This window comes from Gracilinanus agilis, chromosome 2 (genome assembly GCF_016433145.1).
Source record: "Gracilinanus agilis isolate LMUSP501 chromosome 2, AgileGrace, whole genome shotgun sequence".
NCBI lineage: Eukaryota > Metazoa > Chordata > Mammalia > Didelphimorphia > Didelphidae > Gracilinanus > Gracilinanus agilis.
Window position 1 is genome coordinate 284987537 of NC_058131.1, and position 70754 is coordinate 285058290.

Below are 70754 nucleotides of genomic sequence, written 5' to 3' on the forward strand. Positions count from 1 at the left end.
GTGTTCAAATTGATAGGAGAAACTTGGTCATGCTCTATGAGTTCTCTATAAAATAACAAGCTAGTTTAGGGCCAAGATTATTCTAGAGTTTGGAGTGAATTCGGCATTTCCTGTAAAAAAAACAACACAACTTTGGCCTTGTCCTAGATCTGTTTCCGAAGTCCCCTTTTAGAAAAAGGGAGGATCTTGCAAACTTTGAAGGGTTTGCTGGATTTGAGGCTTCCTCTATTCCTATCAGTGCTGATGGCATCCCTGGATCATCTGATGGCAGTGTCTGCATTTCCAGCCAAGGATGTCGATTTACAGCTTTATAGGAAGAATGGGAACACTGTGTTTAAGGGTAACTTTTTTTTTTAACTTGAATTGAAAAATTTTATTTAATTAACTGATTTAGAATATTTTTCCATGGTTACATGATTCATGTTCTTTCAAGATCAAGACCTATTTCCATATTATTAATATTTGCATTAGGGTAATTGCAATCATGTCCCTGTCGACCCATGTGATCAAGCAGTTGCTTTTCTTCCATATTTCTACTCCCTCAGTTCTTTCTCTGGATGTGGGTAGTGTTCTTTCTCATAAGTCCCTCAGAATTGTCCTGGGTCATTGCATTGCTGCTAGTAGAGAAGTCCATTATATTCAATTGTGCCACAGTGTATCTGTCTCTGTGTATAAGGTATGCCACAGTGTATCTGTCTCTGTGTATAAGGATCTGCTCCTTTCACTCTGCATCAATTCCTGGAGGTCATTCAAGTTCACGTGGAATTCCTCCAGTTCATCATTTCCTTCTAGCACAATAGTATTCCATCTCCATCATATACCACAATTTGTTCAGCTATTCCCCAATTGAAGGACATTCTCTCATTTTCCAATTTTTTGCCACCACAAAGAGTGCGATTATAAATATTTTTGTACAAGCCTTTTTCCTATCTCTTTGGAGTACAAACACAGCAGTGGTATGGCTAGATCACAAGACAGATAATCTTTTAAAGCCTTAAGGGGAACTTCTTGAACAAATTGTGAATGAGAGAAAAAAAGAATTCCAGTTACTAGAAGCTGTGAGTTACCCTTTTGATACATGCTCTCCAGGTTTGAGCCTATTTTCCCCCTAGACTCTTGTAGTGAGCAAAGGATGAAATGTCTGGGGAAATAAAGGTTTGATCTTCTGAGAATATCAATTTTTTAAACAATGCATGCCAATTGCCTAACAAATCGGGACCAAGCCCCTTCCTCAGTTTAGGACTCAATTCCAAATACGGAGGAGACAAGCTTTTATACATTAAAAACAATTAATCAAATAAGACCCATTAATGAAAATGAAATAATACAACATTAGGTAATCTGATTTCTAATTGGATGAAAGATTAGACTTTCTAAGTTGAGAGGAAGAGAATGAACCGGTCTGAATTCAGGAGGAGATGTTCAATTTGTTCCCTTCAAGTATCTGTAAACAAAGGAACATGGAAACAATAATTAGTTGATCAGCATGGGAGCAGTTTTCAGATAAGACATATGGTTTGCTTGAGATGTTCAACTTCAAGAAAACTCCTTGCATCCATCTTAGGATCTGCCTGGGTTTCTAGTCAGTATAACCTGGGTCCTTAGTTAAAAGTATAAACAGCAGGTACAAGCAGTCCAGTTTCCCAGACAAGCAGGGCCAGGTTTATACAACACAAAAAGGTTTTCTCCCAATTCCTATAATTGAATAACGTTTTCTCACAAGAAAGGATTTGGACTAGGGCCATAATTAAATAGAAAGGGAACTGAGCTACTTCCAGAATTGAGTCACAAGATGGAATCAGTGTGGTTCACTCAATTCCCAGAATTAACTACTTGTTGTCCTAACTCCCTCAATTTTCCTCTCACTGTGTCTGGAAGAATGTGCCATAGACTTTTGGGATAATGTTTTATGCTAATTATTTTTACTCTATTACCTTAGCAAATACTTCTTGCTAAAAATTAATTGAGTTGTCTGGCTACCTGAATAATATTCAGCTGATAACTTTGTAGGGGAAACACTCTAGTTGGGATTTATAAACGCCAGAAAACAACAGCAACAATGACAAAAAATTACAATAATCACCAGCATTTATATAGCATTTCAAGTTTTGCAAAGCACTTTATATATATTATCTCATTTGAGCCTTAAAATTATTTTGTGAGGTGGATGCTACTATTAGCCTCATTTTAAAGATGAGAAAACTGAAGTTAAAAGAGATTTGGTTACTTGCTCAGGGTCACACAGCTAATGATTGACTGAGTTCAAATGTGAATCTTCTTGGATCCCAGACCAACACTGTCACCATTATGCCACCTAACTGAAGCCAGTCTTCCTCTGACCCTTAATTCCTCAGGGGTAGCCTTAGGGGCTCTGAGACAGCATAGTGGCTGTTCTTTGAGAACCTGACTTATTTGCTTATGTGAGTTGGGATAATCACAGCAAAGCATATGTTGCATTTTAAAATTATTTATTACAAGTTTGTTAATAGATATTTTATTTAATCATTAGTAGAGACTTAGTAGAAGACAGAGAGTGAAGGACAGAGCGGTCACTCGACTTCCGAGGAGGACAGGGCCTTGGATAACAGCATTCTAGGTCCAAGAAAGAAGCATACCAAACTTTTGCTGAGAGAGGGTAAATGATTTTACTGGGCCATTCAGCCTTGTTGATCATGCTGTTTCTAGGCTCATCCTTTGGAGTGTCGACGTGGAATCTAGAGACCCCAGACTTGTGGCCTAGTGAGATCTGATGAACCCCAAGTTTTAGGAATAGCTTGTAGGTTGGAGACCCCCAAAGTTTGTAATCCGTTCCCTGTTCCTGTGAGAATCCATCCTGAAGGGAATCTTAGACAACAGTTGCAGACTGAATAATGGACCCTAGGCTAAAAGCTAAGTGACCCTTTAGCACAGTAGGCAGTGTGTCAGTCTTGTAAAGTGAAGTTCCTGAGTTCAGTCCCAGAAAGGGGGATGTGGTACAATGGGAGAATCTTCTAAGGCAAAAGAATCACTTAGCTTTTACCCTAGGGTCCATTATTCAGTCTGCAACTGCTAGTCTAAGATTCCCTTCAGAGTGGATTCTCACAGGAATAAGGGACAGATTATAAGCTTTGGGGGTCTCCAACCTACAAGCTATTCCTAAAACTTCGGGTTCATCAGATCTCACTAGGCCAAAAGTCTGGGGTCTCTAGATTTCACATCGACAGGAGCAAAGGATCATCAGGGAAAAAATATCTCTGGGCAAGAGATCATATTGCAGTGAGAGAGGAGGTGCCTCGTGAGCACCTTTGCCTACCTTACTATCAGAGGAGTCTGGGAGTTTCTGAGTCTTTCCCCTTGCCTAAACCGGAGACTTGAGAGGCTCTAACAGATGTCCTTACTCTAGGGCAGTGATGGTGAACCTATGGCATTGGAGCCAAAGATGGCACACAGAGCTCTCTGTATAGGCACACAGCTGCCCCCTCCCCCCAATTCTTTACTAGAAAGGCAGAGTTTGAGTGGGGCTCCCTTCTCCCTCTCTACCAAGCCTGATGACATTTTTTACATGCCCTGCCCCTTTTCCTAGCAGCCAATGGGAGCACACAGGGAGTAAGGGGGGGGGCGGCTCATAGGCGGCAGAGCTGGAGGGGAGCAGAGCACTCAGGTCATTCCTCTCCCCCTCTATTTGCTTAGGATATTCCTCACTTCACCTGCCCCTTTGCCCAGAAGCCCAATATGAGCGCTTCCTCCCTCTCCTATGTGGATAAGGATGGGGCAGAGCACTCCCAGCACTCCATGGTTGGGGTTTGGGAGGGAACACAGCACTCAATCTGGGGGGGGGGATGGGGATGGGGCCCAGCACCCTGTCCTCACCCTATCACTAAAAGGTTCACCATCACTGCCCTAGGGCCTTATCCAACCCTCTTTTTACTCACTATAACCATGAGCCCTGAAAAGGTTAGGGCTGTTTCCGTGATACAGTCAGACTGTCCTGGGTCTGGCATTATAGAGAAATCAGGGCCCATCCATGCAAAACAGGTCAAATGGGGCCAAGACTAGAAAAATGCATTTTAAGCTAGAAGGGACTTTGAGGGTTATTGGGCTCTCACCCCTGGCCCAACCACCTCATTTTACAAAAAGAGGAAATGGAGGCCCAGAGAATGAAAACTACTTTCCCAAAGTTGCCCGAGTAGTAGGGAACCGATCCTATGTTCTCTGGAATAAATCGTATCTTAATAGTGTGGCCTCTTCTGTAACATCATAATCATAGCTTGGTATATAGGTTTGGCTGATTTTCCATGATCATACAATGAATAACTAACATTTAAGTAGCCCTTTATTATCTCATTGATGCTCTCAAACACTCTGTGTGGGATGATCAGTATTATTATCCTTATTTAACAGAATGTGTATTTTGAATCTGTTACCCTCAAAACTACGATCCCCAGCAAAATTACGATTCCCAGCACCCTACTCACTTCCTGTCATTATGTGCTGATGTAGACAGGATATAAATTGGGTGGATTTCTGTCTTGTACTTTCCTTTCTGTTGCAGCTTTGGTAGAGCAGGCTTTTTGAGCAGGTAGAAAACTTAATCACATGGTTCTGTTTTGTCAGATAACAAATTTTATAAAAATAAAAGAAAATAAACTTTATAAAAATAATACTTAAAGTATTGGACATTAACTTAAATCTTACAAGAAAGAGTGAAACCAAGGTTTGGAAAGATGAAGTGATTTGTCCATGGTCAAAATGACTAAGAAAGAAAGTGTAGGATTCAAACCCAAGTCTCTCCTGACAGCTCTTCCAACACTCTTTCCAATATATGACATAATTACCATGAGGACATAAAGGAAGAATCATATTTTTAATACATTTTTTGAATCTTGAACTTAAAAAATACCCTCAAACATGAGCAATTCCATATATTAAAGAAGAAAAGAATATAATATGATAAAGAATATAAAGAATTTTTAAAAAGAGGTTTTTATATGGAACGAAAGATCTTTAAACCCTTTCACTCCAGCTTTATTTAATTAGCCTTCTAGGCTTGGAAGGTTGGTTGGTTGCTGCCCTTTGTACCTCAAGAAGACCAAAATGGCTTCACTGTGTCGGGGTCAGTGTAGAGCAGTGGTTCCCAAACTTCCCTTTCCAGAAAAAATATTACTTAGCCCCCTGGAAATTAAATTTAAAAAAATTTTAATAGCAATTAATAGGAACGATAAATGCACCTGTGGCCATCACCACTTTCCTGGATTGCTGCAGCACCCACCAGGGGGTGGTAGTGCCCAATTTGGGAATCACTGGTGTAGAGCGTGTCCAACAGTGGCGCATCAGACCAATATAAGCTTGGAAGGCTCTACCACAGGTTGGTTACAAATAGCCAGTATAAAATTTGGGATGGAGATGTCTTGAAACTTTCACATCTCACATTTCTTTTGAGCTACTGCAATTCTGCTCTGCTCATAAGTCATAGTGCCTTTTTTGGTGCAGGCTCACCATGCTAGATGGTCCTGGGCCAGGGTCTCCCTTGCCTCACAATGGATACCAAAGTTCTTCAGAGAGAGCTTGAAAATATCCTTGTATTGCTTCTTCTGACATCCATGTGAGTTCTTGCCTTGTGTGAGTGAGTATTCCATAAAATAGTCTTTAAAATTTTTTTAAATTTATTTTCTTATTGATTTAGAATATTTTTCCATGGTTACATGATTCATGTTGTCTCCCTCCTCTGTTAAGTCCCCTCTCCCAGAGCTGACAAGCACTCCCACTGGGTTATACATGTATTATTGCTCAAAATCTATTTCCATATTATTCATTTTTGTACTAGAGTGATCTTTTAAAACCAGACCTCCCCAATCATATATCCATAGAACCACACGATAAGTCATATGTTTTTCTTCTGCATTTCTACTCCCACAGTTTTTTCTCTGGATGTGGATAGCATTCTTTCTCCTAAGTCCCTCAGAATTGTCCTGGTTCATTGCATTGCTATTAGCAAAATCTATTACATATGATCATTCCACAATGTCTCATTTTTTGTGTACAATGTTCTTCTGGTTCTGCTCATTTCACCCTGCATCAGTTCCTGGAGGTTCTTCCAGTTTACATGGAATTCCTCCAGTTTATCATTTCCTTCTAGCACAATAGTATTCCATCTCCATCATATACCACAATTTGTTCAGCCATTCCCCAATCAATGGATACCCTTTCATTCATAAAAGTCTTTTTTTGGGGGGCAGCTGGGTAGCTCAGTGGAGTGAGAGTCAGGCCTAGAGACAGGAGGTCCTAGGTTCAAACCCGGCCTCAGCCACTTCCCAGCTGTGTGACCCTGGGCAAGTCACTTGACCCCCATTGCCCACCCTTACCAATCTTCCATCTATAAGACAATACACCGAAGTACAAGGGTTTAAAAAAAAAAGTCTTTTTTTTTCCTTAACCCTTTCTGTCCTAGAATCAATACTGTGTATTGGTTCCAAGGTAGAAGAGTGTTAAGGACTAGGCAATGGGGTTTGAGTGATGTGCCCAGGGTCACACAGCTAGGAAGAGTCTGAGGCCAGATTTGAACCCAGGACTTCCTGTCTCTAGGCCTGTCTCTCAATCCACTGAGTCATCCAGCTGTCCCCCAACAAAATAGACTTTTAAAAAAAAAAGTTGATTTTATTTTCCCAGATGACATGTCAGCACAATTTCTTTTTAAACCCTTACTTTCTTTCTTGGAATCAATACTGTGTATTGGTTCCAAGGCAGAAGAGTGGTAAGTGCAAGGCCAGTGATTCCCAAAGTGGGCGCTACCGCCCCCTAGTGGGTGCTGCAGCGATCCAGGATGTGGTGATGGCCACAGGTGCATTTGGGGGTGGTGAATAACTGTAACAGGATGTTATAGTATGTGACAGGGGGCGCTAAGTAATATTTTTTCTGGAAAGGGGGCAATAGGCCAAAAAAGTTTGGGAACCACTGGGCTAGGCAATGGGGGTCAAGTGACTAGCCCAGGGTCACATAGCTAGGAAGTATCTGAGACCAGATTTGAACCCAGGACCTCCCATCTCTGGGCCTGGCTCTCTATCCACTGAACCACCTAGCTGCCCCCTTCAGTACAATTTTCTTTTCTTTTTTTGTTTTTATTTCTTTTTATTTTTTAATATTTTCCCGTAGTTACATGTTTCATGTTCTTTCCCTCTCCCCCAATACCCCCTAACTCCTCTTAGCCGATGCACAATTCCACTGGGTTTTACATGTATCATTGATTAAGACCTAATTCCATGATGCAGAGTGAAAGGAGCAGATCCAGGAGAATATTGTACACAGAGACTGATACACTATGGTACAATTGAACATAATGGACTTTTATACTAGCAGCAATGCAAGGATCCAGAGCAAGGCTGAGGGACTTATGCCCTTTGAGCATAGTTCCAAATTGCCATCCAGAATGGTTGGATCAATTCACAACTCTACAAGCAATGCATTAATGTCCCAATTTTGCCACATCCCCTCCAACATTCATTACTCTCCCCTGCTGTTATTTTAGCCAATCTGTTAGATGTGAGGTGATACCTCAGAGTTGTTTTGATTTGCATTTCTCTAATTATTAGAGATTTAGAACACTTTCTCATGTGCTTAGTGATAGTTTTAATTTCTTTATCTGAAAATTACCTATTCATGTCACTTGCCCATTTATTGATTGTGGGATGGCTTGATTTTTTTGTACAATTGATTTAGCTCCTTGTATATTTGAGTAATTAGACCTTTGTCTGAATTTTTTGTTATAGAGATTTTTTTCCCAATTTGTTGCTTCTCTTCTGATTTTGGTAGCATTGGTTTTGTCTGTACAAAACCTTTTTAGTTTAATGTAAAAATTAAATAAAAATTATTTATTTTACATTTTGTAATTTTTTCTAACTCTTGCTTGGTTTTAAAATCTTTCCTAAAAATATGGAATGCTTCACGAATTTGCATGTCATCCTTGTGCAGGGGCCATGCTAATCTTCTCTGTATCAATAATAATTTTCAGATATTTTGTGATCCATACTCTCTTTTTTCCCTCCCATCCTTCCCCCCACTCCTCAAGATAGGAAGTAGTATGGTATAGGTTGTTGTTTCATGTTGTGAAAGAAGACACATATTGCTTATATTAGAGAAAAATTCATGGAAGAACTAAAGGGAGAATGGCAAGCTTCAGTATGTATTTAGACTTCATCAGTTCATTCCTTCCTTGGCAGTGAATAGCCTTTTTCATCTCATAAAATAGTTTTTTAGAAAAATGTGAATTTGGCATTCTAACAGCTAGCCATTCTGTTGGAGTTGTGCTCTCTGCAGCAGTTTGAATGCTTGGCAGGTCAGTTTGAGAAAGGACCTCAGTGTCCAGGAACATTATCTTGCCATGTGATCTTCAGAATCTTCTTAAGACAACTCAAATGGAAACAATTCACTTTCCTGGCATGGCCCTGGTAGACTGTTCAGGTTTCACAGGCATACAACAAAGAGGTCACCACACTGTAGTGTCTGTAGACATTGAGTTTGGTAGGCAGCCTAATATCTTAATTCTCCCACACTTTCCTTTGGAGCGTCCCAATTTGGGGCCAAAAATATCCAATTTGTAATAAAAATCAACGAGGCAGAGTTCAGAGTATTTTCAATTTAATAAAGGAAACCAGAGAGTCCCTGAGAAATTGTGTCTAAGACCTTCCTCATGGTGAGGGACCATACTCCTCAGAGTGGGAGGGAAGGGTTTAACTGGAAGGTTACCAAAAATAGAACAGAGTTATGCATGATTGGTCATCTTCAGAAGGGGGGTGGGTGGGTGATGAGGCACCCCATGATTGACTAAAAGATTTATACATCAATCATAACCATTTTGTCAGAAAGTCTTTTCACGGATCATCAATTACTATTATCCTGTCAAAAGACTTTCCACAGATCATGAGACTTTATCAGCAAATTCTTGGGTTTTCTGTAAGGCCATCCAGCCATCTCAGCTGGGGTTTAGTCAACAACATTCTGGGATTCAAGAGCAGCATAAGGGGGGGGTGTCCTTAGGAAGTCGGGGTTTTAAAGCTAAGGTAACCAGGAGTTGTAATAATGATTCATAGGTCTGAGGGGGTTTGCTAAGACACATGAACCTGAAAAGTATCACATACTTAGGAATTGGGGGAGGTTGTGCTATATAGAGCACAAGTTTAAATAAATCCTTATAATGGGTCTAACTAATAATATGGTAAGTTAAGTGACTTGCCCAGAGTCACACAGCTAGAAAATGTCTGAGGTCAGATTTGAACCCAGGACTTTCATCTTTAGGCCTGGCTCTCTATCCATTCAGCCACCTAGATAGCCTATCCCCATGGATTAATTAATTCTAGCCTACACCACTCTTATTCCTACAGTATTTACATAATCAACTTAGGTTTAAGTTTATTCTGCTTAAATCACTAATAAATACAATCACTGATAAATTAAATCATATGGAATTGAGTGAATACTAATTAAATTGAGTAGGGGTATAAAAATTATTTTCACATCAAACGCTGAGCTAGTTCTGGCAGTGAATGAGTAGACCTCATCATCTATGGGTATTTCTCTGGAAAGTAAGCAAAGTTATTTTGCTTACTTTCCAGAGAGCAACATTCAAAGTATCTCCATTTGGGGAAAATGTTTTACATGATCACACACTTAAAATCCATATTAAGGGGGGCAGCTGGGTAGCTCAGTGGATTGAGAGCCAAGTCTAGAGAAGGGAGGTCCTAGGTTCAAATCTGGCCTCAGATACTTCCTAGCTGTGTGACTCTGGGCAAGTAATTTGACCCCCATTGCCTACCCTTACCACTCTTCTGCCCTGGAGCCAATACACAATATTGACTCTAAGATGGAAGGTAAGGGTTTAAAAAAAAAATCCATGTCAGATTGCTTACTGTCACAAGGGAGGGGGAAGTGAGAATGTGTGGGAAGGAGAGAGCTTCAAAATTTGTTGTTAGGGGGCAGCAAGGTAGATAGAGAGTCAGGCCTGGAGGTGGGAGGTCCTGAGTTCAAATTTGACCTCAGATACTTCTTAGCTATGTGGTCCTGGGGAAGTTACTTAACCCTATTGCCTAGTCCTTAGTCTTCTGCCTTATTTTTACATGTAATTGGGGAAAAAATAAAACATTATTTTAAAAAATTGCTGTAACGGATGGTTCTACATATGGATGGTGGTGGTTAGTGGAGAATTTTTGTTTTCTTGATGTTGTGAGGCCAAAATTAGCACAAGTGGCAGAGAATGGATCTGTTCTGCTACATCTCAGCTTCAGAGGGCGCGTTGGGTGCACAATCATCTGTAGACAAAAAGACATTCACCTAAACACAATAAAACTTCATGGATGCACATGCAGCAAAAATTGTCATTGAATAGGCTGTCATCATAAGGAGAAGAGACAGGAAATACATAGGAGTGAAGAAGGAGATGTGTGACTGAGGGCTGGACCTAAACATTCAAATTGAACAAAAAAGGCAAGACAACTCTCAGAAGACTTGTCAGCAGATTGGAGAGCTTCTCTGTGCTCTGAGATTCAGTTGCTAACAGAGCCAGCGTGCTGGTGGCAACTGTGGAGCAGAAAAGGCAGCTTTCAGAGATCTGGTGTACCGCACAGCATTTACTCATCTGGGCCAAAACACTCACAAACATCAGGATTGGTTCGATGAAAAATGATGGCGAAATCCAGAAGCTTCTACATGAAAAACGAGAACTCCATGGGGTTTATCAGCAGGATATTTCTTCCATCTCTAAGAAGGCAGCATTTGACTCCATTAAAATCAAGTGTAGGGGACAGCTGGGTGGCTCAGTAGATTGACAGCCAGGGAAGTCCTAGGTTCACATCTGGCCTCAGACATTTCCCAGCTGTGTGATGTTGGGTAAGTCACTTAACCCCCATCACCTAGCCCTCACCACTCTTCTAAGAACCAATACATAGTATTGATTCTAAGATGGAAGGTGAGAGTTTAAACAAAAATCAAGTGTAAGTAAAGCTTAGAAAGATGCAAGATTCTTGGCTTAGTAGGAAGGCAGGTGAAATTTGGTTTTAAACTGATAGTCACAATCCAAAACATTTCTACGATGCCCTGATGGCTATTTATGGGCCAAAGATCTATGGTACATCTCAACTACTCAGTGCTGATGGAGTTATACTGCTTATTGATAAAGACATGGTCTCGGAGATAGAGGCTGAACACTTCCACAGTGTTCTCAACAGGCCATCGCCCTCCTAGGTTCTGTCCTCCTGGGAAGCCCTTCCTGATTGGATCCTATTTCTAGCTGGTCCCATCACTGGTGTAAAAGGGGAATGAGTGGTTGAGAAAAAGACACAAAGTTTGCTCCCTGGTTGGTGAATTGATCCCTGAACAAACTCCTCCAGGTCAGGATATAAACAATGAATGTATGAAACAATTAATGAGGTGTGACTATAAAGATGCATCTAAGTCCTATATCTCTTTGAAGCATGAAAAAAGTCTTCCTTGGTGAATTCCAAAAGACAGTTGAGGGGGCAGCTGGTGGCTTAGTAGATAGAGTACCAAGCTAAGAGATGGAAGGTCCTGGGTTCAAATCTGACCTCAGACACTTCCCAGCTGGGCAAGTCTCTTAACTCCCATTGACTACCCCCTACCATTCTTCTGCCTTGGAAGGATTCTAAGATGGAAGGTGAGGGTTAAAAAAAAAGACAGTTGAATAATTCTAGAGAAGTCAGTCTAAACGAGTGCAAGGTACAGGGCACAGAGACACACTCTCCAGGCAGACACAGATACAAAAAGGGCAACAACTTGAAGATGGAAGCAATTTCAAACAGTGTGACTCCTGGTAGAAGAGAAGAGAAATGATATAAATTCAAAGGAAAACTGGCCTTGTTAATCATGAAATGACCTTTAGCTTCTGAGAGGAGCAGAACCTGGAAATAGCTGAGACCGTAAGCCCTGCATCTAGTGGGTGCTCTCAAGGGGAAAAGGCATGGAGACCCTGAAGTCTGGGAGAGGTGAGTTGCATTGGCCACCTGTATTTCCTACATGTGACATTTTACTCTAAGTTTATGCTTGCTCTTCCTGTGGATATTGAGTATATTTATGGCACAGCATGCCCCAGATTTATGGAGAAAATATTTTGTAGCTACAGTTCTTCCTACATCATTTTAGTACTGGCCATTGCTGGATGAAATTGTGTCTACTAGGGGTAGCTGGGTGGCTCAGTGGATTGAGTGCCAGGCCCAGAGATGGGAGGTCCTGGGTTCAAATTTGACCTCAGACACTTCCCAGCTGTGTGATTCTGGGCAAGTCACTTGACCCCCATTGCCTATCCCTGATCACTCTTCTGCCTTAGTACCAATATACAGTATTGATTCTAAGATGGAACATAAGGGTTTAAAAAAATTATGTCTTTTGGATGACTATGAAAGGGAAATTTACCTCTGGGAGCCCCTGAACCATAGTTTTAGAAGTACTGACCCTCAGCCTGAGGGAAGTAGTCATCTCACTGAGGACCCAATCTGTGATCCTATGAGTGGACATTGGGGGAGTCCCCCTAAGGAGGTCACATGCTTTTGTCCCTTGGGTTGCCCCCCCAAATGTCTCTTTTTTTGTCTCCAGCAGTGCTTGACTCCCGGTGCGATCTCAATGATTTCTAGAGGAACGAGGTTGATTTTTCCTAGGTCTGAAGGACACTCCTAGAGATTTCAGTGATGGCGGAATTAATGGTGGCCACAGGAACACAGACTCAAGTCTGCAGTAGAACTCACCAGCTTCCTCGAGGAAGTAGCGGCTGTTGTCCACTAAATGCCAGGCTAGGCGAGGCAGCTTCCCCTGCCGGCTGTCTGGGGCTAAGCCTATAGGGGCGGGGTTTGTTTTTTGAGTACTGACTGTGACCACAAGGTGGCATCACACTGATCCATTCTACCCGGTCCTATTCTATCTAGTCAACTATGTCGGCTGTGAGCAAAGCCGTAACTGGAAAGTTGGGCATTCGAAGATGGAAAAATTGTATGGTGTCTGTCCTTGAGCTTGAAAAAAGCGGACTCACCTTTCTGCCTGGCTCTGAGGTGTGGGGTGCTCCTGCGCTGCCCACCTGTGGCCGCCGCTGCCTCCTGGAATCCTCTCTGGGGGTGGGAGGCATTGGGTGCGAGGGGTGACTGGGCCAGCTATTCCCGAGCCCAGGACTGCCTCCTTGGGAAGAGCGGCTGACCCTGGCTCTGGCTACTCGTGGAGTCCTCTCTGGAGACCGTCTTCAGGTCCAATTTAAAGATGCTTCTCTGAGAAGCAACCCCTGAGAGGTGGTTGAAGCCAGTAGATGGAGGAGTTTGCGTTTGGATTTGGGTCTCTTACCAACTATCTTAGCCAGTGATGGCAAACCTATGACACGCATGTCAGCGCTGACACACGTAGCCATTTTTGAAGACACACGGCCAAGAAGTAGGGGGCCGCATGCTGAGGAGGAAACATTTGCTGAAGGGTAGTGTAGACACTCTGTGCACTCTAGATGACAATTCTACCTGTATTCATTTACCTGTTTTGGTTTATTAAATACGGTTATATATTATAATTATACATTTTGTTATTTAGACTATAAATATCATGACATTATGGTTTTTTTCTCAAAGTGACATACCACTCGAGTTATGCTCTTTTTTTTTGGCGAATTTTGACATGCCAAGCTCAAAAGGTTGATCTTAGCACTGCAGAGGCCTTTCCTCTGGATCAACTAGTGAGGGCAAGGTGAGTGTGAGGGAGAAGGCGGCAACCCTGTGAACCCTCAGGGTTCTGATAGGGTCAAAAAACTGGCCCCCTGGACAACAGAGGCCTGTGATTTCCAGTGATCTCCTGGGGGGTAGAGGTAGGGAAGAGGTGGTGCTAGCGTTGGCCTCGGTTTAATGCCGGTGGGTGTTAGCACCCATAGCTATTAACATGTGTCAGCCCCTCTGATGGATAGTAGAGGGCATGGGGAAGAAGGGAAAAAGCGGCAGGGCTTTTCCTTTTCACAAAAAAGGTACTATCTTCGGCATACTTTTTTTTAAATTAAAAAAAATTTTTTTTAAACCCTTACCTTCTGTCTTCGAGTCAATACTCTGTATTGATTCCAAGGCAGAAGAGTGGTAAGGGTAGGCAATGGGGGTCAAGTGACTTGCCCAGGGTCACACAGCTGGGAAGTGTCTGAGGCCAGATTTGAACCTAGGACCTCTGGTCTCTAGGCCTGACTCTCAATCCACTGAGCCACCCAGCTGCCCACTTTGATATACATTTAATGTGTTTCAATTTTCTACTACCCAGAGCAGTAATTGACTGGGACAGAATGGGAGTTTGGGCCTTCTTATCTCTGTTTAGGATGCAGAAATCTGTTATCTTTCTAGGAAATGGGGTGCTCCCAAAAATACTGCTTCACTGAGGCTGAGGCAAGCATTATTCTAAATCTGGAAATAAGTAGACTCTTTCTAACAGCTTAGGGATATAAGGCAAAATCGTGAATTTGCCAAAAATTGCATGGATGAGCAAAATAATAAAATGAAAGTATCTTCAAGTGTCTCCTCTTCAACAAGCTTTTCCACTGATAAAGAAAGGAACTCTGAAGCCTGCACCTTGAAAGAGAACAAAGGAGTCTTTGCTTTAAGGAGTTACAGACAGTCTTGGACATTGCAATGTCAATTCAGTTATTAGGATGGCCCTGGCAGTGTTGGGAGTCCAAAATAATAGACATACACTTACATACATTATGAACTGGAGTATGGAGCCAAAGAGCCAGCCATTAGGGAATGCAGTGCAGTAGTCACGGTTTTGTTGGCCCCTCGCCCCATCTCAGGATAACCCTGTGGGACAGCAGCTTGATCTCGGTGCTCCCCTCCTCCCAACCTTCTTTTTCCTTGTTCTGGCTTCTGGCTGTTGTGTGAGAGTTTGTTGTGGTGGGAGAGCACCAGAATTGGTTCTTGCCCAGAGAATGGCAGCTCAGACCCTTTTATTGGAAGGCATGAAAGTATTTAGTCAAAGATATTACAGATTGTGTGGCCAGGGTGGTGGAATGGCTGTTATCCGTTGGAATGGCCACAGCAGGGTTGAAATTGCAGCAGCCCTCGTGTTTTAGGTTGCTAGATTTTATTGAGGGTCTGGGGGATTTCCTCCTCCCATCCCTGGGAATTCTCTACCCTCTCTCAGATTATTCCTCCCCTGGGTGTTCCAGGGGGTGCTTTCCAGGCTATAAAAAATGGGGAAAGGATGGGGACAGCTAGATGGCTCAGTGGATTAAGACCCAGAGATGGGAGGTCCTGAGTTCATATCTGGCCTCAGACACTTCCTAGCTGTGTGGCCGTGGGCAAGTCACTTAACCCCCATTGTTTAGCCCTTACTGCTCTTCTGCCTCAGAACCAGTACACAGAATTGTACTATGAAGTGTGAAGATGAAAGGTAAGGGTTAAAAAAAAAATGAGGAAAGGGTGGGGAAAGGGCAAGAACATCTCCATGGCCAGGTGTGTGTGTGAGTGTGTGTGTTTCAGAGACTGACTTGTGATAAGGTGAATCTTCAGGCAGGAAAAGAGGAAGGGGGCACAGATGGGTGCCTTGGGGGATTTCCTCTAATCAAAAAGATCCTCCCTTAATTGCAAAGATCCCCAGTGCATATGTGTCATGCTCCCTTTCAGGTTCTTTGGGTATTTAGGAGTTCTTTCTTAGCTCTTATTAAAGGGGAGAAAGTCATAATATCCTTCAAGTTAGCTCCAGTGCTTCCTCCTCCACAATCCGGGCTTGGAGTGTTAGGCAAACCCTAAACAAATAGGAGGAAGGGCACAGGGAAAGCACAAATTTTGAGTCTATATTCTAACTGGCAATATCTGCTAACTAGTAAGAAGCATAAGATCTCAAAGCACCATTTAAAAAAAAGGATTTCAAAGCCTGTCTAAGTTTTTAAGCAGGGGGTAGCTGGGTGGCTCAATGGATTAAGAACCAGGCCCAGAGACAGGAGGTCCTGGGTTCAAATTTGACCTCAAACACTTCCTAGTTGGGTGACCCTGGGCAAATCCAGTTAACCCCCCATTGCCTAGCCCTTACTGCTCTTCTGCCTTGGAACCAATGCACAGTAGTGGTATTACTGGATCAAAGGGGATGTCTTGCTTTATAGCTCCAATAAAGCCTTTGAGAGGCAGCACTCTTGAACACAGTGGGAAGAAGTCGCTGGGAGCTCATTAAGAGCAGGGAGTATTACCTTTCTTTGTAGTCTTTAACATAGTTCCAGGCACATAGTAGATGCTAATAAATACTTATTGATTGATTCACAAAAAGCTATGGCTGCCTCAAAATGTGATGCTTTTTTTTTTTTTTTAAAAAAATAACCCTTAGGGAGAGCTGTGAAGCTATGTGGATAGAGTGTCAGGCCTAAAGATGGGAGGTCCTGGGTTCAAATGTGACCTCAGACACTTCCTAGGTGTGTGACCCTGGGCAAGTCACTTAATCCCTATTGCCTAGCCCTTACCACTTTTCTGCTTTGGAGCCAATATATACTATTGACTCTAAGGCGAAAGTTACGGATTTTTTTTTTTTTTAAACCCTTGTACTTCCGTGTATTGTCTCATAGGTGGAAGATTGGTAAGGGTGGGCAATGGGGGTCAAGTGACTTGCCCAGGGTCACACAGCTGGGAAGTGGCTGAGGCCGGGTTTGAACCTAGGACCTCCTGTCTCTAGGCCTGACTCTCACTCCACTGAGCTACCCAGCTGCCCCTCAAGTTACGGATTTTTTAAAAATTAAAAAAAAATAATTCTTGCCTTCCATCTTGGAATCAGTACTGTTTGTCAGTTCCATGACAGAAGAGTGGTAAGGGCTAGGCCATGGGGGTCAAGTGATTTGTCCAAGGTAACATAGCTAGAAGTGTCTGAAGCTATATTTAAACCCAGGACTTCCCATCTGTAGACCTTGCTCTCTATCCATTTAGCCACCTGGTTATCCCTTTTGATGGGTTTTAATGATTTATCTTTTACTTTCAATTTTGTATCAGTATAATCTATTTTTACCTTTATGTTGCCAAGTAGTGCTTTAGGGATTACCTTGAGGAGGCAAAGAGATTAGAATCTTGTGGGAATGGAGACTAGGCAGATTTGACAAGGTGAGATTTTGAGGGAAATCCTTCCTATTTTTAGATAGAAATCTGGAAGAGGCAAGTAGGAATGGGTATGGTTTGAGCATGCGCAGTTGGTAGTGGCTGGCTCTGTCAGAACTGAAGGAGAGAGCTGGAACTCCAAGTGCCACTTGTTGGCTTTCCAGATGCCACTCTCCTTAGTGCCTGGGCTGCTAGCTGTCAGACATCTAGAAGGAAAGCCAGTGATTACCAGGGGCCAGCCTGGCTCCCTCAAGAACAAATCCTGTTAGACTCATTTCATTTCAAGGTCTCTCTGAAGAACGTAGGCTTGATTGTGAGACCTGGGAGACGTTGTTGGCAAAGGACCATCCAGCATGGCCTGCCCCCCTCAAAGAAGGCTCTGTGCTCCCTGATCAAGCAGAATCACAGTGGCACAAAGGAACAGTGAGATGCACAAATCCAGGTGTTCCTAAAGGCTATCTGTGCCTGGTGGGTGATAGAGCCTTCTGACCTAGTACTGGTCTCATCAGCCACCGTTGGACACACTGTACATACCCTCATCCCATCGTCACAATGTCATTGGTTCTCATCAAAACAAAAGATGAAGAACCATCCAGTTGATGAATGGAATGTTGTAAATAGAATTTACTAGATTTTAGAAACGCTTTTTTTTTTAAACCCTTACCTTCCATCTTAAAATTACTACTTTGTATTGGTTCAAAGGCAGAAGAGTGATAAGGGCTAGGCAATGGGGGTTAAGTGACTTGCCCAGGGACACACAGCTAGGAAGTGTCTAAGGCCAGATTTAAAAAAAATTTATTTAATTGATTTAGAATATTTTTCCATAGTTACATGATTCATGTTCTTTCCATCCCCTCCCCTCTAGTAGCCAATAAGCAATTCCACTGGGTTTACATGTGTCATTGATCAAGACCCATTTCCATTATTGATATTTGCACTAGAGTGATTGCTTAGAGTCTACATCCCTAATTATATCCCCATCGATCCATGTGATCAAGCAGTTGTTTTTCTTCTGTGTTTCTACTTCCATAGTTTTGTTTTTTTTTTCCTGGATGTGAATAGTGTTCTTTCTCATAAGTCTGAGGTCAGATTTGAACCCAGAACCTCCCGTCTCTGGGCCTGGCTCTCAATCCACTAAGTCACCCAGCTGCCCCCTTTCTCAAAACTTGGTCAAATGTCTCACACTCTATTCTAGTGGAGTAGATGGAGATAGGTGAGCAATAATACAATCAGGTGGGTTCAGAACTGGTTGGATGGCTAGACTCGAAGAGTAGTTCTTAAATGGTCAATGCAGAAAGTCCCTAGGGGAGTATCTCCAAGGATCCAAGCTTGACCCTGTGCTGTTAAGCATTTTTTATCAATAACTCAGATAAAGGCCTCGATGCTGTGTTAATTGAATTTACAAATGATACAAAGATGGAGAAATAGCTAACCCAGTGGACGATGGTTAGGATCCAAAAGAATCTTGACAGGCAAGAATTCTGGGCTGAATCTAATGAGATGAATGTAAAGTCTTATACTTGGATACAAAAATCACCTTCAGAAGTAGAAGATGAGGGACTCCTGGTTAGATGGCAGGTGTGAAAAAGATTTGGAGTGTCTAAGTAGTCCACAAGCTCACTATGAGTCAACATGTGACGTGGGAGCCAAAAAAGCCAATAAATACCATCTTGAGCTTCCAGGAACACGAGGCAGTAGTCCCATAGCACCCTACACTCATTGGGTCTTATCTGGAGGATTTGTGAATTCAGTTCTGGGCACCATAGTTTAAGATGAACATTGATAAGCTGGAGCTAAGCTAGAGAAAGGAAAGCAAATACACTGGAATAGGGAAGGATCTTGAGAACATATTGCATGAGAGGATTAGTTGAAGAAAATGGGCATACATAGGCTGAAGAAAGGAAGACTCAAGAGGGATGAGGTAGCAGTCTTCCAATATTTAAAGAGGCTATGATTTGGCAGGCAGAGGGCAGAAGCAGGAACAGAAGGGAGCTGTTTCAAAGAAGCAAATTTAGACTTGATGTCAGGAAAATTTTCTTAACGATTTTTTTCTTTTTTGAATGAAGGAAGGAGGGAAAGGATGAATTTCACTATCAACTATGTCTTCTCCCCCCAGAGAGCAGCTCTGGACTTCTTCTGTGGCTTGGTCACAGTAGCTCACTCTCTCATCTCCCCTACAGTCTCCTATCCACTATTTCTATCGAATATAACACAGGGAAGTAACAGGATTAATGGGTTCAGGCAGGATCAGGGAAAGGATCCCCCCTCATTCAAAGCTGCTCCTCCCCCCAGAAGTTTGGCCCCTCGGGCTAAATTGGAGAATGGCTGTTCAGTGTCTTTGTTGGTCTTAGTGGTCTCCCTGATTAGTCTCTCATACAAGTACAGGAAAGCCAAATTCTCTCAGAATTCACCCCACAAAACCAGAACCTCCCAACCAAAGAATCAAGCCCCCAGCTCCTCGGGGTCAGGAGAGAAGATGAAGTGAAGTGTCAGTTGAAAAACTCCTCTTGCTGTTGGCCCCTCCCAAACGGAAGTCTCTCAGAGTTCCATGGGGTCGGCTTCCCGTCCCTTCCAAGATGAGTGCTTAGTGATCCTTGATTTACCTCAATTCTACACTTACAGAAGGTAGCTTTTTCAAAGAAGCAAATTTAGACTTGACGTCAGGAAAATTTTCTTAACAATTTTGTTCAGTTGTTTTCAGTCATGTCTGACTCTGTGACCCCTTTTGGAGTTTTCTTGGCAAAGATACTAGTGTGGTTTGCCATTTCCTTCTCCAGTTCATTGGACAGATGAGGAAGCTGAGTCCAACAGGGTTAAGTGACTTGCCCAGGGTCATACAGCTAGCAAGTGTCTGAAGACAGGGTTGAGCTCAGAAAGATGAGTTTTCTTAACTCCAGGTCTATCCACTGCATCACCAAGCTGCCTTTTCCTAACAATTAAAGCTGCCCCAAAGTGAAATGTGATGCTTTGAGAAGTAGCGATAACTCTGTGAGGTTTTCAAATAGGGGCTGGACAGCGTCTTTTGGGAAATGTAATGGCAAGGATTCCTTTTCTGTAAAGGTTAGACTAGCTGGTTACTGGGGTTCCTTCCAACTCCAAGTCTATTATTTGGTGTAGACACCTATGCCATTACACCAATTTAACAAGCATTTATTTATTTATTTTTGATTTAAAAATATTTTTCCATGTTTACATATTTCATTTTCTTTCCCTCCCTTCTACCCTCTTCCCTCAGATCCAATAAGCCCTTCCTCTGGGTTATTCAAATGCTATCACTTATACCTATTTCCTTATTATTCATTTTTAGAACAATCTTTTAAAACTAAAACCCCCAATCATATACCATGTAAACAAATGATAAGTCATTTGTTTTTCTTCTGGGTTTCTACTTCCATAGTTCTTTCTCTCAATGTAGATAGTGTTCTCTCTCATAGGACCCCTGGGATTGTCTTTATTGTTCCACAATATTTCACTTTCAGTGGACACTGTTCTCTTGGTTCTGCTCATTTCACTCTGTATCAGTTCCTGGAGGTTCTTCCAGTTTATAAAGAAATCTTCCAGATCTTCATTCCTTTGAGCACAATAGTATTCCATCACCATCAGATACCACACTTTGTTTAGCCATTCCCCAACCGAGGGACACCCCCTCATTTTCTAATTTTTTGCCACCACAAAGAGCACAGCTATGAATATTTTTGTACAAGTATTTTTTCTTATTATCTCTTTGGGGTATAAACCCATCAAAGGGTAGGCAGTCTTTTAGTGCCCTTTGAGCATAGTTCCAGATTGCCTTCCAGAATGGTTGGATCAATTCACAACTCTACCAGCAGTGCATTAGTGTACCAATTTTGCCACACATCTATTATTTTCCTTTACTGTCATATTGGCCACTCTGCTAGGTGTGAGGTGGTACCTCAGAGTTATTTTGATTTGCATTTTTCTAATCAGGAGAGATTTAGAGCACTTTTTCATGTGCTTATTGATAGTTTTGATTTATCTGAAAACCGTCTATGTCCCTTGTCCATTGGTCGATTGGAATGGCTTGATTTTTTTTTTGTACAATTGCCTTAGTTCCTTAAAAATTTGAGAAAATAGACTTTTGTCAGAGTTTAACAAACATTTATTAAGTGACATCCATGTGCCAGGTGCTGTGGTAGGTGCCGGGGATTTGAAGAAAAAAATAGAAATGGTCAGTGCTGGCAAAGAGTTTCCATTCTCCTAGATCTGAGGAAAATGGTATATACCCAGATATATACTATATCTTTATATCCATATGGTGACATAGAGACATTCACTTATTCTCCTAATTAATGGGAATTGCTTACTTAATGCTCCTTGCCTTCCATCAGCATAAGGGACTGAATTGGTGAGAACTAGAGAGAACAGGGTAGCTAGGTGATTCAGTGGATAGACTTCCTGAAGTCAGGAAGACCCAAGTTCAAATCCAACCTCAGACATTTAACTAGCTGTGTGACCCTGGGAAAGTCACTTAACTTCTATTTGCCTCAGTTCCTCATCTGAAAAATGGGGACCCGCTAGAGAAGGAAATGGCAAACTACCACAGTATCTTTGCCAAGAAAACCTCATGAACAAAGAAAATCTGTGGGGTCACATAAAGTTGGACATGACCGAATAACAGTGACAGAGAAGAGAGGTCTTGGTTTTCTGGCTTCAAGTTTTGAGAGAGAGGATAGGGTCCCAGGTATAGTCTCCTTCAGATACCAGAATAGAGTTGGAAACCACATGACTTTTCTCTTACTTCTCAGCTAAGTGACTAGGCTAAGGTCACACATGTAGCAAGTAGTTGAGCTAGGATTTGAACCCAGATTGTATAATTCATGATCTGGATCTCTTAACACATTCCACAGCTATCTCTTCATTTCCCTGTGAATGCCAAATGCTCTTTGGCCTTTGGCCTGGAGGAGGTAGATTGGTCACATCCTGATGTTGTGTTTGTTTTTGGGAAGTGATGCCATTCTCTGTGACTAGAGCATGGAAATGAGCATTGACATGATATTCCTCCCCCAATTACAGTTCCAGGGAAGGGAGTATGGGGGTGTGGGGTATGGAGGGAACACTGTTCTGGCCATGGTCCCACAGGCTGGGGCCAGTTCTGGAGACTGAGCTGCCTGCTGTCATGGAGGAATGTTGACCCAGAAGCCTAGGTGGCCCTCCTCTTTTCTCTACAAACAGGAGGCTCCCAGTCCCTCCTCTGTACCAAGGAGGCATTGCTAGGGTGTGGCTACATTTTATTGAGACATCAAAACTAAACCAATTCTGGTAACAGGTGAAAAGCTAGTGTTATTGCCCCGAGGGAAAGAGAGGAAGATTCCTGGGCTGGATGAGAGTCACTGCTAGGGACTTTTGGGGGGGGGGGCCTTTTTCTTGACTAAACGGAGCCCTTGAATTTCTGAAGAGTTCTCTTGAAGTTTGGAAGCTGCAGAAAGAAAGGGTGCTGAGCATCTCTGTACTTGGCAGGTATTGTGGAGAGAGAATACGTGACCCATCTAAATCCTCTTCTTCTAGAACTACACAGCCAAGCCCTGGGCGTCCCTGGGTAAGTCAGTTTATTATTCTCCTAGTAAAAGCAAGAATGGATTAGAGGGTCTCTTAGGTGTCTTTCAGCTTGAAGAGCTTCTAGTTTCATCAAGAAGTACCATGAATGGGGCAACTAGATGGCTCAGTGGATTGAGAGCCAGACCTAAGAGATGAGAGGTCCTGGGTTCAAATGTGACCTTGGACACTTTCTAGCTGTCACTTAACCCCCACTGCCCAGCCCTTATTGCTCTCCTGCCTTGGAACCAAAATATAGTATTAAGTATAGTAAGTATATAAGTATAATATATAGTATTAAGTATAGTAAGGGTTAAAAAAAATCACTACTACATTTTCCCAAAGGCCAAGATATAAGACAGAAGACATAGATGCAATTTTCTGGGCATATGGAGTCTATTCAGTCTGACAAACATTAATTTAGCTTCTTCTATGTGACAGGCAGTACAGTGTAAGGGGATAAATATGGAGCTGGCCTGGGAGTTAGGAAAACCCGACTTCCAGTCCCATTTTCAATGCATACTAGCTGTAACCTTGAATGAGTCATTTATCTTCTCATTTTCCCTTGGGAAACCCCTCTAAACCATAAACAGGTACCATTCTGTATTGGTAGAGGGAATTTTCCCACTGAGAATTCTTTAGGCCAATGAAATCCGAGCTCCGGTTTGCTCTCAAAATGTGCTAGACCCTGGAGAATCAAAGATGGAAGAGAAAAAAAGCATTTACTAAGTACTTAACTATGTGCCAACTTCTTCAGTAAGCCTGGGAATGTAAATAGGGAAGGCTAAGACAGTCCCTGCCCTCAAGGAGCTTACTACATTTTGGGGGGGTCAATCAATAAAAGGGAGTAGTGGGCAGAGAGAGGCGTGATGGTTTAGAAGGTTCAGGGATGTGAGACAAGCAATTTCCCAAAGACGAAAAAAAATGACAGACCTGCATTCAAAAAGGTTACAATCTAGTGTTGGAGGTAGGAGAAGAACATATAAAAATAGCCAAAATCTGAGGGAGACTGTGATAAAATTAAAGTAGGAGACAAAAAAAAGGGAGTGGCTAAGAGATTATGCTGGAAAGACTCCTTGTAACTAGAGGTAGTACATAAACTAGGGCCTCAAAAGATGGGGAGGATTTTAACAGTTGAAGAGTAGGAGGGGCAGCTAGGTAGTTTAGTGGATAGAATTCCGGGCCTGGAGTCAGGAGGACCTGGGTTCAAACATAACCTCAGACATTTCCTAGCTGTGTGACCCTGGGCAAGTCACTTAACCCTGTCTACCTAGTCTTAACCATTCTTCTGGTATCCATCCTTTTTTTTTTTTTTTTTTTTTTTTTTTTTTTAAACCCTTAACTTCTGTGTATTGGTTCCTTGGTGGAAGAGTGGAAAGGGTGGGCAATGGGGGTCAAGAGACTTGCCCAGGGTCACACAGCTGGGAAGTGTCTGAGACCGGATTTGAACCTAGGACTTCCTGTCTCTAGGCCTGACTCTCAATCCACTGAGCTACCTAGCTGCCCCCTATCCATCCTTTTTAAAAAAATCCTTACCTTCTGTCTAAGAATGGATGCTAAGTAGCCATTTCAAGGCAGAAAAGTGGTAAGGGCTAGGCAATTGGGGTTAAGTGACTTGCCCAGGGTCACACAGCTAGGAAGTGTCTGAGGTTACGTTTGAACCTAGGACCTCCTGACTTCATGCCTGGTGCTCTACCTACTGGACAACCTAGCTGCCCCTTTAATATTAATTCTAAGACCGAAGATATAGATTTAAAAAAAAGAGAGAGTAAAGCCGTAGTGCTGTTCCAGGCATGGACAAATGGAAGCAAAACACAACAGGCTAAGATCAAGGAACCTACCCAGAGTGGTCCAGTTTGGCTGGAACAGAGATATATGTAGGAGAGTAATGAGAAATAAGGGCAGAGAGATAGGTTAGAGTCAAATTGAAAACGGTCTTGCATACCAAGGAGGCTAAAGATAATTGATTTTGTGGGCAATAGTAAGATATTGAGGATATTTGAGCACAGGAATGGCAAGCATCAGGTCTACAGGGCAACAAATCTGAAGGGTATAGAGTCCGAAGGCTGGTGTGGAGAGGGGAAAGATAGGAAGGAGAGGTGACAAGGACTTGGAGGAGTGAGATCAGTGGGTGAGCAGAGAAGAGAAAGCTGTGGTTTTGTAGAAGCAGACTTACCATGGATCTGCATTGACAATGAATGAGAACTCCATTAAGGACTAGAATATTCTTTTTTTAATTTTAATTTTAAAATACTTTTCCATGTTTACACAATTCATTTTCTCCCTCCCCCCCCCATCCCCTCACCCAGAGCTGACAAGCAATTCCACTGGGTTGTATAAATGTTATCACTTGATACCTATTTCCATATTATTCTTTTTTTGTTATAGAGCGTTCTTTTGAAGCCTAAACCCCAAATCACAAACCCATATATACATGTGATTTGCGATGAGTCATGTTTTTCTTTTGCCTTTCTACTCCCATAATTCTTTCTTTCAATGTGGATAGCATTCTTTCACAGGAATCCTTCAGGAGCGTCCTGGCTTATTGCATTGCTACTAGTAGCAAAGTCCGTTACATTGGATTGTTCCAATATTTCACTTTCTATGTTCTTGTTCTCTTGGTTCTGTTCATTTCACTCTGCATCAATTCATAGAGGTTCTTCCAGTTCATATAGAAATCTTCCAGTTCATCATTCCTTACAGCACGATAGTCTTCCATAACCATCAGACACCACAATTTGTTCAGCCATGGAATATTTTTTTGTTGTTGTTGCCCACTCAACACATAGCATAGTACCTTACACATATCATGCACTTAAGTTTTATTTGTTTTTTTGTTTGCTGAGTCCTTGGTGCTAGAACAGGTAGTAGGGATCAAGACTCACTGAAAATGCCTCTGAGTCACCAAGTCAGAAGAGGGGCAGGAAGGGTGGGGTGTTCTGACATCTTTTAAAGCCATCTCTGCCTTCAGGAAGTCCGGTAACTGAACTAGGCCCAAGGCCATCCAAATAGGCTTCTTCCTCCCTGTGACCAGAGAGGCGGGTTTGGCTCCCCACCTCCCCACTGCCTACTTGTGGTCATTCATTCTTCCATAGAGAGTATCTAAATTCAGAATTTAGTTGGCAGGACAAGCATCTCCTTCCCAAACCAACATACTTTTCAAGATCTTCTTTCACTCACTGCCTTAGCAGCAGCCCCTCTACTTGTCTAGCACCTGAGTTCTAGAGCTTCTGACTCCAGAGACAAACATGGATGTCGTGGATGTTATTTGAACACCATCTTCAGATTCCAAGCATAAGAGCCCACCAATTCCCTGGCAAAATGGTCACAGCCAGGTGTGGGTGCCCTTTCAGGCATCTTAGGTTAGCCAGTCTGTCAGGGCCAGAAGAAACCTTGGCTATCCTTTAATTCATTCTCTGTTGTACAGATGAGAACACGAGGCTCACGGAAGGAAAAGATTTAGCCAGTGAGTTCATGGTGGCAGAGTTGGTACTCTTTTCACTACATAACATCACTCAGGTTCATATTTCTTGCACTGAGAGAAGAATCAGGTCCTAGCAAAAAAGGAACCCAGAGCACAGGACAGGAAGAGAAGGGCGGGGAACAGAGGGCTTCTAATAAGGGAAAGGAAGGTGCCAGAAGCTTCCTAGGAGAATGAGGTATTTGTGCACTTGGTCAAGTGTGACCTAGGCCCACCCAGTGAAAGTCTTGGTGTTTCCTCACCCTGAGGAGGGACGTGCCACCATCTTGTTTTCCTTCATAAGCTTTCATTTTGGCCTTTTGTCTATGGGCAGAACTAGAATAAGACCAGCTGCAGTGTGGAGGAGATGTCTGTTTTGTTCCATTAGTCCTGCTGGTAGCCAATCTCTCTTCTCTGCCAATATTCCTCCTGCCCCAGGCTCTCAGCAGAGGGTCTTTGATTAGTCATTTATGCCTTTGTGGAAAAGATTTTTCAGGAAGCCAATCAGCTACCACATCTTGGCTTTATAACATTTCTTGCATCTGCTCCCTTTACTTCCTTAGCACGGCATCCTAGTACCCTAGTCCAAACCCTTATCGCTCATCTTGACAGTGGAAGTATACGTCTAACTGGTTTCCATTTTCTATCCTCTCCTCCCTCTAATCCATCCTCTGCACAGCTGACAATTTTACTCTTCAAGCACAAGTCATCTTTCCCTTCCTGAATAAACTCCAGTGTTCCCCGTTACCTGTAGGATAAAACAGCAACTATTCTGTTTAGCTTCTAAAATCCTCCTTGTTCTAGCCCCACTCTACCTTATAGGCCTTGTTACTGGTGCCTCCCCATCACACCTGAAGGTCTAGCCCAGTGATTCCCAAAGTGGGCGCTACTGCCCCCTGGTGGGTGCTGCAGCGATCCAGGAATGCAGTGCTGGCCAAAGGTGCATTTATCTTTCCTATTAATTGCTATTAAAATTTAAAAAAAAATTAATTTCCAGGGGGCTAAATAATATTTTTTCTGGAAAGGGGGCGGTAGGCCAAAAAAGTTTGGGAACCACTGATCTAGCCAAACTGCTCTTCCTGTTCCTCACAGAAGGCATCTAAGCCTTCTGTCTTTTTGCCCTGGCTCACCTCTTATTCCTGGAATACAGAGCCTCCTTTCCTCTTCTTCCAATCCATTTCCTTCAAAGCTTAGCTTGAGCTAAGTTAGCAAGACCACCTTGCAACAACACCTGATGCCTTGCCTTGCCTGATCCTCCCAGGATGCTAGTGCCTCCCCCCTCACCAACTCTCTTGTATTTATTTTCTATACTCCCAAAGTTCATGTTTAGTCCCCCAGTAGAAGTCAGGCACCTGGTTGGAGCTTAATAAATGCTTGTTGATTGGTCAGTTTCTAGTACTGATTTTCTGGCTAATTTTCTGGGTAACACCTATTTCCTTTCTGGGACTTGGTTTTCCCTTCTGTAGAATATAAATGGTGTTTCAGGTTTCTTTCAGTTCTGATATTTTATGTTCTCAGGCACCTCTAGTTATGACATTCTAAGGTTTGGCAGGTCTAGAATTTTATCATTCTAATTTGATTCCATTTGTATTTACTGTGTGTTCCCAAAGTCTTAGTGCAGGGACTTTCTCCACCACTTTCTTTCCCATCCTCTCAGCCTTTGTCTTCATCTCTCTCCTAGCTATTTCATTTTTAAAAATATGTTATCTTCCCTCATTAGAATGTAAATTCCTTAAGGGTAGGGACTGTCTTTCTTTTGGGCTCATATTCCTATTTCCAGAGTTCAGCACAGTGACTGGCACAAAGCAAGGGCTTAATAAATACTTCTTTATCTGAGTGGTTTATTAGCTAATGATATTATTATATATAGCTAAAACGGCATTTCATGGCTTTAAAGCTTTGGAAGGGATGTACTTGTTGACTCTATGAGGTAAGTACTCTGGATAGTATTAATCTCAATTTATAGATGAGATTCCCAGTGGTTAAGTAATTTGTCCAAGGAAGTGTCAGAGAGGAGATCTGAACCTTTGTCTTTGAATGCCAGTCCAAGTCCAGCAGGCTTGATACCAGGCCCTGGCTGTCTCTTCTAGGAAGTTTATCTTGTAATATACAGGGAGCCACCAGAGGTTACTGAGCTGGGGAGTCTCTGGATATCAGAGCCAAACATCTGGAGTGTTAGTCTGGCAGGAGAGACTGCAGAGAGAAATTAGAGACAGAGAGAAAAGTTGAGAAAAAAATAATCAGGGAAGAGCTGATGAGGACCTGGACTAGGATGATGGCTGGGGGGGAGGGGAATAGAGAGGAGGGTACACAAATCATCTTCCTTTATCCTCAACTTGCACACAATAGGAGCTTAATAAATGTTTGTGAACTAGACACTTAGCTGTGAGCCGGGAATGTTTGAGGGCGGGGAACGGAAGATGATGACCCAGCGATCCGTTAGACCCAGAAGAATCTTGCCTAGAAGAGGAGGCAGTTCTGGGGCGAGGGCGGAGCAACGCCCCCCCCCCCACACACACACACCCGGCTTTTGCGCTCCTCCCTCCCTCGCTCTGTCCCTCCCCAGAGCTCGCTGGTCAGGACCGTCTGGGCGGCGCTAGGACCTCGCGCGGCTTGGGCTCGGGCTTAGGCTCCGGGCTCAGGCTAGGGCTCCAGCGGGGCCTGGGCCAGTAGCGGCTCCGGGGCTGCGGAGGCGCTAGGGGCCCATCTGCAGCGTCATGTGAGCGGGACCGGGTACGGGCGCTCCCCGGGGGAGGTGAGCCTGGGGGCCTGGGGCAGAAGATGCATGTGGGGAGGGGGGCTGGGGCAGCAGATGCGCCCAGTTTGGGGAGGTCGTCCAGGAACGAGGTAAATGGGACCCCTCTGCCCCGATGTCCCACCAACTCTGTGCCTCACCCTCATTTGCGCTTGTGAATCCCCCGGGTGCTGGGCGCAGCAGTGAGCCTCCACCCTAGCTTGAGAGCTGCCAGGACTGGGTGGTGGACCCTGCCCCCATCGGAGTGGGAAAAGGGCGAGGGGAGAGGGTCATGGCCCCTACTGGGAGTAAAGAGACAAGCAGAATTGGGGGAGTCCAGGGCTGGTAGGGAGCTTGCCCCCTCCCCCTTCCTTTTCTCCTCTATCTAGTCTCCCCAACCTGGGTCAGACTAAGCTGCTTTATGCAGTCCCCCGCCTCGGGGCTGTGGGGGCTGATCCTCAGAGTCTGCCAGCTCCGCTGGGCTCCTGAGCTATGATCTTTGCCCCCTCACTGAGGTTCTGACGTTTCTGCGCTTGGATGGGCCCTCAGGCAGTCCAAAAACTTGCTGGCAGCTGGTAATCCCTGGGAGGAGCTATGGGGGGGGGAATATGGGGGGGTGGAATCTAGTGGGAGTGGACGGAACGTGCCCTGGGGCCAGAGTGCTGGGGGTCGGAGATCTGGGAGGGCGCGTGGGCAGTGACAACCCAGAATGCACTGCTCTAGGACCCCCCTCTCATCTGCCCCACCCCTCCACGCTTACAGGGGCCACTGAGAACGAGGGAAGAGTTCCTGGCGCAGAGTAGGGGTTCCCAGCGACCCTATGCCTGGAAAAGAAGTGGAATCTCTTGACCTAGATGCCACTTCATGGAGGGGGTGGTTTTAGTTCTCCATCCTTTCTTTTCTCTCCCAAATCCTACCTTTCCCTCCAATTGCTTCCTGCCTTTCCCTGTTTTATTTTTTCCTCAGCCCTCCCACTCAGGGACCTTGTACTCCTCCACCTCCACTTTTTTGGGGGGGAGGGAAGAAGGGAGAGAACAGGATATTAGGGGGGTTGGGGAGCTGGAGCTTGGGTCTGTGATGAGAGGGAATGTTCTGAGTCTACACTTCCAGCCTCCCACACACCTAAGGCACAGAGGGAGAGGAGGAGGAGGGGAGAGAAGATAAGGGTAGGTTCTGCTAGTAGAGTTAGTGGAGTGGGGGTTGGGGCCACATACCCACCCTGGGGTCCCATACAGGCTTATCAGTTCTCCTCTGCTTTCCTTTTTGATTTTCCCATCTTGGCCTTCTTTGGTCTCCCTTCCCTGGAACCTTGCCCTACCTGCCTATTAACACAAGGGAGGCCCTGGATGGATGGGGAGGGATGAGAGATGAGGGGCTGTGCAAAGTGGCTTTTGGGGAGGTGCCTTGGCCAGTAAACCCTGGAGAGGGAGGCTTCAAGAGAGGCCTCCGTCCATTTGGGAAATTCAGGAGAACATTGAGGAGCCTGGCTTTTCCCTCACCCCACCTGGGAGGGAGAGGGGGCCCTGCTTTCCAGGCATGGTACATGCGATCCTAGCATATACCGATTTCAGTTGGCAGGGGAGCTCAGCACTGAACCAGATGTCACCTTACCTAGGTTCTGCCTATAACCTAGTACAGTTAGGTATTACAATACCCTAATTGTCTAGGCTTGGGGCGTATGGGCTTGATCCTGTATGATCCAGTTCAGCAAACACCTATTAGGTATTTAGCCACAATGTGAAAGATTCTAAACAGGGCACTTGGTTTCTGGGGATTTCTCCGTCAAATGAGCTGGTTGGATCATTAGCTGTCTCTGAGGCCCCTTCTGGATCTGACATTCTGTGTTTTAAGGGCTCCGTCAGCTCTAATTTTCTTCTGAATTGCTTTACCCTCCCTCTAGGTGGTCTAGTCAATTAAAATGGACGTGTGCTGAGTGTTCTTTGCTCTTTCTCCTGTGGACCTGGTATTCTCCCTTGAGCCCCTCACACCTACATTCCTTTCCCTCTCTTTCCAATTCAATTTCCCTGTGCAATCCCCAGTAGTTTGATTGTTGCTTAGCTGAGCAGATCCGTTTAGGTAGGTAGTGCATCCTCTGCTGGTGTTGTTCCCAGTGATCTGCTCTGGATGGGAGCCTGGGAAGACAGGGGTTCTAGCCTTGACTTTTATGCTTACTCACTGTATGATTAGAGAAGTCTCTTCTGCTCTCTGGGGCCTCAGTTTCCTTATCTGTTAAATGCAGGGGTTGGGCTAGATGATCTCTAAGGTCTTTTCCAGCACTGACATTCTCTGATTCTTTGTGGACATCGTCTGCTTTGAGGATTTGTCAAGCATTAAGGGCCAGTCCTGGAAACATGGGTGGAGTCCTGTTTGGGATGGGCATGAGGGCTTGACCACAAAGGCCCTGGCTAACCAAGGAAGGTGAATAAGGTTAGGGAATCCTCTGGAAAACGGATCTAAAAGAATATTCTCAGCCTTTGATTTAGACCTAGTAAGTGTGTCCTTTATTAAGCAGGGAGGAATCGAGAAGGAAGGGAGAAGGGAGTGGCCAAGGGAGACGAGAAATCATGGAGGGGCATTGCAAGGCATGGAGAAAGAAGGACACATGGTTAAAATATAGGCTTGTCCCAGACTTGGTAAGATAGCTTATCTGTCCTTTCCGTCTCGTCCTAGGTGTCCTCAGGTCCTACCAACCCTAATCTGGGGGGTTTTCCCTGTACTAGAGGGCCCAAAGGGAAGTAGCAGGGGCACAATTCTTAGATAAAGGAAAAGAGAAGGGATGGAGGCCAGAAAAGGGAAAGCAGTGCCCAGGGTTAGCTCAAGGCCATGATGTCAACTACCCCTGAGCAAATGTATGCGGTTGGCTGATTTTTCATCGTGGGGTCAGTCAGTGGAAATCTTAGCCCTCTCATTGAGCAGTCTTACTCTCTTACTTCAGGCCAGGTCCTCTTTGTCTGGAGCAAGTCCATGGGAATCAAGTCCTGACTGTAGGGAAGAGCTGAACCTATTCCTGTTGACTTGCAGGTGTGACCCCTTTTCCCCCTCCCCCGGGTGACTGGAAGGCTGTCCCCACCCCAAGATTGCTGGAGAGACATGAATAAAAATAAGGTAAGTGCCTCATCCTTCTCTCCTCCCTGCCTGGGTAGCTTGCTGGACTCTTGACCTCTCTCTACACCAGCACTTGAGGGACCTGCCTGATTCTTGGATCTGCACCTGGGGGCACTGGGGGCCCTTTGCAGTTATCTTTTCTGTTCAACAACAAGTTCAGATGCTTGAGTGGGTTTGGTGCCTGGGCCTTGATTCATCTGGACCTCGGTTTTCTCATCTGTAAAATGGAGATAAGGATTCCTGACCCGTTAAACTTTTAGGGTTATGGGGAGAATCAAATTGGGGAATGGGTGTAAAAGTACTCTGAAAAGTTGGTGAAATACTCAGACTAAACTGTCACTGGGTCTGGGACTCCTCATTAGGTACATTGTGGGAATACCAAGGAAGGAAAAGATCTGGTCCTTGCCATCAGAGAAGTTCCCGCTATATGAATCAGATACAAATGACTAAAAGCAAGATTCAAGTAAAGTGACAATTAGTGCCACTTAAATGATGTCTATGTGAGCTAAGCTGAGGAGATCAGGAGCTACAAGAATGATTTGGGTGTTTGGAAGCCTATAGATCACCCTCAATCTCATTACAACTGGAGGCAGCTCTGAGCAGCATGTGGTCTTCCTGGCTTGGAGTCAGAACTCTGGGGATTCAGGTATAATAGTTCCGATTTCTGTTGTGCTATAAGATTTGCAAAGCGCTTTCCTCATAACAATCCTGTGAGGCAGTGGTATCAAATTCAAACAGAAAAGAATTCCTGAAAACCAGTTTAACTTCTGTGAAGATGGGATTAACTCTCCCCTATTTATTTAGATTTTAGCCAGCAGGAATGTAGATACCCCAATTTAAGGATTAAGGGGATGGGGTCTATGAACCACCTGTGCTAGCAAGTGACAAAGCAAAAACAACAAAGTTAAAGATGCCATTGGTCCTCATAAAAGTGGAAGACACAGGAAGTGATGCAAAGAACTGTCTTTAAATATGGTGGTAACTTCATGTGAGTAGGTTTTTCCCTTTTGAACTTGGCCTTGGAGGAGCTCAGACTTGAGACCTCAGACTGCTTCCCTTTGGACTGCCATGTGGGTGAGTGAAAAAGCCTACTCCCTTTCCTTGGCTTTTCTGGAGGCACTAGCCTCCGGAGAGGCCCCTCATCTTGGAAGAGGCCTTATGGCTAGAAGCCTTCTTTAATTAACCTCTGTGGCCCCCTTTGCTGAGGCCTCTGAAGCCTTGCCTGGTGGACCAGGCCAGAGTAATTATCTCCCCCTCTCTCTCATTTTCTTTACTTTCACTCTTTCTATTTGTAAATAAACTACCATAAAAGCCATTCTGACTTGAATCATTCATTTGGAATTAAGTAATTAATTCCTATCTACCATACTCTTAAATATTCAGTCCAACCATAATTTTACCCTTTACACATCTGGGTTATATTGTCTTTTAATTTATTTTGTTAAACATTTCTCAATCACCATCATAAGCAGCTATGCTGGTTTAGAGTTTAACACTTCGGCAGTGAGGTAAGAAAAATAGATTATTGTTTCCATTTTACAGATGAGGAAACTGAGGCTTAGGTTAAGAGATTTGCCTTGTCTCCTAGCTAAAATTTCAGGTTCAAAGCCAGAATTCAAACTCAGATCTTCCTAACTCCTTCCTCTGGGCTACATTTTTCTGAGAACAAATCCATTTAAACTTTGGATTTATTCCTAACTCATCCATTACCTTGTTTTTTAAACCCATAATTCCCCTCTCCTTTCCATTCTTCTGGCCACCACCCTAGTCTAGTATTCATTACTGGGAATCATTTAGCAGACTCCTAATAGCTTTCCTTGGTACCATTCTTCTCCTTATGTTTAAATAGATGAACCTGGAAACATGTTCATCTGTTTTAAACATCATGCTCCTCCTTTGTCATTCCCTTGTTTAAATACCTTCTGTGGCTTTTAGGTCACAGGAACAGTAGACAGAGTAGCAGGCCTTGGGTCAGGAAGACCCAAGTTTAAATCTAGCCTCAGACACTTCCTCACCCACTCAAACTGGGCAAGTCACTGAACCCTATTAGCCTCAGTTTCCTCATCTGTCAAATAAACTGGAGAAGAAAATGGCAAACCCCTCCAGATCTTTTCCAAGAAAACTCCAAGAAATGAGATCATGAGGAGTTGAACTCAACCGAAAATGAATGAACACAGACTAAAACGAAAGTTTCTCTGCCTGATAATCAAGCCTCTCCACTATTTAGCTCCATGCTCTACTCCCTTCCTTGAGCCCTTAGCTCCAGCAGACTAATTCTTCACTGTAGACCTGAACACACGACTCCATGCCTTTGCCCACACCATCACCTCCCTCTAAAATGCCCTCTTTTCTCTGCCCATCCAAATGCTTTTCATCCTTCAAGAGCCAGCATTTATCCTCCTTTCTTCATAAAAAGCATCCTTGACCATTGTGTCCCATAGTGATTTCTCCTTCACCTTATCTAAGGATCTCAAATACTTCCTTTAGAGTATAAGTTATCCCTACATTTGTCTCCCGACTAGTCCGAGTCCTTGAGAAGGAAAATTGCATCATCTTCTCTTTTGTCATCATTTACAATGGAGTCTGAGAAAGGATGGAGAGCATAGCAGAGATGTTTGGGAAATATTGCTGGGATTTTGTGGAGATGTACCCGATGTGCCAAAGTTGAATAATTATTAGGTATTTAAGAAGTGTTTTGTAGTGAAATGTGGTCAGCTGTTGCAGGAAGGATACCTTCAGAAGACTTGGCACTCCACCTCTTGCCCTGAGGTCCTCCATTCCTCAGGCAATCAACAAATATTTATTAAGTATTTAACATGTGCCAGGCTCTGTGTTGACCTCTTCGCTTTCAAAGAAAAGTAAAACCAACTTCTTTCTCAAGGAGCATAAATTCTGCATTTTTTTCTAGCATTTTAAATTTTTTGACAGTTGTTTTCTGACGTTTTAGAATTCAGATTTTCTCCCTCTCTCTGCAGCCTTCTGCCCCCTCCCTGAGTCTAATATGGGTTACACCTGTACTTTTATGCAGTACATATTTCCATATTGCTCATGTGATAGAAGACACATATCACATGAATAATAGAAATCTCAAGAAGGAAATATAGTGGAAGAGGACATGCTTTGATTTGCACTCAAATTCTAACAGTTCCTTCTTTGTCAGTGGATTGCATTTTCATCATGAATCCCTTGTGCTTATCTTAGAGATTTGCTTTGCTGATAATGATTGAGTCCTTCACAATTGATCATTGTTTAATATTTCTATTACTATAGACACTACTTTCCTGGTTCTGCTCACTTCACTTTGCATCAGTTCATATATATTTGCATCAGTTCATATGAGTCTTTCTGAACTCATCCTGTTTGTCTTTCCTTATGGTGCAATAGTATTCTGTTATAACCATATACCACAACTTGTTGATCCATTCCTCAAGTGATGGACAATTTCTCAGTTCCCAATTATTTGCCATTACAAAAAGAGCTGGTAAAATAATCAGTTTCATGCTCTTATTTCCTTATTCCCAGAAAGGACAGCGTCAATCAATTGCCCTACTCTGGCTCCCATTAAAATGTAAGCTCCTTGAGGGCAGTTTTTTTAGTTTATACCCCTGTGCTTAGCACACTGCCTGGTAAAAGCTTTTCCGTTCATTCATTCAGTTCATGTACCTGGACTTTCTTTATGTGTTTGAGGTATGACTTGGCTGTTTTTCCCTACTGTGGTCTAAGAAATGGGTATGTGCTCATGTGTTTGTGTGTGTAGGACTTTGATTTCTTAACTTCTGATTGCTTTTCATAGACTTCTTCCCTTCTCCTGTAGGGCCAACGATCAGTGGTGCTAGGGGCCCTGTTTGCTCTCATCACCCTCCTCATCCTCTACAGCTCCAACAGCGTCAATGACGTGTTCCCTTACAGTTCTCTTCGAGGCCGCTTCCACCGGCCACCCAACCTGAAGAAATGGGCCATTGCTGACAGCTATGTCCCAGTCCTTGGCAACAAGGTAGGAAGAGAGGCCGGCAGGTCTAGAGCTTTGGGGAATCTCCGTCATTCTCTGGCAGTTTTTTCTTTTACTTAATTAATTTCTTTTACTTAATTAATTTGTTTGTTATATTAAAATACCGAGGTTAATTCCCTCTCTCCTTCCCCTCTTTCCATTAGAGAAGGTATCATTTGACAAAAAGATACACGTATACATAAAACTATATTTTGCTTATTTCTGCTTATCACTTCTTTCTCTGGAGGTGAACATAGTCAATGTGTTCTTCAAACAGTATTTCTGTTGCTTTATGTAATACTCTCTTGGTTCTGTTTCTTCACTCTTCATTATTTCGTGTCTTTCCATTTTTTTTTTAAATTAACTTGCTTGAGAAAGCTGGGTGCTTCAGTAGATAGAGAGCCAGGCCTAGAGACGGGAGGTCCTGGTTTCAAAACTGGCCTCAGACACTTCCTAGCTGTGTGATCCAGGGCAAGTCACTTAACCCTAAAAGCTCTTATTACTCGTTTGCTTTAGAACAGATATTTAGTATTGATTTTAATACAGAAAGTAAGGATTTAAAAAAGTTAACCTGCCCATCATTTCTTAGGGTGCAGTATGATTTCCATCATGTTTCACACAACCGGTTCAGCCATTCTCCAGATGATGGGCATCCCTTCATCTGGTAGCTATTTCTTCTGAGAACCATGCTCAGGTGGGTCCGGGGCAGGACTATCTTTAGGAGGACCAGATTGTAAAAGATCATAGAACTGGAATGGAAGAGACCTCAAGGAACATCTAGTCCAACTCCTACATTTTATAGTGAAGGAAATTGAAGCCCAAATGGGATAAGTGATTTGCCCAAGGTGGGAGAGGCAGGATTTGAACCCAGGTCCTCTTGACTCCAGAGTTAGTCTTCTTATTGTACTATACTTCCTCTCTTTATGAGGAAGGCCTTTCCAGAGATTACTCTTACTTATCCTTCCATTGAGGAGTAGGAATGGGAGCACTGGCACACTCCATGAGAAATTAAAAGGGGGCAGCTGGGTGGCTCAGTGAATGGAGAGCCAGGCCTAGAGATAGGAGGTTCTGGGGAAATCTGACTCCAGATATTTCCTAGCTGCGTGACCCTGGTCAAATCACTTAACCCCCATTGCATAGCTCTTACTCCTCTTCTGCCTTGGAACCAATACACAGTATTGATTCAAGGATGGACAGTAAGGGTTAAAAAAATAAAATAAATTTAAAAAATGTTTAATTATTCCTGTTTTATGTTGCTGTCACTTCCCAGTGACTCCTCCCTCCCCCCCTTCTCCCACTAGCATTATCCTCCCTTATAACAAAGTATAGAAAAGGAAAACCAATCAACACATTGTCTATTGTCTGAAAATCTGCAGGAGTCTGTCATCTTTCTACTGAGAGGCAGGTGACAGACACCGTTTCATAGCAGTCCTTGGATACCCCATTTGATCACCTTTGATCATCGATCTAACTAACATCTCCGAAGTGATTTCCCTTTCCATTGTTGTGGATGTGGTAGCAGACGTTGTTCCGATTCTCCCTAGGCTTTCTAAGGGATGGGGATGTAGGCCTGGGGCCAGGAAATGTGTGAGACCCAGTCAGGAGCCCAATCATTTGTCTCCATTTTCCCCATTTGATGTTAAGCTCTAGCGGTCGTCACAGGGCTCTGACCTCCGCTCGGTTCTATGGGAGGATCTCTTTTATCAACAATTTGAATGAGGATTTTAATGCCAAATTTGCAGATGGAAACCAGTTATTTAATTAGTATTTATTAAACATCTGTGATGTGCTAGGCACTGGGCTAAATAAACACTGAAAAAGTAAAAATAGTCCCTGTCCTCAAGGAGTGAACATTCCTTTCCCCCCCCCCCCCCAATTAACAAATATTTATTGGGGGACATCGGGTTAGCTCAGTGCATTGAAAGCTAGGCCTAGAGATGGGAGGTCGTAGGTTCAAATCTGGCCTCAGATTTTTCTTAGCTGTGTAACCTTGGGCAAGTCACTAAATAGTGCAGGATATAGTCCATTTAATGACTTTTGAGGACATAATTCTGAATTGTTTTCCAGAATGCCTGGATCATGTGGTACCCCATTTGAGTCACTCTGGAGTGAATCATGATTCTGCTTTTCTAGATATCTATTTCTGAGATGTCATTTCATAGAGGAACATACTTTTTAAAAAAAGCTTTTACCTTCTATCTTGGAATCAATACTGTGTATTGGTTCTAAGGCAGAAGAGTGGTAACGGCTAGGCAATGGGGGTTAAGTGACTTTTCCAGGGTCACTCACACAGCTAGGAAGTGTCTGAGGCCTGATTTGAACCCAGGACATCCCATCTCTAGGCCTGGCTCTCAATCCACTGAGCCATGCAGCTGCCCCAGAGGAACATATATTTTAATTCAGTTCATGAATAGAGGAATACAATACACTAGATGACAGCATTGGGATTCAAAAAGATTTATATAACTTGATAAAACTTTACTAGAACAAATTTGAGATGGTGCACTCATAACAAGAAAAATCAACCACCCAGATACAATATGGAGAGATCTCAATTAATAATAGTTCATGTTTTAAATCTTAGGAATCTTTTTTATTTTTTATTTAAAATTTTCATTTTTTTTAAAAATATTTTTCCATGTTTACATGATTCATTTTCTTTCCCTCCTCTCTTTCCTCTCCCCTCCCAGAGTCAATAAGCAATTCCGCTGGGTTGTACAAATGCTATCACTTGATACCTATTTCCATATCATTCATTTTTGATATAGAGAAATCTTTTAAAGTCTGAACCCCAAATCATATACCCATGTAAACAAGTAATAAGTGATGTCATAAGTTTTTCTTTTGTGTTTCTACAGGGATCTTTTTTTTAAAACTCTTGCCTTCTGTCTTGGAATCAAGAACCAATATTTGGAATCAAGTATTCATTCCAAGGCAGAAGATCAGCAACAGCTTAGGTGATGGAAGATAAGTGACTTGCCCAGGGTAACACAGCTAGGAAGTGTCTGAGGCCAATTTTGAACTCAGGACCTCTCATCTCTAGGCCTGGCACTCTATCCACTGAACCACCCAGCTGCCCCCAACTTAGAGATCTTACTGGACTTCACACCTAGTCGTAAATCCGAAGTTGACATGACTAACAAACAGGGTGATGTAATGTTAGGCTTAATTTAGTTTATGCTGCTGTTGCTTCCCAAAGACTCCTCCCTTTTCTTCTTCTCACGCCATACCACCTTCCCTTGTAACAAAGGAAACTCAATCAATACATTGGTTGTTGTCTGACACAAAACTCTAACTTAACTGAAGTCAAGTATCTAAAATGTGGGAAGTGAGAGTTCCATAGAGGAGAGTAAGGGAAGACCACCATCACCCTGAGTGAGTGACTTAACATCTCTAGACTCAGTTTCTTCATTTATAAAATGATGATAACAGGATTGTTGGAAGGTTCAAATGAGATAATGCATGTAAAGTGTTTTCAACCTTAAAGCACTCTATTGAATCTAAATTTTCATAGAAATAGAGCACTGGAGGGGCAGCTAGATGGCTCAGTGGATTGAGAATCAGGCCTAGAGATGGGAGATCCTGCATTCAGATTTTGGACTCAGACACTTCCTGGCTGGTTGACTGTGATAAATAAAAATTAATCTGGAGGTTTATTATCAGACTTATAAGCATTTATTAGTAAACAGAAAAAAATAGAGGTAGGGAGATAGGTGTCAGCCTTTCTAATTTTAGGGATAGATCCAATTCTCCTTTTAGCTGGCTCAAGATGAGGCTTGCCCAAGATTACTGAGTAAGATAAGGAGAGGAGGGAGAGGCTGCAGAGACGATTTGTTCAAAGGCAGAAGCAAAAAAGAACATTCTCCTTCCCTCCCTTGATTTTTTCTTAAAATTTTATTTATTTAATTAACTAATTTAGAGCATTTTTCCACGGTTACATGATTCATACTCCTTCCCTCCCTCCTCCCTCCCCCACCCATAGGCAATGAGCAATTCCCCTGGGTTTTACATGTGTCACTGATCAAGAACTATTTCCATATTATTGATATTTGTACTGGGGTGATCATTTAGAGTCAACATCCTCAGTCATATCCCCATTGACCCATGTGATCAAGGAAATGTTTTTCTTCTGCGTTTCTGCTCCCACAGTTCTTTCTCTGGATGTGGATATCGTTCTTTCTCATAAGTCCCTCAGAATTGTCCTGGATCATTGTATTGCTGCTAGTAGAGAAGTCTGTTACATTGGATTGTGCCACAGTGTATTAGTCTCTGTGTACAATGTTCTGGCTCTAATTCTTTCTCTCTGCATCAGTTCCTGGAGGTCTTTCCAGTTCACATGGAATTCCTCCAGTTCATCATTCCTTTCAGCACAATAGTTTTCCATCACCAGCAGATACCATAATTTGTTCAGCCATTCCCCAATTGAAGGGCATCCCCTCATTTTCCAATTTTTTGCCACCACAAAGAGCACAGCTATAAATATTTTTGAACACATATTTTCCATTATTATCTCTTTGGGGTATAAACCCAGCAGTGGTATGGCTGAGCATCTCCTCATAAGTCTTGGAAAAAATGAGTAACAGCTGAGATTTGGCTCTAGAATCTCTAACTTAAAATCTCACTCTCTTTTATTAAATCAGAATCTTTTTTTTTTCTCCCTTGGCAGACACTGACCTCCCACTGTCATCAGTGTGTGATCATCACCAGCTCAAGCCACCTTCTGGGCACGAAGCTGGGACCAGAGATTGAACGGGCAGAGTGTACCATACGCATGAATGATGCACCCACCACAGGCTATGAGGTGGATGTGGGGAGCAAGACCACCTTTCGAGTTGTGGCTCACTCCAGCGTATACCGTGTTCTACGGAGACCCCAGGAATTTGTCAATAAGACACCAGAGACTGTGTTCATCTTCTGGGGACCCCCCAGCAAAATGCAGAAACCCAATGGCAGTCTGCTACGTGTCATTCAGCGTGTGGGTCTTGCCTTCCCCAACATGGCTGCCTACGCCGTCTCACCCACCCGAATGCGTCAGTTTGATGACCTCTTCCGGGGTGAGACGGGCAAGGACAGGTACTTGCTTTCCTGTCTACTCCTGCTCTCTGGGCCTGGCATTTCTCTTCCCTCACACCAGAAATTCTATCTTGAACCCTCAGCTCCTGGAATGCACTGCTCTGAATTCTGCTGGTGCACTCTCCCCACCCCCAGAGCATATACTGTTTTTCTGTGGGTATAAACCCTCCAAGTACTCAATCAATAAGCATTTATTAATCATCAATTGTATACCAGTCATTATGCTGGATAGTAGAGCTATAGAGAAGATGAGAAACAGCCCCTTGCTCTCGAGGGGCTGTGGGCAAGTATATACAAAATAAATATGTTAGTTTTGGGGGGCAGGGAGTAGAAATCAAGAAAATATCTATGCTTGAGCTGAGTTTTAAAAAAGATCACCAGAAACAGGTGAAGAGGGAGTGAATCCCAACCATGTGGGGAATAGCTCGTGTAAGAAGATAAAGAGGGGCAGCTAGGAGCACAGTGGAAAGAGCACCAGGCCTGGAGTCGGCAGGACCTGGTCTGACCTCAAACACTTCCTAGCTATGTGACCCTGGGCAAGTCACTTAATCCTCATTGCCTAGCCTTTGCCTCTCTTCTGTTTTAGAATCTATACCTGACTTGAAGGTAAAGGTTTAAAAAAAAAAAAAAAAAGAAGATATAGAAAGGAGGGATGAAATGGTATGTCTGTGTGAATAGTAATATAGAGAGTTTGTAAAAGGAAGTAACACAATAAAGCTGCAAAACTGCAAAAGTAGGTGAGAGTAAGATTTTGAAGGGCTTTAAATATCAAAAGGAGAAATTTGTGTTTAATCCTAATAGCATCCATAGAGAGACACCATTTATTGAGTGGGGGCCTAACACAATCACACCTGAGCTTTAGAAAAATCTTTTTGGCAGCATCGTGGAAGATGGAGTAAAGAAGGGAGAGCCTGGAAGTAAGGAGACCAGTAGGAGACTGTAGGTCTAGAGAAGAGGTGATAAGGCTGGTAGCCACATGCCCGGAAAGAAGGGGATGGAGATAAGAGATTTGTGGAGGTAGACTGGACAAGACTTGGTTAGGGAGGCCTGAGGGAGAGTGAGGAGTGGAGGATGATTCTAATTACAGACCAAGGTGACTGGAAGGATAGTGGTGCCCTTAGCCCAAATAGGGAAGTACAGAGGATGACTGGGTCTGGGAGGATCTGCCAGAAAAGTCAGTATGTCCATGCCACCCGCTGAACCATAATCCAACTATGACTGTTGGTTTAAGTAAACCAAAAGAAACCAAAGTTTCCCGAGTAGTCATGGGAAAAATTGGATGCTGGATTATGGATTTAGAAGGATCCTTAGAGGACATCTAATCTAGCCCCCTCATTTTGCTGATAAAGAAAGGTTGAAGTGCCTTGTCCAAGGTCACACAGGTAGTAAGTGGCAAAGTTAGTTTTTAATTCAAGGTCAGCTCTCTTTCCACTGAAGCACTCTGATATTAAAAAAAAAAAAAGTATGGTTCAATGGGCCAAGTTGGAGAGGCTAATCCTCTCTGGTTATGTTTGCTCGATCAGGGGAGGGCTTGGGGAATACTTGCACCTTTGAAGAGATGGAAAAATTGGTATTTAGGAAGAAAGAGGAGCCCCCAACCTAATGAATGTGGGATTCATGCCTATTAGGGACTAAGAAATCCTAGGATCCTCATCAGTTTTAGAAAGGATCTCCAGACATATCATCTAGTCCTGTCCCTTCATTTTACTGATGAGCCGCTGAGACTGTGAGAGGTTAAACTGATTGCCTAAGATTCTGTAGATAGAAACAGCCAAGATTGGAATCTTGGTCCTTGGATTTAATTCAACACACTTTCCATGAGGCCACATTTCTTTTTATGGAGAAAGATTTGGGGCCTGGAGGTAAATCCTGTCCTTCCCTCTGGGTGCTTTTGGTGTGTGTGTGTGTGTGTGTGTGTGTGTGTGTGTGTGTGTGTGTGTGTGTGTGTGTGTGTGTGTAAGAAAGGTCTAAAGAGTATGGAGGGAAGGACATTTTTTTCCAAATTTGTTTCTCTGGATGGTTCTGGGCTGAAAGTGACGGGCCAGGTTTTAGCCGGAAGAATAGGCGGCTGGGTAGACATGGTAGACACCAATGCATGGCCTCTCTCTTCTCTGCACTTGGATCTCTGACTCCCTTCCCCAAGGCTACCCCTGCCTAACTCTCTGCTACCTGGCTCTTGGTCCATAGGGAGAAGTCTCGATCCTGGCTGAGCACAGGCTGGTTCACCATGGTAATTGCCGTGGAGCTCTGTGATCGAGTCCACGTCTATGGGATGGTGCCACCCAACTACTGCAGGTGAGATGTCTACTCTTCCCTGACCCCTTGGCTAGAGTCTATGAGGACTGACCAAATGCCCCTATATGATCTCATTAGTGGGCTTATTAAACTGCCTTTGTAGCCTCACCACGATGGCCCTCACCCAACCCAGTAGGCAGTTTATCCCAAACCCAGAACCATTTAGCCATTATCCCTCTTCTAGACTAGAAGCTTCCAGAGGGTAGACCCCTAAACTTGTGTGTTCCCTAAGCACGATATAAATATTCAATAAATGTTTGTTGAATAGATGAATCAATAGATGATAGTAAGAATGTTGAGTTGGAAGGGACCTTAGTGGGTCATCCAGTCCAACCTCCCCTCTCATTTTTTAAAAACACATCTTCTGTCTTAGAATCAATACTGTGTATTAATTCTAAGGCAGAAGAGTGGTAAGGGCTAGGCAAATGGAGTTAAGTGACTTGCCCAGGGTTACACAGCTAGGATGTATCTGAGGTCAGATTTGAACCCGGGACCTCCTGTCTCTAGGCCTGGCTCTCAATCCACTGAGCCAACTAATTGCCCCCTCCTCTCTTATATTAAAGAGGAGGAAACAGTTACATGTCCAAGAACACAGCTAGTCCCACATTCTCTCCTATCTCTACCATGAACTAGCTATTTGGCCTTGCCTTTAGATTCATTTTGACCCCTTTGTCTGGGCCAACCAAGGTTCACTGGATTAGTTTAGGAGCGGAATGGGATGTGTGGGGAGCTAATCAGAACTTTAGGGGCATGTTTTACCCTATTAGAAGGGGGGAGCATCCAATCAGGGTCTGGGGAGCATCTCTTTTCTCCAGGTAGGGCCCTGAGAGTAAATTTATATTCCATAAAGAAGTGCGTGGGGCGAACAGGGGAGAATATCAATACACTGGAAGGGTAAAGAGGTTGGAGAGAGGAAATATTTAATACTTAAGTGCATTGAAATCAACTTAAAGAGGGAAGAACAATCAGGTAGGGCCTTGAGGCCTGCCATCTTTCAGCAGCATGCTCTTTTCTTTGTCCCCTCTATAGCCAGCGGCCCCAGCCCCACCGGATGCCCTATCACTACTATGAGCCCAAGGGGCCAGATGAATGCGTCACCTACATCCAGAATGAGCGTAGCCGAAAGGGGAATCACCACCGCTTCATCACTGAGAAGAGGGTTTTCTCCTCCTGGTCTAGGGCCTACAACATTACCTTTTCCCATCCCTCCTGGACATAAGGGTATCTCTTGGACAATAAGGGCTCGGAGGGTAGGTTCCTGGACAATCAGGGGGTAGGGGTAGGTCCTGGCCAATCAGGACTCAGGAGAATTCTACTGACCAATCAGTATCTCATCTAGTCAGTCCTGGGAGCCTCTTCCAGTCAGTCAAAGCCTGGAGGGCAGGATCTTCGGGTTATTTGACATTTTTGAGGGTATCTTTTGGCCAATCAGGGTCTCAGAGGCATATCTTAGCTAAACAGGGTCTGGGGTGCATTTCCTAATGATCAGGGTCTTGGGGTATCCTCCAGCCAACTTGAGCTGCGATCCCATTTCTGAGTTAATTAGAGGACAAGGATGTATCTTCCTCATGAGGCCTTAAGTGTTTGGCCCTGAGGTGTTTCTCCCTAAAGAGGCACCAGAAACAAGCAAACAAACACAAACAACAACAAAAAGAAAACCTTCCAGCTTTTTTCCAGTTGACTTTGATAGAGGTCCTGGGCCCAGAGACACTGGGGGCTTGGACCAAGTCCTGGGAGGGGAGGCACAAACATGTTCTGTGCCATCAGGCATAAACCACTTTGAATGGCCTCAGTGCCCCTGCCGACTAAAGCCTGGGTTTGCTCTCTCAGCAAGTCCTCTAAGTGAAACAGGGCCCAGTCTTCCCTTCTCTCCTATAGCTGGTTTCTAGTATTGTCCTAGACTATTGAGAGAATCGAGTATAGATAGTCCTTAGCATTTCTGTGATTCCCAGGGGCCTTTTACTTTACTCCCTAGAACTTGGAAGTGTCTGCTTTGCCCCATCCCCTGGCACTCAAAATGGGAAGAAAAGAGGAGAGAGAAATGCTTGTATGCCATAGAGGATTCTTGGCCCGAAGGTCAGGGGACCCTGGGTTCTAGTCTCAACTTTGCTGCTAATTCATCATTGGACCTTGGGCACTTGTGACTTTCCCTCTATGGGATCTCATTTTCTTTCTCTATAAAATGAAGAGTTTGGACTCAATGATCTCCCTAGGTCCTTTCCAGCCCAGACATTTTAGGATTCTATTTTTGACCCCATGCCCTTTACTCTCCTTCCCTTCTTCAGTTCTCATTCTATTTCTGGTTCTGGGCAGGCATGGGTTGGCACCTAAGGACTAAAGAACTCTGCCCTGTTGGGATAGGCAAAGACCTTTCCCAAACCCCTGTTCCCCTGGCCTTCCAATATCTCTCTTTTCCCAAGGCTGTGATTGGCAGAGAAGGGGGGAATACCCCATTTCTGAGTGGATAAAAAAACCCAACCTTTATTCATCCTTCCTCCATGCCCCCTTACAGCTGCTAATCTCCTTGAAAATTAAATCGACAGTGCCTCTTTTCCTCTCCTCTGTTTGTTCCCCACCCACTCCCCCAATTCAGTGATGTCTCAGCCTTGCCTAAGTGAGGTCCCTTCCCACCTGCCGAGTGGTTTTCCACTAGCTTGGAATGGATCTTAAGACTGTAGGCTCCATTTATACCCAGATTCCAGAAAAAGGAAATGGGGATTCTAACTGCATTGGAATTTTATATGTCCCTTTTATCTGGAAGGGCTAAAAGCCCTACTAACCAAAAAAACGACTGGCTGCTGAAGTAGCAGAGTAGGGAACAAGGAGTGAGAACACTTGGGTTCTAGGTTCCCTCCCGTCTGACCTGTCACTTCATTGCTGACCTGGTTTCTTCCCTAAGAGAGGAGCCCCAAAGGAGCTGGTGAGGATAGAGTGGGTGTCCCTAGCTACTCGGTATGCCTTCTTGTTCCTAAGCATCAAGCTGAAGGGCTTAGGGTATGTGATAAAGCATTCCTGGACTGGTCTCTTTCCAGGTTATCTGGGGGTGGCATGTAGAACAAGGCAAGTCGAGGACAGAGGTCAGGGGAGTGCTTGGGACAGCGAGTCTTCATTCTGCTCTTGGGTGTCAGCACGAGCCTTCCCCTCACCCCCACTCCCACCCCTCCCCCAATTCCCTCAGCCCCGAAAGGTGGTTTTGTAATGGTTTGTACAGGAATAAATATTACTAAGCTCTCACTGTCTTTGTTTCTTGTGTCTGAAACCTCAATCAAGGCTTATTCCCAGTGGAGTCTCTGGGTGGTCTTTCTGGGCTCCAGTCCTTGGAACTAGGAACTTGCCAATACCGCCACAACCTTAGGTAAATCTTAGAACGGTGTCCTCAGGCTAAGATCTAGAACTTGAAAAAAAGGACCTTAGAAACCATCTAGTCCAATCCCCTCTTTTTACAGATGAGGAGACAGAGGCACCAAGAAGTTAAGTGACTCGCCAAAAATCGCCCAGGTGGTAAGTGGTAGAAAGAAGATTGGAACCCAGTTCCTCTGTCTTCAAGTCCAGTTCCCTTTCCATTCTACTATACCACCTTAGAACCTTGGACTGTTGCTTAAGAATGTGCTGTTCAAATTTGACAAGGAATTGGATGTTGAAACCTGTCTCTTGCCTTCTCTAGAACTGTTTCTTATTTGGAAAATAAGGGAGTTGGACTAGATAGCATATAAGTCTTCTCTCAGCTCTCAATTCTGTTTTCTAAGACTCTTCCCAGCTCTGACATTCAATATTTTAAGGTCCCCTCCAGCCCTGATATCCTGTGTCCTGAGATCCCTTCCAGCTCGACATTCAGTTTATACACTTAAAGTCACAAAGAAAGTATTGCTTCACAGACTACATGGAGGCTCAGACAGGGACAGAGTTCTGTACACAGCAGGTGTAGATGAAAAGTTAGGAAACAAAAATTAACATGGAACCTATTGTGTGCTAGATTTTGGGCTAAATGCTTCAATTACAGCTAATATGTATAGTGCCTACTATGTGCAGGCACTGGACTAAGTGCATTACAAATATCTCATTGGTATTCCCAAAAACCGTGGAGATAGGTGCCATTAATATTCCCATTTTACAGTTGAGGGAACTGAGACAAACAGCAGTTAAGTGACTTGCCTAGGGTCATACAGCTAGTAAGGGTCTGAAGCCAGTTCTGAACTTGTCTTCCTGACTGAAAGCCTAGTGCTCTATCTACTGTACCACTGAACTGACTCCAGGCACATTAATGGTGAATGGCCAGACAGAGGAAAGAGCACTGGATTTGGAATCAGATCTGGGTTCCAATCCTGTCTCTGATTACTTTTGTGTGACCCTGGGCAAGTCACTTGAACTCCCTGGGCCTTGATTTCCTCAACTATCACTTGAAGAAGATAGCCTAGGTGTTCCCTTATGTCCCTTCTAGCTCTAGATCCATGATCATCCCCCAAATGATCCATCAACAAACATTTATTGTATACCTACTGTGTGCCCAGCCTTTTGCTAGTTGCAGTGGAGCAAACCCTGCAGACTATGTGTCTCTGTCCTTAAGCAGCTTCCCATTCTGACTGGAGAGACAGACTGCACAGTGGCACATACTGTGCCCACTTGTAAAAAGCAGAGAGGTTCAAGCTGGTGTAACTTCCCTCACCCCAGGGCCCTGGATCCCAGGGATATTGTCCCCCAGCCACTGGAGAACCAGCCAACATCCTTCCAGCTATTTCCACTCCCTGGGCCTGTAAAGGTCTTCTTGGGGCAACAGGGAGACAGGAAGGGCAACAAGTATAAAATCCTGTTGGAGTTTTATAAGAGTTCTGAAAATTATGAGAGTTCAGAAAGATTTCAAGATAGAGCTCTTCTTTATACCCTTGGAAGGCAACAGAATCGGGTTTCCTCCTTTCTGGGCTTCTCTTGGCTTCTTCATTAATGCTGGCAAAAAATCGAGCATGGATATGGTTAGTCATCATTTGCAAAGCACTTTATATACCTTATCTTAATTCAATCCTCACTGTAACCCTGGCAAGTACAGGCTATTATCCCCATTTTACAGAAAAGGAAACTGAGGTTGAGAAGTGGCTTGCCCAGGGTCACATGGCTAGTAAGTTCCAAGGTATAATTTGAACTCAGGTCTCCCTGATTCTTAAATCTAGGATTCTAAGCACTTTGCCACATGGCACATCAGATCAGTATGGTAGTGGGACATGAGGATGGGAGTGGCAGAAGGAAGAGTCAAGATAGTTTCATGAAAGTGGAAGGATTTGAGTGAGGCCTTGTGAGGGTAGATCCAATTTGGATAGAGGGGAGATAGTGCAAACAAAGGCATATAGACATACTTGGGGACATTTTTTAATCAATTCGAGCATTTATTAAAAACCTACTCTGAATATGGGGGCAGCCCGGTAGCTCAGTGGATTGAGGGCCAGGCCCAGAGATGGGAAATCCTAGGTTCAAATCTGGCCTCAGACACTTCCTAGCTGTGTGACCCTGGGCAAGTCACTTAACCCCCATTGCCTAGCCCTTACCACTCTTCTGCCTTGGAGCCAATACACAGTATTGACTCCAAGACAGAAGGTAAGGGTTTAAAAAAAAATCAAACTACTGTGTGCCAGATGCTAGGACTGCCAAGACAAAAACCAAAAGCGAGAGACCAGTTGGCTGAAGTGTAGTATTTGTGTAGGGGGACTTTATGTGGTGCAGGAGTTGGGAGTGGGGGTAAGCCTGGAGAAGTAGACCTTCTGGAAGGTCTTGAACAAACCAGTTCTGAAGCCAATGGGGAGCCTCAGGTTGAGGCAGGGAAGCTGGGCCCTAAGAAGATATCCAGATAGATGGACAGGATGGATTAGAAGAGAGAATGGTGATGGGGAATCCAATTAGGAGCAACAGATCCTGTGTGATGTGATAAGGAAACTAATAGTCACTCAGCCCCCAGGGCAGAATAGAGCCCTGAATATATGGTAGTGATAATCCCTCTGCTTTTGGTCTTAGACCAGCCAGGCCTTTGTGACAGGGACAAACAGAGGGGACACTCAGACAGAGAATTGAATAGAAATCCAGGCATTAGAGAAATCCATAATGTTCCCCATCTGTGCTGTGGCAGAGGCCCACTGGTGACAGAAACAGTGGTAGAGCTAGTTGTGGGTCTTTTAAGAGCTGCTATTTGGGGGAAGGGGAAATGTACCAGGGTATAATGGAAGGAGGTTTGGATTTAAAGTCAAGAAGGCCAAATCTGAGTCCTTGCTGCTCCGGTCACTCATATATACAAGGCTTCTCTGGGCCTCAATTTCCCCATCTGCCAAATGAGGAGGTTAGACTAGCTCTCTGACATTGTGCTCTGCTGTGATAGGGCAATACACTGATAATTACCATGTAAACTTGGCTGTCTGCATACCTCCAGCAACTCTTCCCAAGACAAGCCTGCAAAGGCATCTGGGAATTTGAGTTTCAGGAAAGGATTATGGGATTCCATTTCCCACCCACCCAGAATGCCCTTCTCCTAACCCTGTTCATTCTTCTTTCCTCCTGCAGAAAGGAGGGAGGGGAGAAGTGGAATGGTAGAGGTGGTCCATTGCGAGGGAAACAGAAAAGGCAGAATTCTTTAAAAATTTAAAGGGAAACTCTCCCATGAGGCTCCAAGCCTGGAAGCTTAGGTCTGCTTGGATTTTTTGTTTCTGGTTAGGACTGAGAATTAATGGTTTGACTAGTATCCTATTTTGTCTGTTATCATCATCATAATCATTAATAATATCACAGACATAATTCTAGAAAGTAAGTTCATGCTGTCCTGGGGGATGAGGAGACCTGAGTTCTAATCCCAAGTTGCTTTGTGATTTGGGAAATGTTACTTCCTCTTTCTGGTCCTGTTTCCCTAATCCATAAAATGAGGGAGTTGGGCCAGATATATATTCTCTAAATACTCTTCCAGCTCTAGTAATATCTATTCTAAGCTGTTTCCCGGACCTGACTTCTTCAACCAGGCATCTCCCAATGTAATTGTGAATGAACGAATGAATGAATGAATGCAATATTTTTAGACCTTGGGAGCGGGAGAGTGTGAATACTGATTCTCTTTTCTCTTTTCCAAGAGCCCTTGGCTTCCTTTAGAACCTCAGGTGGAGGTCTGGACCTCAGTTTACTCAGGGATAGAGTTCCTGCTCTGCCACTGCCATTGCTGGAGGCAAACAATCTGGAGGCCATTTGGGAGGGCAAACAATCTGGTGAATGGACTTGAAACTATGCCAAAAGAAGAAGAGAGGCTAAAGCTGTCAAGACCAGAAAAGATACTGTCATTGTCTTTGGTATTTTAAAGGGCTGTCATGGCTAATAATAATAATAATAATAATAGCGATTGCAGTTTGGTAAAGTGCTACACATTTCGTGTCTTTTGATCCTCACAATAACCCTTCGAGGTGGGTGCTATTAATATCTCCATTTTCCAGATGAGAAAATGGTTAAGTGACTTGCTCTAGGTCACACAGCTAGTACATATCTGAGGGAAGGTTTGAACTCAGATCATCTTGACTCCAGATCTGGCACTCTTAAATCTATTGAACCATCTACAGATCAGATCAGACTTGTTCTCTCTGGCCCCAGAGGGTGGAAGGAAGAACAGTGGGTAGAAGTTACAGAAAGGTAGATTTGAGTTCCATCCAAAGGAAAATCCTTAGAGTTGTCCAGTGGCAGAAAAGGCAGTGGGGTCCCTATCTTTGGAGGTCTTGGCGTGAATCCAGCAGGCTCCAAGGGGATTCCTTGTTAGCTATAGGCTGTACTCGAAGATCTTGGAGGTCTCTTCTAACTCGTCAGATTTATCCAGTCACTCCAGTGATTCAATGATTTATGATTTTGTGTTCAAAATAGCTCTTCCTTCTTCAGTGTAGTCTCCCCGGGCTATCTTGTGTGGCAAAGACTTGTACCCCAAGAGAGGCTGTGCACCAGAGTGAGGCCAGGAGGGTCCGTGTGGTCACTGGAGGTCCCAGCATTTCCTGACTAGCTCCCTGGCATTGCTAATGGCACTTTGGCTGCTAGAGATCTTTATTACTATGTTATTCTACCCGGTGCAAGACTTTATTACTTTATTATTTTATTCAAAGTAGCCCCTCACATCTCTTCTCTCCTTTGATCCCTGAGAGAACCATAGACAATAAAGCCAGAGAAATATTGTTATTTTGGTTTTAGAAAGTAATCAGTAGGGGGCAGCTGGGTGGCTCAGTGGATTGAGAGTCAGGCCCAGAGACAAGAGGTCCTGGGTTCAAATATAACCTCAGACACTTCCTAGCTGTGTGACCCTGGGCAAGTCAATACACAGTATTGATTCTAAGACAGAAGGTAAGGGTTTAAAAAAGAAAAATTAAAAAAGTAATGAGTAACGTGCAAAGAAGTGACATGATTTACCCAATGCCCTACACCTATCATTCCGCCAATTAGCATTTATTAAGCTCCTATGATGGGTCAGGCAGTATAAGGTGCTGGGAATATCTTTGTATTAAAGTCATGAAAACAGTCTCTTTTCTCAAGGAGCTTACATCATGGGTGTGTGTATGCGAAAATAACATGCAGTGTATATGTAGAAGTAAATGCAAAAACATACAAAGTGAACGCAAAGTATTTGGGCACAAGTCATCAGAGAAGGCCTTATGTTGGTGAATTTTGAAAGATCTGCCTGGAATTTTAAGAGGCAGAGGGGGAGGAAGGAGTACATTCTAGGGCACTCAGGTGGCTCAGTGGATTGGGCCTAGAGACGGAAGGTCCTAAATTCAAATCTGACCTCAGACACTTCCCAGCTGTGTTACCCTGGGCTAGTCACTTAACCCCCATTGCCTACCCTTACCACTCTTCTGCCTTGGAGCCAATATATAGTATTGATTCTAAGACTGAAGGGAAGGGCTGGGAGACAGGCTCTATGTAAGCAGAGAAGAAAGAGAGAAAAAGAGCAAACATTTATTAATAAAACACATACTGTGTGCCAGGCACTGTGCTAAGATCTATGGATACAAAGGCAGGCAAAAAAGCCATTGTGATATGGATAAACAGAAGGGACACAGAACGTAAAGAGAGTTGAATGAAGCCAGGCATTAGAGAAATCTGTATGTGTCATTGAGGAAGTAGTCAGCCCCTGCCCTCAAGGAGCTTACACTTTAATGGGAGGAGACTACAGGCAAACAGTACTGTGGTAGCTTTTTTTTTTTGGTTTTTGTGTGTTCATTTCTTAAAACCCTTACCTTTTGTTTTAGTATCAATTCTAAGACAGAAGAGCAGCAAGGGCTAGGCTAGAGGAGTTAAGTGACTTGCTCAAGGTCACCCAATTAGGAAGTGTCTAAGGTCAGATTTGAACCCAAGGCCTCAATCCAATGTACCACCTGGCTGTCCCTCCAGCTATCCTTTCTTGATGAGCCCCCCAGTCAAATCTCCAAATGACCCAACCACCATCCTAAAAAGTATGCTGGTGGAGAGAATCTCATCCTGTTGGACATGGGCTGCTCCTCTCAGTGCACAGCCTCTGTATTCTGGGTAATCCCTTCCTGGCCAGCTGTTAATTCCCTCTGGTACATTCATCCTCTCTGATCCCTTGCTTTGTTTGCAGTTCCTGCTCCCATTGTCTCCTAGATGCTTGCTGGGGCTTTCTTTCCCCTTGCTAAATATGGGCAGCATCTGTTTCCTCAGAACAGCTGTGAGATTTATGGAGCAGTAATGGCTAGGCTCAGCTCCTTCCTTTTTCAGGGGTGTGTGGTCCATTTCAGCGTATGGTCCTCCCTCTCAAATATGCACCTCTTTCCCGTGGAATTTCATCAGTGTTTCCAACCTACCCCCTTCTGCTTCACCATCCTGCCCTGTCTTTCTAATGTTTACCCATTGCCAGGGAATTATAGGATCATAGAACATAGAGCTACAGGGTGTATGTGGAGGGGAGTCTCCTTGGGCTCATTAGGCAGAGGAGTGGGGTTAGGCTTCTGGCCATGGGGAGAGACTTTTGTTTTGGGGCTCAGCAGAATTGAAATAGATGCTGCCCCACTCTCCCTGGCTGAGTGCCAGACTAGTAGGAAGGATTTTGCTTGTCACTTGTTTGATTCTCTTATTGGTCTCCTTGAGGAAGGGTGGTCCAGGTGGGGTATGTGTGTGGGTGGGAAGCATAGGAATCTTTTTTGTCAGCTTATCAGATACTGAGCCCTCAATCCACAGGGAGGAAACTGAGGCACTAAGAAATGGAGAGTGGAAGTTGAACTCTGACTTCCAAGCCGGCCTCTTCCAAAGTGGGATAGTGAAAGAGTCCTGGGCCTGGGAATTAGGATACCTGTGTTCCAGGTCTCACTTTGCCACTGGACCAGTCACTTCTCCCTGGGCCTCAGTTTTTTCATTTGTGAAATGAAGTTAGCTTTCTAAAACATTCAGAGATTTCCCAATGTGAAGCTAAAGAAAAGAGACAGATGTCTGATGTTTCCTCTGCTAGAATTGAATCTAGTTTTAGTCTTAAATAAACCCAAAGACTGATGATTAGCCCCTAGGTTCATCTGTGTCTCACTCTACAGGGGTTTGCATGCCAAAGAGAAGGTTGGGGTGAGGTGAACTGAAGATAAGGGCTTTTCTGGAAGGGAGAGGGTGTTGGAGTGGTTGGGAGCACCAGTCTCAGGAATAAAGGAGGGATGGAAGTGTTTTCGAGACTAACTCTTGAAGATAAGAACAAAGAAAGAGGCCAGAGTTAATGAAGAAGCCAAGAGAAGCCCAGAAAGGAGGAAACCCGATTCTGTTGCCTTCCAAGGGTATAAAGAAGAGCTCTATCTTGAAATCTTTCTGAACTCTCATAATTTTCAGAACTCTTATAAAACTCCAACAGGATTTTATGATTGTTGCCCCTGCCTGTTTCCCTGTTGCCCCAAGAAGACCTTTACAGGCCCAGGGAGTGGAAATAGCTGGAAGGATGTTGGCTGGTTCTCCAGTGGCTGGGGGGCAACATCCCTGAGATCCAGGGTGGCAGGAGCTGGCCAAGACTAAGGCTTGTCCCAGGGCCCTGGGGTGAGGGAGGTTATACCAGTTTGAATCTCTCTGTTTACAGGTGGGCACAGTATCACCAATGTGCAGTGCCAGTCATCCTCATGGAAGTAGACACATCCTTTCAATTAGCTACTTACTCCCTTCCCCTTCCCTGCCATTTTCCCCCCTCTCCTCATTCTCTTTACCTGTTCCTTCTTTGCCTTTCACCTTTTCTCTTTTTCTCCTTTCTGCCTCTTTCTTCCTTCTTTTTCACCTCTGCTCCACTAGTTCTGTTCTTCCTCCTTTCCTTTTCATTAAAAAAAATTAAAACCCTTTCCTTTCCTCTTAGAATCAATGTTGTATATATTGGTTCCAAGGCAGAAGAACGGTAAGGGCTAGGCAATGGAAGTTAAGTGGTTTGCCCAGGGTCACACAGCTAGAAAGTGTTTGAAGCCTGATCTGAACCCAGGATCTCCCATTTCTAAGCCTGGCTCTCTGTCCACTGGGTCCCCTAGGTCCCCTGCTCTTTTCATCTTTTTTTCTATCTTCTTTTTTTTCTCTATATATTTTTTCTCCCACTTTTTGTTCTTTCCCATCTTTTTTCTTTCTACTTTTCCTTCTTCCTCAGTTACTTATCTCTCCTTCCTTTGACATTTCTTTTCTTCTTTTGCGGGGTACAGACTAAGAGAGAGAAAACATACTGCAGCAAGCTATTCTGTGTCACCCATGTTCTGTCAGCAAGAATGGCAGGTGAACTCTTTTCTCTCTCATTTTCAGTTTTGGAGGCCTCACTCAACTAACCATGGATTCTAGGATCTTTGGGGCTAGATTAGCCTGTCTTTTTGAAGCTGGTCTCTCCAGTTTATGGACCTAAAAACTTCTGGCCATCCTTGATGGTTTCACTCTTCTCAGGTGGACAACTACTCTGTTTGGGCCCAAGATAACCACAGACTCTTCTACAAGCTGGGCTGAAATGGAAAGAAAAGACCTTCAGCAACACCTCCTTTGCTCTCAGTAAGAGTTTTGGCAGGGAAATGATTCTAAGCACTGAGATTTTGTGAAACTTGGAGAGAAGCTAGAATTTCCCAGGGCCAAGGGGAAAAACAGGACATCGTTACACATTAATTTTATTTTTTAAAACCCTTACCTTCCATCTTGGAGTCAATACTGTGTATGGTTCCAAGGCAGAAGAGTGGTAAGGGTAGGCAATGGGGGTCAAGTGACTTGCCCAGGATCACACAGCCGGGAAGTGTCTGAGGCCAGATTTGAATCTAGGACCTCCTGTCTCTAGACCTGGCTCTCAATCCACTGAACTACCCAGCTGCCCCCTACTCATTAATTTTAGAGCAGCATTAGCCTTAACTCTGAGAGAGGAGGTCAAAAGGAAGAGTACAGGGTTTTAATTTTGTATATATTTTGTACTTATTTCAATGTATACATGGTGCTGAATGACTGTTGAATGAATGCCTATAGCATTTAGAGAGTCCCAGAATAGGTGTCTGTTTCTGGCAGATCTATTCTTTTTCCTCAGAGAAGTATCAGGAATCTATCCCAAAAGACCCACACTGGATGTTAGAGCTCCTTAGTTCTTGGTCCTGCATTGTCCCAGACTCTATTTGACCTTGGCCAAAGCACCTGGAAGCTGTGAGCCTTCGTTTTTCCCATCTGTTAAATAGGGAAGTAGGTACAATGCTGCCTTCAAAGTGAGAAAGCTGCATGATAACTTCCAAGAATAAGAACTATTTCTTGCAGAGAGAGAGACAGAGAGAGACAGAAATAAAAAGACAGAAAGACAGAGACAGACCGACAGACACAGAGACAGAGAGACAGAGAAACACGGAGATAGAAACAGAGACAGAGAGAGAGAGAGAGTTCTCAGCAACAGTCTCTCGCTGTTGGTGTGTCTCCAAGAACCTGAGTTCATCTCTCCTTCCCATTCCATCCCTGGATGGTGCTTGCCTTCTTTATTTGTCCAGGTATCTATCTGCCTCTTGGCTTACCCGCGGTTCTCTCCCCCCTCCTCCCCTCTCTTCCCGTCTCCCCCGGTCCTCCCTCCTTCCCTCCCTCCTTCTCTCCCTCCCTCCATCCCGAGGTGTCCTCCGCGACGCCGGCTGTCAGAGATTCCCCCTCCCAGCATGCCGCGCGCTGTCAGCCCTATATATCTCGATCGGAGCGGCTTGGCGGAGGACGGGCAGGGCAAGCGGGCTGTGGGCATTGGGACCGGCCTGCCCTCCGCCGCGGCCAGCAGCCAGCAGCCAGCAGCCAGCAGCCAGCAGCCAGCGCCCAGGTCAGTGCCTCGCAGTTCAGCCCCCTCCTTCCCTCCGGTGGGTGGAGGGCTCCGGGGCTCGAGCCACTGCCTCGCCTGTGGACCTCGGCGTGTTTGCGTGCGTGCCTTAGCTCCGGGTTGGTGGGTGCCTTTCTGCATGGTTGTGCAGCTCTGCGCGTCTGCGTTTTTTGTGTCTTTGTGCGTCCCCGTGTGCGCATAGCTCCGGGCTCGCGTTTGTGCCCGTCTGCCTCGCCGTGGAGCTCCTCGCGTCTGCTTGTTTGTGTCTGGGTGGTCTTATCTCTGCGTTTGGGCATTCCAGTTTCTGGGTGTCTGCACATCGCCGCTGTTGTGTGTCTGTGTTTGTATGCTCGGGTCTCGCCCCCTCCCCTTCCCCCCATGTTTGTGTATCCCGTGCATATTTGAGTCTTTATGTGGCTCACCTTGTGTTTACATTCCGGTCTCTGCCAACCCTCCCTCCCTGGCCTTTTCCATACAGTAGCTTCTTTGTATCACCAGCTGCCTGGCATAGTGTGTGTGTCTACGGCTCCCCACTGCACCAAGCATGTCCTTGGTGTGTCAGAGGCCCGTGGCAGTGTGTGTCAGACATCTCTCCCCAAGCAGGATTGGATCTCGGGGCAGATGCAGGCCTGGGATCCATACAGGCATATGAACTTCTGGGTGTGTGGTAGGGCTTCCCAAGATGAAGTGTGGCTTGGCCCCGCTGTATGAAGACCTATACATCATGGTGGATGCTTTGGGATATGTTTGGATCAGGTTGACTTGCTCTGATGCAATCCATTGTGGATGCATGTCCTCATATATTTGGGAGGGGAAGTTAGGTTGAGGGACATGTGTGCCCAAAGCGGGGAAGTAGAAACCTGGGGACCAACAGGTCCAAGGTTGGGAGACTTATTAGGTCGGTTCTCCCTGGAACCAGTCTGTGTAAGGATCAATGAGTTTCCTAGGTTCCCACCAGGGGAAGGGCTCTCAGGGGCTTGGACTGACTCTAGATCTTACAGAGTGGAGTTTCAGTGAATATCCTCATTGCCATGTAGCTCTGCGAGTTCAAAACACATATCTGTGCCCCCCTAGAGAGACCTGGAGGAGTGGGACAAGGAGTTCCTGGCCTCCTGTAGGAGCTAGGTCAGTCATAAGAATTCCCTGGAGATGGGGTGGGGAGTAGGAGTCTTGTCTCTGGAACTAGGCCTCTTGCTGTGCTTTCCTCCTAGTGAACCAACCCTAGGGAGGGAAAAGAGAAAATGGGCATTGTCAATGGGAAATCAGGCTTCAGACAAGTCACAAATGCTTTTTCCAAATTTCCTCATTTGTAAAATTCAGCATTCAGCAAGATGATCTTTAAAGTTCCCTCTGTTTATAACTTTCCATTATTCAGGTAATTGGGGAGACTAAGAATGGACACCTCACTCTTTCCCTAGCTCTCAGGGCTTGGCTTTGCTGGAGGGCTCCATTTTGGAAGCCCTGGTTTGGGAGGAGGTGGACCTTTCCTAGTAATTTAGCTCATAGCAAGATTGGACCCCCTCTTTGGTATGGGGCAAAGAGTGGTGAAGTTAGAATTACAGGTTCAGAATTTAAATCCTGGCACTTCCTCTTCTATAACCTTAGACTAACCTCTCTAGATTTCAATTTCTTTATCTGCAAACTGAGTGGATTGGGCTAGATGACCTTAAAAGGTTCTTTCCAGCTTGAAATCTATGTTCCCTTTTATTTGCCCCTTCATGAGGCCTTCCCAAGGGGAGCCCTCACTAGCCAAGTATACAGAGGGGCTCTGGGAGGCCCCTGGTCTTTAGTCCATTCTTAGAGCAGGCTGCTGCCCATATTAGGGCTTGGCTCTGGGAATGTAACCCAAGCCCCTCGAGAACATTTAACTCACATGCCCATCCCACCACACAGGTGCCCTATACTCTGAGCTATTTTGAGCTGAAGAAACTTAGGCTGCCAGAGGATTAGCTGTCTTAGGGTAGGAGAAAGTAGGTATGACATTCCCCAAAGAGGCTAAAATGTTGCTGGGAACTCCTTAGGACTTTTAGCCACCATGCTTAGATTTTGAGCTATAACTTGGTCTGAGAAGTCCATCACCCTTATTTTACAATTGAGGAAACTGAGGCCTGCAGAGTTGAAATAATGTTCCGGTATAAGGGTAGAGGAAGGAATCTTCCTCCTAGCCACCCAATTTCCTCCTGGCAATGAGAAAGATAAGGAGAGGTCTCATGCATGGACGGAAAACACTAGTTGCCCATCCTTCAGCACACTAGGCACATTAGTAAAATGCCATGGCTATAATAAGGAATATTTTTATCTGGGAAAAAGTTTTCCCAGATAAAGTCAATATTTTATGGAAATGGAGTAGTGGGAATGATGACGTAGAGGGTACATCGGTGCTTTAAGAGGAGATGCTTTGGTAGGGCGTAAAGGAGAAGTACTATAAGAAAAGGGATCTTGGGGTGTGAGAATGGCCTGAAGCAATAATACTAGGTGGCAGGGGACCACAGTTGCCTAGGAGAGGAAGCTAGCCTTTCTTTTTTAGATGCTGGTGTCCAGGGGCAAAGTTCTATCCATCTCATCTCAGTTATAGGTCTGTACTATTCCAGGAAGTTGGGGCTCAGGCTGCTATTGCCCTGAGTCTCATGTCCACCTCAGAGAAAGATAGTTTAGTCTTCATTTTCCCTACTGTCATCTATATTCCTCTGAGTAGAACCTGTGCATCAATGCCGAACTCCTACCTGATTGTCATGCCCCAACCTTAGGGAGTTAACCATTGGGCCACCCATATGGCAACACACATGGAGCCAGGGGAATGGAAGGACTGTTTGCTTTGAGAGAAATTGGTGGAGGTGGTGGAGGTCTCTCGGGCACACCTCTGACGCTCCTCGGTTCCTCAGAGGGTGTCCTTGAGGTAGAGCAGATGGGCACTCGGTACCAGGCCCAATTTGCCTGTCCCTTGAGGGGGTCTGTCTTTCCTTGCCTTCTGCCCATTGCTCAAGGGGAAGTTGGCACTGTCTCTGAGAGGCTTGAGAGTGGTAGTTAAGCATGTCATTGCCCCGGTCTTTGTAACAGCCTGTTGGAGAAGGAGGGGAAGGCCAGCTGGGGAGCCCCGAGGAATCGGAACCTAGAAGGTCAGAATCTATCATTCAAGGGCCATGAATTATTTTAGGTTGGGGTTAGGGAGGACTCCAGAAGAGGGATAATGTATTCCACTAGGGAAACCTGATTTTCAGTCTGGTTTTGACTGGAGGGTGAAATGGGCTGAGTCCGGGAAGAGAGAAGGACCTATCTTTCCAATGGTTTTTTTCCCCACCTTTTTCTTTTGTCTTACAGTCTGAAGAGTTCGGCCAGTAGACTTCAGCAGAATGGAAAGTAAGAGCCATTCCTTAAGTTTCTGACACCTCTGCTTGCTATGATCTTTCTAGGCCTCCATTTTTCTGTCTGTAAAATAAGAGATTGGGCCTGATTGCTTCTCAGGTCTTTTGCAGAGCTAATGTTCTGTGGTACTAAACTTTTTCCCCTATGGCTTCTCAACCACTCTATTGAATACTTCCTTGGAATGAAGCAGACAGTCCCTAGATATAGGAAAAGAGGAGGCAGTCTGATACAGTGGAAAGACATAGTGAACCGGACTTGGGAAATGTAGATTTTGTTTTTGACTCTGAATTAATTAGCTGTGTGACCTCAGGAAAATCACTTTCCCTCTCTGGGCCTTAGTTTTCCTAACTATATAATGAAGGGACTGACGTACGTGATCTCTTCAAGAGTACTTTTAGCTCTGCCACTATGATTCCCTGGGTGGTGACAGAAGCATCGGGGGAGGACATTCTCTGTGGGATGGTGTCAGAAGACACCTTGCGGGGAGGGATGGGATATCATGGAGACCAGAGAAGCTCATCAAACCTCTCTTCTCTGGGTTTTCCTTTCCCTCTGAGCTCTTTAGCTCATGGAGCTACCACCAGCTGCTGGGAAGGGGGAAGGGAGAGGGGAGAGGGAGATAGGGTGGCTTCTTTGCTATGTGTCCCAGAGGGGCAAAGTTAATTTTAGAAGCAATGATTAGGAGACTTCTCAGTGTCTCCTGGGAACTCAACTCCCCCAGAGCCCACCTCCTCTAGAGGGTATTTATAGACTCTGCTCCTTCTCTGGCAACAGCTGGGAGAAGAGACACAGAGACAAGAGAGACACCAAGAAAGAGACCTAGTGAAAGAGTTCAAAAGAGACAGAAAGTCACTCAGATATTTAGACCGAGAGGCTGAATGGTGCCTCCTCCCATCTCACTGGAGTGCATCCCTACCCACATTCCCCAGCAGGGCCACGTGCTCTGCTAAGGAGGAGTTGGACCGGCCTTCCCCCCTCATTCTAGGCTCTGGGCCTAGGAGCCTCTTAAAGGAGCCACAGCTTTTTCATTGCTGTTGTGTCTAGTCCATCTTGAACACTGTCTTTATTTAGAAAAGTATCCTCTATTCGCACCTGGACTCACAGGGAAAAATTCACCTTTCTCCCCCTCCACACACAGGTACTTGTCCATTAGCAAAGACAGCAAAGATCTCACTTTGAGCAAATCACTGAAATCTCTCTGGACCTTGAGGATCATAGAATTACAGTAGGTGCTAAGAGCTGGAAGACACTCTGGAGACCTCTTGGTCCAATCCCCTTATTTTACAGATGAAGAAACTGAGGCCTAAAAAGATTAAATATGCCTAAGGTCACACAGACAGTAAGTAGCAGCCCTGGGATCTGAAGTTGGATCTTTTGGCTAGTATTCCTTCCACTGTACTTTACTACCTCAGTTTCCCCGAATGTAGAATAGGAATCTTAGGGAGTATTGTGAAGATCTGTTTGGGATAATAGATATGAAAGCACCTTGACCCTCATGGTAGTGCTGATACAAATAAATATAAGAGATGAGAGCTCATGAGTTCTCACGATGTATCTGTAGACAATGAGTATCCAGAGAATGGGGAGAGCATCACAGAATCTCATAGACTCTCCAGAGTCCTAGAGATTAGTTTGTCTACAAGGAAAATCAGTTCTTCTCTCCTTGACTGAATTCAGTGACCCCTTCTGTGGTCCTCATGACCCTTCTGGCATCCCTGGGCAGGATGTGGAGTCCTTTCAGAAAGGCAGTGCAGTGATTCATCCTAAGTACCCAGCGAAGGATGGGACACTGAAAGACAAATGCAATTCTCCTGACCCCGTGCCCTGGCCCCCTACCCCCCAGAATTGGAATGCCAGAATCTTAAAAATGGGAAGGGACTTTAGGTGCTCAGCTTATTCCTTCCCCCCTCCCCCCGCAGGCTATTGGATACTATCCCATTGCATGTGGTCCTGCTAACGTGATTCACTAACAGTTGACCTGCTGGGTAGAAGTCCTTCTCACTAGGCCTGAAAAGGGCCTTCAGTTAGCACTAGATCCTCTCTTGCCTGAAGACTGTTGCTTTAATTCTTGTGTCCCTGCTCACTTCAACACAGAGACCACAGAGTCAGACTGGGCCTAGGGCCGAGGTCCGCACCACACCCCTCCTTTCCCCAGCAACTGTTTCTATGGGAACATGTATTGTGGCCTGCCAACATCTCCTTCCTCCTCACCCTTCCCACAAGCTGGGTAGTACTGAAGGGGCTCAGACAGGGAGGGGGCAGGCCCAAGCCCTGGCATTAGAACCCCAGTAGGGGGTGGGGGCCCAAGCCCCGGCATTAGGACCCTGGTAGGAGGCAGGGGTTAGGAGGAGAAAGGATGGACAAGAGAAAAGGGCCATGGAATGAAAGGAAGTGGTAAGAACGGAAACTAAGATCAGGACATGGGGGCTTGCCTCTCCCATGATGCTCTCAAGACTGATGGAGGCCTCTCGAAAGCTGATGCAGGCAAGAATGATGAGGATAAACATAACCTGGTTCTCTTTTTCTCTGTCGTTGGCCTAGCTACAAACCTTGCTATTGCTCCTGCTCTATCAAGCCCTTCGCTCTTCTTTAACTTATTTTCCTTTTTTCATCCACAGAAAAACTAAAGGGTACCAAGATCATCTTTGTGGTGGGTGAGTTGGAGAACTTTTGGGTCGGGAAGCTGGAGTCGTCTGTCCCCAGGCTAGGGTTGGGCTTACTCTGGTCTTCCCTCCCAATCCCACTGAGGCTTTGTGTCCACAAGATCTCTGGGAGCTTGGGGTGAATGAAGTGGGGAGATGACTAGTGTGATCTCATGATGGCACACTGTACTGGGAGTCCAGAGAACTGAGTTTAAATCCTGGTTTGGCAGCAGTACTACACCATTGACCTCCAGCAAATTTTTTGACCTCAAAGAGCCTTGGTTTACTCCTCTGTAAAAAGGGAGATTATAGTATTGCATTGTCCATCTCACAGAGTTGTTGCATTTTGAGATCTTTCTAATGCCATATAAATGTGAAGTCAGTCATCAGGTCAACTATATGCTAGGCACTATGCCAAGCCCTGGAGAAATGCAGAAAGGGGAAAACAAGGTCCTTGCCCTTAAGGATCTTACATTCTAATGGGTGAGAGACAACATGCAAACAACTTTGTACATATAAGATATGGACAGTGTAAATGGAAAAGTCTCAAAGGGAAGATACCGAGCAGTATCTAATATTTTGGGGTGGAGACCAGAAAAGACCTCTTGCAGAAGCTAGAATTTGGGCTGAATCTTGAAGCCAGGGAAACGAGGAGGCAGAAACCAGTGAGGACAGCCAGCAAAAAAGGCACAGAGTTGGAGTGTTATTATTCTAGGCTGGGCTCTGCCACTTTCTTTGTGACCCAGGGCAAGCCATTTCTTTTTCCTCTGAGCTCCAGTTTCTACAGTTGTAAAAGGAAGGGGTTGGACTATATAGTCTCTAAAATCTCTTCCACATTAACATTTGGGAGGGGCGTGTCTATGGTTCTTCTAGGGGGACCAGGCTCAGGGAAGGGGACCCAATGTGAGAAGATTGTTGAGAAATATGGATTTACACATCTATCCAGTGGAGATCTCCTGCGGGAAGAGGTCCGCTCTGGCTCTGAGAGGGGCAAGACCCTGTCAGAAATCATGGAGAAGGGAGAGCTGGTACCTTTGGTAAGCAACAGTTGTGGGGGTCGAGGGGAGGGAGGGGGGTTGGCATTGAAGGTCCACAGACTAGATATCAATAGCAGCCTGGGGACAGGGTTCATCTACAAGCTGGAAAGTGGGCAAACTTTCTTAGTGTTTAGCATGTGTCTGTGTTCTAGGCACTTTGTAGGAGTTAGGGGTTGGGTGGGAGTGGGAAGAGTAATCACGGATTGCACATTACTGCTTTCCCCAGGGTGGGTAAGATGCTGCCAGAGGAAGAAGGAAAGTTCTGTTTTTTTCTCTCCTTCCTCTGTTCTGCAGCGTGTGGAATAATCAGTTCATTTTTGTAAGCCTCAGTTGCCTTCTCTATAAATGGGAAAAATAAACTCTCTATCCTTGGCATGCATGGTTGCTGTGAGAGTCAAATGGCATGTAATATGAAATATACTTCACTGAATTTGTGGTTTATTATCCCTGGGGCCATTCCTCTCATCATTTCAGATCACAACCTAGCCACACCTTCTCACCTCAGATTCTTGTCCATCTTCACCCAAACATGCTGGAGGATTTTTTCTAGGTCGTTTCCCATTTTGTGGGTACCAATGCAGTACTCGGGCTGTGTCCATCTGTCATCCGTCTACATGACTTGCCCACTTTTCTTTTCTGTTCCTCCCTTTCCTCAGCAAAATCCCTTGTTACAATCTTCTTGTGCAAAAATCATCCTCGAAAGTATGTTTCAACCTATTCATACCCATCATGCATTTCTTCACTGATATTAGGATTAAAGTGAGCATTGATTCTTTAGTGATTGTGATAATCTAAGGATTCATAGTAAATGATCATCACCAGGAAAATATTTGTGTTTTTTTTCTTTTTTTTTTAAGTTGAAGAACTTGCTCCTTTTAATCTTGGCCCATCTACTCTGCCACAATGCTTCTCACGTTAGAGATGAATAATTAATTAAGGATTAAAACAACAAATAATAGTTTTAGTAATAAGATTAATCATTATTACTGTCTCAATATCCTTAAGTAGGAAAGGAAATACAGGGATAGAAGTGAAACTGGGAGAACAAAAACTGGGATTGCAAAGGAAAGAAAGGCAGAAAAATCAAATGATCCTCAAAATTCTTGCTCTACTATTTGCTTCTGAAAATTAATCTATCAGCTACTCTTTAGTAAGCCTACTTTTGTTTCTAGTCCTACTCTGGGAGAAGGAGGAGTTGTTTAAGATCTAGTTGGAAAGATACATGTAAAACCCAGTGGAATTGTGCATCAGCTAAGAGGGGGGGTTAGTGGGGTTAGGGGGAGAGGGAAAACATGAAATATGTAACTAGGGGAAAATATTCAAAATAAAAATTTTAAAAATAAAATAAAATAAAGGAAAAAAGATCTAGTTGGGAAGGAGGCAACAATCCAAACAACAGCATAAGACGGAATATAATTCACGTTTAAACCATGTAGTGAAGGCAGTAAGGACCTTTGCATTTCAGAGGTTGCAGAGTGAGGTATGGTTCAGAGCAACTTTCTGAGTGGTGGGGGGACCCAAGGTGGACTTCAGGAGAGTACATAGGATTTAGAGAAGTAGAAAAGAGAGAATAGGGTATGGAGCCAGCAGGTGTGAGAAAAGACCAAGGGTACCTTTAAGAGAGTCCAAGAAGGCTCAGAGGCAACTAGGTGATGCTGTGAATAGTGTTGGGCCTGGAGTCAGGAAGACTTGTCTTGATGAATTTAAATCTGGCCTCAGACACTTACTAGATATGTGACCCTGGACAAGTCACTTAACTTTGTTGGCCTAAGTTTCCTCATTTGTAAAATGAGCTGGAGAAGGAAATGGCAAACAACTCCAGTATCTCTGCCAAGAAAACCCTAAATGGGGTCATGAAGAGTCTGACATAACTGAACATCAAGAAGAAAAAGGCTTGTGTGCATTTTCTCCTTGTTATCCTTCTTCCACTTCCTCCCTGCTTTCCTCCAGGACACCGTTTTGGATATGCTCAAAGAAGCCATACTAGCAAAGGCTGAGACCTCCAAGGGCTTCTTGATAGATGGCTATCCTCGGGAAGTGGCACAGGGAGAAGCATTTGAAAAGAAGGTAAGGTGGGTTTGAGTGCTGTCTGGCCTCCTCCTGATGCTTGACATATAGGGCTTGGTGTGGAAGAGAAAGGCATGGCTAGGGAAGGTGACCAAGGGGCTAATGATGCCCTCACTCCACAGTTGGTAAGACTCCCCAGATTCTCTGCTCTCCCTTAGCAGGGCTAATCTGCAGGGAAAAGCCTGGCTACACCAGCCAGAAGGATGTTTCGGGTTAGTAATTGTATTTCCTATCACATCTTGGCTCATATTAACACTAGGTGATGCCCTGGAAGTGACCACCTGTTAGTGGGCCAATGTGCATGATGAGATAGACCTGGGGAACTTCAGAGAAGAATCCCTCTCCCTTTCCCAAATACAGGCAGTTAGGTGGCATGGTGAACTTGGAGCACTTGGCTTATCGTCCACAAGACCCAGATTTCAAATGTGGCCTCGCACTAACACTAGCTGGGAGACCTTGAGCAAAAAAATTACTTGACACCAGCTTGCCTCAGTTTCCTCCTTTGTAAAGTGGGGATAATAATAGCATCTGTTCCCCAGGGTTATCAGGAGGGTAAAATGAGATAGTAGTGCTTTGTAAACCTCAAAGCCCTTATATAAATGCTAGCAATAATACTTACTTTGCCTCTGGCTAAGCTTCAGCCTGGATGGAGGAGTCAAAACATTGCATGTTTAAAGTTCCTTCCACCTCTAACTGTGATGTCGTCTGTGTTTAATGAAATATGAAGAATATTCAAGTGTTGATTTACATGTGCCCTAATAGGGCAGTTTGGTGTAGGGAATTGAGAGCTGAGTTCAAAGACAAGAAAAACTGGCTCCTTTAATAATATATACTAGTTTTAGGGGTGGCTAGATAGTACAGTGGGTAGAATGTTGGATCTGGATAGGAGGGAGGACCTGAGTTCAAATATGAGCTCAGACTCTTCCTAGCAGTGTGATCCTGGGCAAGTCACTTAACCCTAATTGCCTAACTCCTTTTCTGCTTTAGAATTGATACTAATTATCAATTTCTAAGAAAGAAAATGGTTTTAAGGTGTGGGGGGGAGGCAATATATATGTATACACATATACATGTATACATATATAGTTTGCTACTTTCCCCATTGTGGTTTTGATATATTCCAGATCAACATAAGAAATTCATTTGGGGGGAGTTTTACAGAAGCCACAGACACCACATGAAGGCCAGCAGATGATACAGAAAAAGTTTAGAAAGTCAGAAATTCATATGGATAGTATTATATAGTATCAACATTTTATCTTTTAATTCCATAAGCATACACAAGTTATTTTTTAAAGTTAAAATAAGTAAAAAGTTAAAGTTTTTTTAAAAGAATGTGAAAGCCAGCAGACAACCCACATAGGCTAGAAATGCAGAGATATTTTACCATTGGCCTACATTTAGCCTATAACCAAATACTGAACCCAAATTTTACAAGAAGGTGCAATAAAATCCCATAAAAGAAAAAGAAATAATTCAGACTCCTTCTCTGATACAAAGGGAGGATTTTACTCAGATTTTGCAGATCTTGAGGGCACCGTGCCCCTAACAGTCCATGATGTGGAAGGGATACATGTGTGGGCACGCGCGTGTGTGTGTGTGTGTGTGTGTGTGTGTGTGTGTGTGTGTGTGTGTGTGTGTGTGTGTGTGTGTGTTACTGCTTTCCCTTCCTGGGCCCTTAACCTCTTAGAGATCCTCAGGCATTAAAATCTCTGAAAGCCAAATCATAGAGCAGTTGCTAATTAGCCTATCTGAAATTCCCTACAACACTGAAATCACACATTAGGTACCATAACCAAATCCCCCGGCAGATTGTAATAAGCTTCTCGAGGGCAGGGATTTGCTCATTTTTGTCTATGTGTCCCCACTGTGCCTAGCACAGTGCTTTTGCTTGCTGGATTAATTGAAGGAAAGCTGGACATTTTCCATCTCTGCTGTGAGTGGTTTTCCCTCCCCTAGACACAAGAGGGTACTATAGGCACTTGGATTTCCTCCTCGGAGAAAGCTGGAAGGGATCCTCGGTGAGCTCATCTCTCCGATGGAGCTGCACATGCCATACAGACAGCCTCATGGCTCCTCTGTAGGTTACCTCATTGAGGGTTCTCGCCTTGAGTTGCTGTTTGACCTTAGACAGAGGCCTCTGGTTCTCTGAACCCCAAATTTAATTTATAAAACGAAGGGGGTTTGGACTGGATGATCTCGATATACCCTTCTCACTAGAGCTCATGTGATCATAATATAACCACAGATGCCACATGTCACAAAATAAATGCTCTGGGCCTGAAGATGTGAAAGTCAGAGAGCTCTGAGAGATTTCTTTGATGTCACCCAACAAATTGGTACAATGAGGATTAGAACCCAGCACTGCTCTGTTCTTATTCCTTATCCACTTTCTTCTTCTTGTCTCCCTAGATTGGCAGCCCCACACTTCTGCTTTATATTGATGCTGGTTCAGAAACCATGGTGCAAAGGTTGCTGAAACGAGGGGAGACCAGTGGACGAGTAGATGATAATGAAGAGACCATTAAGAGTCGTCTGAAAACATACTACAGTGCCACAGAACCAGTCATCAAATTTTATGAGAATCGGGGTATTGTCCGAAGGGTAAGGGACTTGGGGAGGGGGCAGGGTGAGGTGGTATTGGTGGGGTGGGCTAGGAAGATGTCAGAGCCCTGGCTTATTTCTGTCTCAGTGGGTCTTGGAAGCTTCAAGGGTGGCTTTGGAGATGTTTGGCCCAGATCAAGAGCATAGAGGAGGGAAGAAGGCAAAGCAGGCCTTAGGAAGAGGAGGAGGGTGGAGAAGAGCTGGTTCCTTGGCCCTTGTGGGTATGGGATATTAGTTCCTTTAAGTAGGCCTATGGGGGGCGGGGGTGGCAGCTGGGTGGCTCAGAGGATTGAGAGCCAGGGCTAGAGATGGGACATCCTGGGTTCAAATGTGGCCTCAGACATTTCCTAGCTGTGTGACCCTGGGCAAGTCACTTAACCCCCATTGCCTAGCCCTTATTGCTTGTCTGTCTTGGAACCAATATCCAATATTGAATCTAAGATGGAAGGTGGTGAGGGTTTTTAAAATAAAAAAAATAAGTACATCTACAGGATGAGAGCTGGAAGGGCACCTTAGAGATCATCTGATCATTATAATTGAGGAAATGGAGACTCAAAGGTGCTGAGTAATTTAGCCAGGCTCACATCGTCACTAGTGATTGAAGTCTGGGCCTCTAGACCAGCCCTGAAAGCTCCTTTCCACAACTCCCCATAGCCTCTCTAGGTTTTGTTAGAGTGAGCTACACCACCCAAGCCTGTAATATCTCAGGTTAAAAAATCCTTTAGTCGCTTCCCCTGCCTCCGGCCCTGACTCCACTGTCTCCGGAGAAAGGTTCACCATCTTCCTTCCAAAAACTTTCCTCACATCGGAGGCGATGGCAAACCCAAATCGCTCTTGTTTGTGTCATGCCCCAAAGAGGAGCTAGGGGTGGGGTGGGGGGACAGGCCTGTCGGAGAGGATTCACCCACCCTGGGTTTCCAAGGTCAGCCTAATGACCCTTCTGTCTCCCCACAGATCAATGCTGAAGGCTCAGTGGAAAGTGTCTTTGAAGAAGTCTGTACCCATCTAGATGCCTTGATTTGATGGGGTTTGGTTGTCTCCCCTATTTCAAAGAAATCCATCTCCCCCATCTTCATAGGATCAGCTTCCCTGCCCAGGCCCTTTGCTGGCCCTTCCTAACTCCTCCTCCAGCTGGCTCTGAGCTCAGGGCTCAGACAAAGGAAGTGGCTTTATCCTGTTTTCATGGACAACTTCACTAAAGGAATCTCCAAGGACATTTGGTTTTGGTTCTTTGATTCAAAGTAAAGTTCACTGACAATGTGTACTACCATTCCCCGGCTCCAGCCTGGTCTTTCTTCTTTTCCTTTAACCAGGGGCAAGGGCTTGGTCGGCCTCCTCCTCCTCCTCCGCTGCCCCAAGCCTCCGCCTTACCACCAGGACTGCAGAGTGGTCAGTGGAGGGAGAGACATTGAGCTGCTTCGTCCCCTAGCCCAGCAGGGAAGACCCACCACCGCCTCCTCCCACCGGCCAGCGTCTCTCTCCCTCCATGAGTACCCAGCACTTCCCTTCTTTCACCACACCTTGGTGGAATGGAATGAGTTAGGAAGTCAGGAATGGGTCTTGTCTCTGCTATCATCTAGTCATATGGCCCTGGATAAATCATATGCCCCAGGTTTCCCCACTTGTGAAATGAGGAGGAACGATTGGGTGGCTTTTGAAGTTCCTGTGACCAGTGTTCATAGAACTTGGCGACAAATCAAAGGACCTTAGCAAGGAGACTGGAACAAGAGACCCTCAACTCATGGCCTAGCCTCCATCTGGCCTTTTTGAAATAGGGTTTGTTTGTTTTTTAAACCCTTACCTTCCACCTTAGAATCAATACTGTGTTTTTAAAGTCAAATGGATAAGAATCTGTTTAGCCTTTTTTTTTTTTAAACCCTTGGGTTCCAGGGCAGAAGAGAGAGGTAAGGACTAGGTAATAGGGGTTAAGTGACTTGTCCAGGGTCATGAAGCTAAGAGAGGCTCTCTATCCATTGCGCCTCCTAGCTTCTCCCTACTCATGTGAAGTGCCTTGATTGTTCAGGTTTCTGTTATATTAACAAAAAACTTCCCTGGGACTTGCCACTCCCTCGAGCTGTTGTGTTGTTTGTCTCCCCTCAATATTTCCACTTCCTCATCGTCTGTTCATTCTCAGACCCTCACACTATGGTTTCTAGCCCAGCCACTGGCTGATACAGAATGTGTGGCGATGTAGCAGAAAGAGCATTGAATGGAGAATCTGAAGGCCCGAATCTAAGTCCTGGCTCTAATGCTGCATGACCATAGACAAATCACTTCCTCAATTTCCACTTTTATAAAATCAGGGCACTGGACTAAGCTCTCTCTCCCAGCTTTAAATCCTGAGACTTTCTCCAATGACCTCTCTTTAAAACTGTGTTTTATTGATATCTTTTGATATTTTATCACCTACATCTCCCAATCTATCCCTCCTCTCTCCCTCGCCTCCCTAGAGAGCCATCCCTTATAACAAAGAATTTTTTTAAAGGAAACTAATAATACAATCAAAAAAATCTTGTGTTCC

General features: G+C 44.4%; 2 protein-coding genes and 1 non-coding gene across 4 annotated transcripts; 2 read left to right on the forward strand and 1 right to left on the reverse strand.

Annotated features, from left to right (window-relative positions):
- Nucleotides 1-7899: 7899 nt before the first annotated feature.
- LOC123238338 lies at nucleotides 7900-8002 on the reverse strand. Its single transcript, XR_006505538.1, has one exon. It is a non-coding gene; the product is annotated as a U6 spliceosomal RNA (small nuclear RNA).
- Nucleotides 8003-28718: 20716 nt separating this feature from the next.
- On the forward strand, nucleotides 28719-46493 carry ST6GALNAC6 (ST6 N-acetylgalactosaminide alpha-2,6-sialyltransferase 6). The gene is made up of 6 exons (XM_044664070.1): nucleotides 28719-28822; nucleotides 31823-31906; nucleotides 35721-35900; nucleotides 40561-40967; nucleotides 43155-43262; nucleotides 44292-46493. Exons 2-6 carry the CDS (start codon nucleotides 31892-31894, stop codon nucleotides 44479-44481), a joined length of 900 nt encoding a protein of 299 aa, XP_044520005.1. The 5' UTR covers nucleotides 28719-28822; nucleotides 31823-31891; the 3' UTR covers nucleotides 44482-46493.
- Nucleotides 46494-56391: 9898 nt separating this feature from the next.
- On the forward strand, nucleotides 56392-69503 carry AK1 (adenylate kinase 1). 2 transcript variants are annotated; one of them, XM_044661356.1, is made up of 7 exons: nucleotides 56392-56523; nucleotides 59839-59877; nucleotides 62502-62537; nucleotides 63399-63562; nucleotides 65513-65629; nucleotides 68042-68233; nucleotides 69188-69503. In XM_044661356.1, the coding sequence occupies exons 2-7, from the start codon at nucleotides 59871-59873 to the stop codon at nucleotides 69254-69256; spliced, it is 585 nt and encodes a 194-aa protein (XP_044517291.1). In that variant the 5' UTR covers nucleotides 56392-56523; nucleotides 59839-59870; the 3' UTR covers nucleotides 69257-69503. The 2 variants fall into 2 exon arrangements, with proteins under 2 accessions (XP_044517291.1, XP_044517290.1); XM_044661355.1 differs by lacking the exons at nucleotides 56392-56523; nucleotides 59839-59877 and adding an exon at nucleotides 62289-62367.
- Nucleotides 69504-70754: the final 1251 nt, after the last annotated feature.

Excerpts from the sequence above, each read along its gene's own strand:
- ST6GALNAC6 (XM_044664070.1), top strand. Across the intron at positions 35,901-40,560 it reads TCCCAGTCCTTGGCAACAAG|ACACTGACCTCCCACTGTCA; the intron begins GTAGGAAGAGAG and ends CTCCCTTGGCAG. Across the intron at positions 43,263-44,291 it reads GTGCCACCCAACTACTGCAG|CCAGCGGCCCCAGCCCCACC; the intron begins GTGAGATGTCTA and ends TCCCCTCTATAG.
- AK1 (XM_044661355.1), top strand. The coding sequence starts at position 62,304 with ATGGGGGCTTGCCTCTCCCATGATGCTCTCAAGACTGATGGAGGCCTC. Across the intron at positions 63,563-65,512 it reads AGGGAGAGCTGGTACCTTTG|GACACCGTTTTGGATATGCT; the intron begins GTAAGCAACAGT and ends GCTTTCCTCCAG. Across the intron at positions 65,630-68,041 it reads GAGAAGCATTTGAAAAGAAG|ATTGGCAGCCCCACACTTCT; the intron begins GTAAGGTGGGTT and ends TTGTCTCCCTAG.